General features: G+C 36.2%; 4 protein-coding genes and 1 long non-coding RNA gene across 6 annotated transcripts; 4 read left to right on the top strand and 1 right to left on the bottom strand.

The window, feature by feature from the left end:
* The first annotated feature begins 3571 nt into the window (after positions 1-3571).
* LOC126617272 (uncharacterized) lies at positions 3572-3996 on the top strand. Its single transcript, XR_007621314.1, has 2 exons — positions 3572-3612; positions 3769-3996. It is a non-coding gene; the product is annotated as an uncharacterized LOC126617272 (long non-coding RNA).
* An 889-nt stretch (positions 3997-4885) lies between these two features.
* LOC126614187 (uncharacterized) lies at positions 4886-6532 on the top strand. The gene is made up of 2 exons (XM_050281768.1): positions 4886-5092; positions 5421-6532. Exons 1-2 carry the CDS (start codon positions 5030-5032, stop codon positions 6159-6161), a joined length of 804 nt encoding a protein of 267 aa, XP_050137725.1. The 5' UTR covers positions 4886-5029; the 3' UTR covers positions 6162-6532.
* A 2749-nt stretch (positions 6533-9281) lies between these two features.
* On the bottom strand, positions 9282-18614 carry LOC126615853 (DNA ligase 1-like). Of its 2 annotated transcripts, XM_050283772.1 has the most exons (17): positions 17708-18614; positions 17218-17334; positions 16418-16519; positions 16221-16337; positions 15695-15925; positions 15481-15575; positions 14487-14574; positions 13824-13955; positions 12747-12859; positions 12350-12451; positions 12201-12262; positions 11866-11937; positions 11689-11762; positions 11547-11603; positions 9993-10070; positions 9800-9877; positions 9282-9727 (listed from the first exon to the last, which is right to left on the bottom strand). In XM_050283772.1, exons 1-17 carry the CDS (start codon positions 18509-18511, stop codon positions 9659-9661), a joined length of 2391 nt encoding a protein of 796 aa, XP_050139729.1. In that variant the 5' UTR covers positions 18512-18614; the 3' UTR covers positions 9282-9658. The 2 variants fall into 2 exon arrangements, with proteins under 2 accessions (XP_050139729.1, XP_050139730.1); XM_050283773.1 differs by lacking the exons at positions 9282-9727; positions 9800-9877; positions 9993-10070 and adding an exon at positions 10087-10190.
* A 7189-nt stretch (positions 18615-25803) lies between these two features.
* Positions 25804-29964, top strand: LOC126616692 (protein SOSEKI 3-like). The gene is given in 8 exon segments (XM_050284778.1): positions 25804-26127; positions 26129-26200; positions 26203-26422; positions 26540-26609; positions 26706-26821; positions 27000-27882; positions 29009-29309; positions 29418-29964. Coding segments are annotated over 8 exon segments (1983 nt in total). The 5' UTR covers positions 25804-25881; the 3' UTR covers positions 29493-29964.
* A 642-nt stretch (positions 29965-30606) lies between these two features.
* On the top strand, positions 30607-31944 carry LOC126616980 (phloretin 4'-O-glucosyltransferase-like). The gene is made up of 2 exons (XM_050285078.1): positions 30607-31120; positions 31805-31944. Exons 1-2 carry the CDS (start codon positions 30607-30609, stop codon positions 31942-31944), a joined length of 654 nt encoding a protein of 217 aa, XP_050141035.1.
* The last annotated feature ends 40145 nt before the right edge of the window (positions 31945-72089 follow it).

Raw genomic sequence — 72089 nt, forward strand, 5'->3', positions numbered from 1 at the left:
TCGGGTGCCAAAACAAAAGGTTTGAGGAACGTTTGGGAATCGGTATAAGAAAGAGTAGATATTTACACCCATTATGCAAGATAGTTCACCACTAAAATTTGGCTCTACAAGGACTTAATTTATTCAGTCTATTTTGAGTTTGGCACAATCACAACGGTACAACTAGGTATGAAACTCGTCAAACAGTTATATCATCTAATCATTCATGTGAGTTGAAGTTGTGATATATTTAAAGACATACAAATCCTACTAGACTAAAAGTTAGTTGTTGACTCGTCTTAATATTTCGAAGGAAAGAAACTTAAACCACGCTTGGACTGGGCAAAAGATTAATTGAAAAGAAAAAGGAGGTTACTTCTGACCATGCCATACACTATTTCATTGATTGAAGTATACTCCCTTTAATGTCTTGTTTTTTTTTTTTCTAGTAAAGCACTCACAATTGATGCCGGCACGTAGCTCTTCTAAATATATTAACAAAAAATAAATAAATAAAGAAACACATAGGAAGTTTATATATAATTTTATGAGACATTCAATCAAAGCAATGACTTAATTAATTAACATAACTTATACAACATGTCAAAATATATGATAAGAGATGATTACTAAATTGCACGATTAAAAACATAATTTGAGTTAATTAATTAACATAAATGACACTATAATGTGTCAAACGTATGAAAATAGAACATAGTTTATAACACCCCATTCCCATATTATAGCTTATAAACTAAATATATTCCCTTAATTAAAGGTTCTTAATAGAAAAGCACTCAAATATTTGACGCACGCACGTAGAATTTTTATGTTCTTCTAAGAAAACAACAATAATACACATACGAAGTTGATGTACCATTATGGTGCAATATCATGTATGTGTTACACTAAAATTGTTGACTTTATTGGTTCCATAATTTGTAAACCCTTTGTTTAACTAGGAATATAAAAAGTTATAAAATATGCGGAAAAAGTTTTTATTTTTTTTTTTTTTTAAAGCAAACTCTCGAGTCTTACCCTTTTCCTAATTTTCTTTCATGTGGGGGCTTGTTTTTAGGTCTTGGTTAAAACATTAATGAACCTCCTTTTGTATAGGCCTATTATAGAGGAGGAATGTTAGTAATCTTTTTGTTCTCTTGTTCGTCCTACAATCTTGCTTGATGATCTGAATCGTTTATTTTATCAATTTACTTTTTAAGGTCATCCCTATAAAAAATTAACTAAATTCAAAATCGTTTAGTCGTCTGATTGTTATTCGATAAATAGATGAACCACAATTTTTAAGTTGAATGTTGAAACTATTACAACTTGAATTGAATTGTTAAACAATTTATAATATGTGATATTATACACTAATCTACACTAAAAGAGAGAGTTTTAGTTTAACTCCGGACAGTGTATTGAAAAGAAATATCCTAACCATCAAGGCAATCCACTTGTACATGAAGAAATTAATTAGACAATACATAGAGAGGACTACTTTATTAATTGTTTGTACATGTGTCATGTCGTTTTCTTAAAAAAAAAATTAAAATAATAAAATAATTAAAAAAAAAGATAGTGAGATCCAATTTACCTTAACTTTTCAACAAGGTAAAATAATCTCATCAAATCCCGTAAGACCATCTCCAACCAAAGGCTATACTTTTAGCCTGAATTTGGCAAAACTCATCTCCAATCAAGGACCAAAATGATCTTGCATAAATTTAGCCTAGGGTTGTGTACATATGGAAAGGGATCCTCTCCGGATCCCTTCGACTTAATCATCCTCATCAAACAATTCGGATCCTTGAAATTTGATCTAACGACTAAAGTTATTATAACTTTTAAAGTGAGCCCATGTTTTTAGCCGTTGGATCAAATTTCAAGGGCCCTGATTGTTTGATGAAGAGGATTAGGTGGAAGGGATCCGGAGGATCCCTTTCGTTGTACATATAACAAGCCCTCAAGCCCCTCGGCGGGCCCCAACATATGCATCCTAATTCAAGATGGAAAGATTTAGCCCTACATGATCGGAGATGAAAAAAAAAATTAACCCTCCAAGATTTTTTAAATAATATTTATTTAGGAAGGGCTAAAATATAGTCAAGGGTTACATTTGCCCTCCATTATTGAAAATGGTCTAAGATATTACTGAGTCCCTAGTCTAAGTGGAGGGATAAAGGATTACATGACATGAACTTACCGTAATTATGACGTTTCGTGCCAATGATCCAACAACACAGGTAATAATATTTCTACTCAGTTTGTATCATTGACATTGCATATCACGATGGCGGTAAATTGCTATCCATAAAAGGAGATTTTTGCTAACACGGTGCAGTAAAATGGGGTTGCATAGGTGTTTGACTAATCTTTTGGAGGAGTAAAACCAAACTGAAAATTTGGCTACATCATTGCCTCAAGAGAGAAATTTTCATATAATGCGTTTACAACCACCATCGCATCTTGGGCCACTTATACAAGATCATGTAAAGAGAGTCTTACACATTGGATTGTATTAGACTATTAGTTATCCGAGACGTCATGGTGCCGATTAACTTATCCTATGTAATTTCTTCTCTTAGGTCACATTGTCACAATTCAAAGGACCAACCAATTCGGTTTTTTTTTAAGTACAAATTTGGTTCGATTTTTAAAACCTTACTAAGATGTGAATCCCACCGGCTAGGGTGTTCGCACACCACCTTTTTCTCGGCCTTCTTTTGTTGGCACTGTTGCTTATGGGAATCCCATTGGACTCTTTGATTTCTTCTACTTGGTGGATGAGGGATTCTTTGATGTCTGGGGAGTCTTCCTTTCTTCCGTCTTTGAGGCGTTGTTTGGTACAATTTATGGCGTTCATAGCGGTCGCTGGTTCATGTTGTCGCCAGGTGCTGCAGCAGCGATAATAACAGAAGGCTAGGGGTTTCTTTTGGTTTGCTTCTATTTTTTGACCTAATCTCCTGTTTGGGTGTTTGTTGTTTTGTTTGGTTGGTCCTCTTTTGCTTTGTGTGCTTGGTTTGGTTTGGGCCTTTGTTCTGTAATAATTTTGTTGATGATGAAATTGTTTTTCCTTTGTTTCAAAAAATTTTAAAAATAAATAAAATAAAAGATGTGAAAGTGAATAAAAACATAAAAAAAAATGATCACGGTTGGTTTGCTCCAAATTTACTTGTCATACATAAGCCATCTACCAAAAATAATGGAAAAGTATACCCATAATTTATAAACTAAGGGTGTGTTTGTTTCCCTTCACTAGCCCTCACTGGACTGGACTAGACTAACAGTTAGTCCAGTCCCGTGTTTGATAGCAACTAGGACTACGTTTAATGGAATTAACCGGGACTCGCGTCGACTAAAACCTTCGCTAGAAGGTCTTGGCGAAGAACCCCCAGAACGAGCGGACTGCTAGTCCCGCCCTCTCCCTTCTCCTTCGCACCTTTCGCCCTTTCATCTTCTTCCTCGTCGCACCATCGCCCTTTCATCTTCTTCTGCTCCTTTGTCAGTTTCCAACCGCGTACTCTGCGTTCGCCACCAAAGGCCTCCTCGAGTGGGTGGATAAGCACTGCATTCGCATCCAAAGGCCCCTCGCACCGACCGATTCTCCAACCCCAACAGCCTATTAATTAGGTTTGTGTTAATGGGGTTTGATGAATTTATGTTAATTTGGGTTAAATTTTGTTAATTTGGATAAATCTCGTTAATGGGTTTGATAAATTTATGTTAGTTTGGATAAATCTTATTGGATATTAAAATTCAATTATTGTTCTTTTTTTTTGTCTGCAGATTCTTGAAGCAGCAGAGAAAAAAATGGGAGTTTCAATTGTTTTGGAATCATTGGTTTTGGCATTGGAAGTCTGAAGGGATTCTTGGTGGGTTTCCATGTTTTCGTCAATTCAAAGCATGAGGAAGTGAATGTAAATTTTTATTATCTGAAGCTTTTGATTTCTAGGTTTTTGAGATGGTGCAAGAATCTTTCAGTGGAAATTATTATCCCTGTGTTTTTTGTTGTTATTCATGGTGTTTGCTCAATCGATTGGGTATTTTGTGTTTAGAGATTTTGGATTAAGCAAATTGGTTGAACTTGTCAGTCTTGCATGTATTTGATTGCATTTAGTATCACCTGCATCTCATGAATCACTGAATTTTGCAGGGACATTGTTCTATAGCTCTATGAGAGGTACAATTGCTCGTGTATGATTTCTTAGAATTGATTTAAATTCCAATGATGTAGTTAGATGTACGTAGTTGAAGGGCATTGAAGAATATGTGAAGGAACTCAAGTTTAAGCACAAGTAGTCGCAACTTGTAAATGTATTGATAGCTGATGGTGAAAAATATATGTAGACTTTCATGTAAAGCAAAATCCTTTCCCCATTTTGTTTATGACAAGAAAGTGGAAGTTTTCATAATTAAATATAAAAAAATAAAAAATAAAAATTTAGTCCTAGCTAGTCCGGCACTGCACCAAACACTTCACAATTCTAGTACTGCTTAGTTCAGGCCAAGCCAATTCAGCTTAGTCCCTGAAGCTAGTCCAGTTTAAGACAGTCCGGTGCAACAAACGCACCCTAAGTGTCTTATCAATCTTTTTGTGTGTTTTTATTTTTATTTATAAAGGCTTTTTCAGAAATTTTGATGTCACATTTTCTGCAGAATTTCCTTCTCATGTTGTGCAAGTTAGTGGAAAAAGTAAACATGGTTAGACTGGTTTTCTTACTCCCGCTTTTATCGCTGATTTACGATTCCCCGCGCTTATATGTGCAACAGTGACATAGCCATATTAGGCATTAGGACTGACTGACTCAGAGAGAGAGAGAGAGAGAGATTGGCCCTTGGGTAGGCTTTTGGCCCTTTGCACTTTTGTCCAACCTCCTCCAGTGAGAGAAAAAAAAAGCAGCAAACAACAGGGGAAAACAGTGACTTGAGCTCTTGTTATAAGACCAAGGACAACCACTCGAAAACCCCACCTCTCTCCTCCCTCTCTCTCTCTCTCTCCCTCTCTCTCTAAAACACTTCACTTTGGGTTCCATTTCTTCACACCAGCATGAACAGCCACCACAGCAGCAGCCCTCTTCTTAGCAGCTGGGCTTACTACTGCCAAGGAAAGGTAACCACAAAAACCACAAATTTCTCAAAATTTTCAGCTTCTTGGGAGCTTTCTGAACTTCTAGTCTAATTTGGTCCTTGAATTTGCACAATGGGGTTTATCTTCTACCCAACTTTCAATTTTACAACTTTACTTTGTTTTTGGTGAGCATCTCATTGTGTACTTTTAAGTATCGCACTGAGCCCTCGAATGAGTGTCGGGCTCAGGGCGAGCTTAAATTTGCATAATGGGGTTTCTACTTCTAATAATTTGAGCCCAGAACCTCAAATTTTGAGACTTTTCTGGATCATTTTTTGCTGAAGTTTATAAATTTTGTATGATCACACAGAGCATGGAAGAGTTGAGGAGTTCTCTTTTGTACACAACAGTGGAACTTGAGCAAACAAGAGTTGCAGTTCAAGAGGAGCTAAGAAAAAGAGACGATCAAATGTCTCATCTCAAAGATCTTTTCCAAAAAGCCATCAGAGAAAGAGATGAAGCCCAAGACAAATGCCAAAGACTCCTCCTTGAGAAACTCCTCCTCCAACAAACCCAGCAGCAAACCCAGCAGAAGCAGCAAACAGCTCCTCTCTCTGGTATTTCAAGCATCGAAGACGAACCCAGAAGAGGAATCGACTCCAACAATGGCTTCTCCTCCTCAGATTGTGAAGAAAGCATTGTCTCTTCCCCAGTTATTGACCCAATTCAGCAAACCCAGCAGCTGCCACCAGCACCATCCATGCCACACCCAGCAGTGGGGCTGCTGCCTGAGAAGCCATTGCCTGAAAAGGGAAAGCTTTTGCAGGCTGTGATGAAAGCTGGCCCATTGCTTCAGACCCTTCTTCTGGCCGGCCCTCTGCCGCAGTGGAGACACCCGCCACCGCCGCTGGAGTCGTTTGAGATCCCCCCTGTGACCATTCCTTCACCACCACCACAACCACCATTGCAGACCCAGCTGCAAACCCAGCTTCAGCACCAAGACTCCTCCTTGGTCAACATTAACTGTGGCATAGTTAACAGAAAAAGAGCCCTCTGTGAGGGCTCTGCCTCTCCTCCAGAGACCAAGTTCCAAAGGGTTGCGCTCCACTGACTCTGCAGCCGCTGCTTCAGATTATGATTATTAATCTACGCCTTAATTTACAGTGATATTTTTAATACAACTAAAAGGTTAGTGAGGAGAAAAAAAAACCCATGAAATTTCCAGATTTCAATTGGGTTTTTGTGACTGATCTATCTAGATTTGTACAGAGAGAGAGGTTTGCTTCCAGGTTAACTCAGTGAGAAGAAGGCAGTAAAAAATTCAGAGAGCTTTGTTTGTTTAGTGGGGGTTTTAATTTGCCTATTTTCTTTTTGGCCCTTCACATTCTATTTTGGTAATGTGACAGGGGTCTTGAATTTTTTTCCAAATTGTTGTGGGATGTAAAATGTAATTTTGATTCTAGTTCAGTAAGTTCATGTTCATTCTGTGTCTATCTTGGTCGAACGGATGACGTGACTCGAAAACTTTGCCCCAGGATTTCTCTAGTAAGATTGTAGGTGTGGAGTTGTTGAAGTTTATTAGAAGATGGGTGGTGTGGCCAACAACCAGAAAGGTTAAGAGCCCTGTTTGTCGGTTTGAGTGGAACCCAAAAATCAGAATCAGGATCTGGTACCGGTGTGATGTATGATTATATATATATATATATACACATATAAATATATATTTGGGGGAAGCATGATTGTTTAAGTCCAATCCCCATGTAGAATTCTCCCAACATCAATATTTGTTTTCCCTAATCTCTAGTTTAATTCTTAATTCTAAATTAACTAAGGCATCTTTTTATCTAATCTGCCCCCACTTACTCGTTTATACTTAAATTTAGCTTAAACCTTTATCTCTCAAAAGTGGAGCAAATTATTGCAGGTTAATCCTACTTACCAATAACATTTCATTACTAAAACTTACTCAGTTGACTTTGCAGTTTCTAATTCATTGGCAATGAGCAATGGAGGCACAATTTAGTTCTCCCCCAAATGATAACAAAAACTCACCTGCAACGGGGTATATAAGCTATTTTATGTATCTGTCTTCTCACTTCTAGGATAAAGAGATAACGATAAATGAGCATACATCTAGTGCAGCTAAGTTGTTACATCGTTTTACTATTCCAAGTGAAAATTGAGGACCAACACTAAGGTTGAATTGATATTTTTAAGTGCAATATATTCCATCAATTACGGCACCATCAAATTCAAATGCTATTAGGCATGTTTCGGCAGATGGAAGAAGTCATGGAGCAATTTTGGTTGTATGCAGCTCAAACAGTTGCAGGCCTTGTGTTCTTCAAACTTAAACCACAATTGACAAGACATATGGTTTTCAACAAGGAAACAGGTTAACAAAACAACTGTACTTGCACATGGAGACATGTGACCTTCCAAAGCTCTCTAGGTGTCTTTCTATTCCCTAGTAAAGTATGTTTGTTGTTAAAATGATTACATTTCAATTAGGTTGTGTTTGGGCGAGAGACTTTCATTTCTTAAGTCGAGTTACAAGTGAATGGAATACAAAATGTTAGGCAGGGGAGATTAGAAATACCGTTCATGAGCATTACAAAGATATGCGAGAGAGATTTGCAACCGACTTCTTCCAAGTCGGGATTTGCAATACCTCTCACATATCTTTTGTAATGCTCGTGCAGGATATTTTTAATCCATTTTGTAGTTCATTCCTTAATAACTTGGTCCCAATACCTTACCAAAACATAGCCTTTGTGTAATATTTAAGTGAGATTTTAATTTAATCTAAACTACGAAAAGAAGATTTTTGAACTTTAGAATAGAAGGGGAACAAACTACTCTAGCAAACTTAACTAGATCAAAGGCATGCATATTTTTCCAATGTACTTAGAAGAAGACCACGTGATGCTACTGTTCTACTAAAAAATATAACTTGTGGATTTGTTTTTTTATCAATATACCTTAAAAGTTAGACATTTCAATCATGTTGTCTACTCTTATTATAAACGTGGAATATACATCAGTGGCTTGTGTTCTTGGCCTATAACATGTAAATTGAGTGCTTATAAGTTCTAACTTGCACATTATACTTTTTTTCTTTTTTCTTTTTTCTTAAAAAGAACCAGCTGGTGGCCAAGCCAAGACAATTCACCTTTCCAGAGACGGGGAAAACTTACACATTATACTTTTGTTAATTATGAGTTCTTTACTTGGACGGTGAGTTATGAGTTTAGATATACAATTTAAAACTATATAAAACACGGGATTAAATCATATCATATTATAGTAGTGGCTTACAACTACAACAAGAAAGTTCCTCACAAGCCACTGTGATTGCGATTTTATAGTCCATCGTACGAATCATCATCCAATGTTTTTTCATAACTCCACAGGCTTTTCAAATCTACATCAATGATGTCACCTAACATTCATCTGTATGCCCCAAGGATTCATATGCGTAGATCCTATAATAAGTCTTACATACATCAACAGTCGACAATCAACTACACTTAGAACAAAAGTCGAAAACTAAAGCTAACATTTCGTGTAACAGAGACTTGACTTAAGGAACAAACAATTCAACATTGATAATGGACTTGAAATTTTCACCGTGGATGGGTGCCGGAGGTAAAGGGACCCGAAACTTTCACCGACGGGCCCGAACTATGCCCAACCCTACCAATAACTAGTTTAAACCCAGAACTAGTGAGAAATCAGAATATTTGGACCAAAAGAAAACATCCAAATCCAGAAACGGTGGCTGCTAAAATCAATTGATTTTTCAACACGGCAGAAGCTCGAAGGACGGAAGTATTCAGTGGTTCGAATGTGACCCTCTTGACCAAACAGCACATGGTTCAGATGATTAAGACAAGACCTAAATTTCATCCTTCAACTGGAAACGTCGTTGTCACATCCTTTCTTCACCTATGTTATTATTACAACTTAGAACAAGACTTCTAAACCATTCTATACATTACATTATCCTCCTTTTGGGGTTTGGAGGTTTGATGCAGCCATGTAATCAAGTAACATGGCGGAGTCACGTTATTAGGCGCCACGTGCCGAAAATGATGTAGACAAGTGTACAAGACAACTGTGTTCATGATAACATGAAAGAAATATCAATGGCCTGAGTCAACAAATGTGTGTGCACGGGTCTATTGTCCCAAAGAATTCCTCAACATGAACTAGAGTTTCGTAATGTCAATTTTCTAAACAAATTAGTACTTCAATTGAAAGAGAGAAAATTTTGAGTTGATAATGCTTTGATACAAAGTACAGTTTGCCCAATATTTGATCAACAACAACAAAAACAAAGCCCTAAATCCTAAATGAGCAACAAATACAAAGTACATTTTGAGTTGATAAAATTCTCAATGTTTTTGACTCCTCTATATGTTGCCTCTGGCACCAGACTATTGGTGAAAGCACAGAAGGATCCATCATGTAACGGTTAAACCCTAACGGCTTAAAATTTAAAAAATTCACATTGAGATACTCACATGAGCTGTATCAACATGAGTGCCGATTTCTTTACACACAAGACATCTCCAGAAATGAGTAAAATGATGAAGATTCTGTTCCCTAATCATCTTCGTTGTCATTTTGATTGTTTGAATGGTTGATCGCTTGAGCATTATACAACTCGGCTACCTGAACTTAGAAGAAGTGTGTGAGAATACATATAAATTGTACAATATTGTGTTTCAAATTAACTTTCTTCACCTGCTCAGATGATGTGGCTTGCTCCGGAGGTTTGTCTTCCCGAACTCGAATAAGACGTGGAAACCGGAGAGAAATACCCTGTTCACACGTGCACATAGAATTAGATGAAGAAAACACATCATCTAATCCACATTTCACAAAGTAATAGCAAATATTGACAAGTACAAAAAAAAGAAAAAAAAATCCATCGAACCTTATTAGCATCCACTATGCCAACTGCAGCACGATGAACGGGGCTAATAGTCAGGTCCGCAGCTTTCACCTCCCAAACCTTAAAAAAAGATAAAAAAAAAAACAGAATACCATAGGTATCACAAGAAGCTGTACTCCACTCCAACAAGTCTAGCACTTAGAAAGCAAAACTCAGCTATATCCACGCAATTCCGCTAAACTGCATTGTTTTGAAAACTAAACAACAGATGACATTGTTTTGAAAACTAAACAACAGATGACCAAAAGTACTTAAAACTCATTTGCCATCTAACTTTATAGTCTAGAAAACTTCTGTCACTTGAGTTTAAGGAGGAGAAAAATCTTAACCTGACAGTGCTACATAAGACCTATTAAAATTGTGGCAAGATTTTGCTATTAATGCCAAAATATTATTTTCCTTTTTATGGTTAAAATGCAAAAATGTTCAGGAATGCATATCTAGATCACAGCAGATTCTACCTAAACACTAAGAAAAAGGATAATTAATTTCTGCATGCATCTGTAAAGGAGAAAATGCCACGAGTTCAATCATCACATCCTTTTGAAGCTAAAAGAAAAAATGACAATCCTTGTAAATTTGAACAAATTTGTTCACATTCCACCTTTTTAACATTCTTGTTCAAGATGAAAATTTCAGCATTTTCCAGAAAATTGTATTTTACCACTTCGATAATTTCTTTAAATTCTCCAAACAAGCTGAGACTCATAGTAGCTCAACCCATGGAACAGTGTTTAAAAAAAAAACTAAAACCCATGAGGAAAATAATTTAAGAAGAGCATCATTCCATGAATTTTGATAGTAACTTTTACTTGTATCAAAAACAGGACCCAATCTTGTCTATACTATTGCTCAAAGATGCCTCTGTACAGCTTAAGAATCCAAAGTACTGGACGCACCAAATGCAGAGTCCAGGATGTGCTTCAACAAAAAATGTAAGATTCCTCGGGATTAGGAAGACTTCCAGCATAACCCTTCCCCCCCCCCCCCCCAAAAAAAAAGGGTTTTTTTTCTTTCTTTCCTATTTAGGAATCAGGACCAATGACTCTTAACTCTTTGGGTACATTTACTCCTCCGGACTAGCATCCCAAATAGGGCTATTTAGGCTCTATCCTCATTTTATACAAGTTGAAAATGGGGGCCAAAAATAAGCCCTATTTCTCTCTCTTTGTCAACTCCAATGATGAGAGCGCTAATGGTTTCTCCTCCCTCTTGTAGCTGATGGAGATGTACAGGTGTGTAGTATTAAGTGATAATTGGGAGTGGTGTCGGGTCTGGGAATTATATAAATCATACTATATGTTTGTTTACAGTTTTGTGGGCATTATCTTGCCTTTTAGTGAAGACCCCAAACATGAGACAAAAATAAATCCAAACCAATCCACACTAATTCCTATAATTCGTCCTAGCCAAGCGACTCCTGTATATCAATTGCACCCTTAATGTGCAAAATGAACTGGGCAACACAATAGAAGTGCAGAGGGAGTTCTACCAAAAAGCTATATGCACAGAAAACAAAAAGGCAATGGCTATTACCTCTGAGGGTTCAAACCATACATCTGGATTCATTGTATCATGATACCTATAGTATGACTGCAATTGACAAGAACGCAAAATTAGCAAGAGAATCAGAAGAACAATATACATAAAATTCAGACTGAAAGAAGGAATCACAGACCTTAGGTTTGGGTATCACTTTAGTACGGAGACTGGCAGAACGTTCTTCAAGCATTGCTTCAGTGAGTCCAGTGCCTGTAAAAAATAAACATACACAGCCGACCAATCAGTAATAGGTAAAACAGATTGGAAATCACTGAAAAGATTGCCAACACATACATAAACAAATTGCACTGACCTACTTTACAAATGCTTTGAAACTCTTCATTATTGCTATCATAACAAGCGAGGAGGAAAGCACCATAGACACCTAAGGAAAACCAGATTATGATTATCACCTCCACCTTGTCTTTCAACTTAAGAATAAGATAGTGACAGTTTAAAGAAGAAGAATATTGCATCACTGAGACATTGAAGATAAAACTAATAGATGTAAATGACTGGAAACCTTTAAAGATCACTTTTACGTTGAAGAAAAATGGGAGAATTTTTAATTATTAAATCCAGAAAGACAAACATTTCAACAGAAAGTGCCCCTTCATTCAACTGAAAATGCTGTTTCATTACAGTTACCTGTACGTTTTCCCCGGCCATGGAAAGCAGCAATAGGTACCAAGTCTAGTGAGTCCCCAATACTGAAGGGCATAGCAAACCAATAAACATAAAATTCACAAAGCTTTATCAGGATTACTAAAATGGAAAACACTAATTCTATCACTCACCTGTCCATGTAATCTTTCTTCAATTTCAGCCAGTTAAGTGACCGCTTTGAAGGCTCATAAGTAGCATCTTTGGTCAATGTTTTAATAATTAAACCCTCAGAACTGCAATCCAGGATGAAGGAATAACATAAGAAGGCCATAGCTCAATGAGGACAAACTTATACAGATAAAAATAAACTGAGATGCAAGTGAAAGATCAAACCACAAATAAAATAAATTCTAAGGCAGAAGCTCAACACAATTATTAGTAGTACTTTTTTCCACCTTCATGAAATGTATTTGTGCAAAACTTGCAACCCTAGTGATCCAATGACAGCACATTTATGAAATTCGAATTACTTTATCTAATGTTCATATCCATTTGCCCCCTGAAAAGTCAAAAGAATGGAGTGAATACCTCGAACTGACAGCAGCATCAAGAAACTTTTGTATTTCATCAATATCATTTGATGTTAAGGCTGTGGCAAACTGAAAAAACCCAGCTTCTTCCACAAAAGAGTCATACAGACACTGCACAATGCAACAACAGTCTCGCGTGTAAGAATATAAATATTACTTTCTGGTGTAAAAGCAGAATAAGAAGAATGGTCAGAAGACATTAAAAACCCAGAATTTCTTATAAATCAGAACCTTCAACAATAATTGTAGCACCTAAAATGAATTAGTCAATGGGGCACCCTTCTCGTAATCTCACTGTAATCAACATAGGCTTATGGTACTATTAAGATGACACCTTGTTCTGTCTTTTCTTGCACATTTTTTTTCATTAATGTTCAAATTTTCCTATGAAATAATACTGTTGATGCCCCAAGGCATCATCAACCAAGACTAATAAACTACCAGAAAAAAAGGACGAAAAGAAGCAGCACAGTTAGCACTTTAAACTTCTTGCACTCCCCACTCTAGACACATGAAACTAATACAAAGACATTGAATAACAAGAAGTAAAGTGTCAACAGGTGAAATCTTGAATGATACTACTGCCCGCTACTTTGCTACAACACATGTACCTAGAATATAACTTTTTCCAATTAATAATTAACTTCTACTATAAACTTTCCGGCAGTATTTGTTCCTAAAGGCAATTAGAGATGCCATAGGCTGTTTAATCACACTTGTTAGATACCAACACAAACATTTTCCTGATTCAAAAACGGAAGCTATCAACAATTTTGATACAAATGCGAACATAAAAATAAATTCAACGCATGAATAGAAATGGCAAAGATAGACTCTCAATAAAAAACCAATGACCTCCCTATATCCTAACAACACCAAGAAAAGAAAGAACAAAAAAGACTAGAAATAGTAAATTTCGACACCAATTCATTTTACTCTGTTAAATAATCAGTAAGACATGCTGGTCATACAATATGCATGACTTGGATATTAGTTATTAATTTTTAGAGAAGCACAATTGCTCCCATCCATAAGAGAAATAACACTTAATTGAGAAGAAAGAACAAAGTTATACCTCTCTACGAACTTTCAGTTGTTCCTGAATAAGTGGTCGGCCATTAAGGTACAACATATCAAAAGCAAATATGCAGACTTCAACCTTGATCTCACTCACGCTCACATTTTTACGCGCTCTAGTGCTGAGTACCTGCAACAATAATATCTTGTAAAGACTTTCAAATCTTAACTCAACAATATTCAAAATTAAATACTGTCCTGGGTGTAAAAAGCCATAAAACAATATTTTTAGAGAGAAAAAAGTCAAAAAGCATTCAGAAAATATTATGATATTCATGCACCATCATTAGTGAAGCCAGAATAGGTGGTGTACCTGCGAAGTATATACCCATATATATGCATTATCATTATGCAAAGGAAGGGTAAGCCAAAGGTCAAACTTTGGTAACTATTCTTCCACAAGAAGAATACACAATACCATATCCATAAAATTATTTTTGGTACACCATTTGAGGATACCTGCTCTTCCGTAAGTGCTTTTCTTAACATGTTTTGATTTACATTTTATATACAAGTATATCTAATATTCAAATAAAAAAATATTTGAGAAGCTTTGTGAACGAAAACAAATATGGAGTGACCCCAACTCCAATAGATGGGTAGCAAATCACCATGAAGAACACCAAGAATAAAACTGGAGTACGATGGGGAAATAATTTACCTGGAAGGGCAGAATTTTTTGTTTTTCACGGTCATAAGCAACAATTTCACAATCCAAAACGAATGATGTTACAGATGACTTCTTTAACCTGCAAGCTGACAGAAAACATTAGCAACTGAAAATTTGAGAGCACAATTAACATTTTTTTTTTCTTTTGTCAAAGCACAATTAACATTCTGGATAACATGAAGTTGCAACCATACTTTAACAAATAAACTAGTCAAATACCAGTTGGAAAAATTCTAAACACATCACCAGACCACAAACATTACAGGCATTAATTTGTTTACAAAAATAAATGCCTCATCACCCATTTATCAAGTCTAACTTTTCAGAAATATCAATTACCTAAATTTACATTCTGGATAAAATGAAGTTGCAACCATACTTTAACAAATAAACTAGTCAAATACCAGTTGGAAAAATTCTAAACACATCACCAGACCACAAACATTACAGGCATTAATTTGTTTACAAAAATAAATGCCTCATCACCCATTTATCAAGTCTAACTTTTCAGAAATATCAATTACCTAAATTTACGTTCTGGATAAAATGAAGTTGCAACCATACTTTAACAAATAAACTAGTCAAATACCAGTTGGAAAAATTCTAAACACATCACCAGACCACAAACATTACAGGCATTAATTTGTTTACAAAAATAAATGCCTCATCACCCATTTATCAAGTCTAACTTTTCAGAAATATCAATTACCTAAATTTACTCAGTGCAGTGTATAGTATATGACAGTAGTTTCATTAGTGGTGATGTAGTAATAGAAGAAAGATCCCAAAAGAGTTTTGAAAATATTCAGTAACCAACCAACTCTTTAACCCATCGCACATGGAGAAATGCACTACAGATTGATTCCGTTTATACTATAGGAGATGTGAAACTTTCGAATTTTTATTCCAGAGTACCAAACTCTCTCACGTATTATCACCCCTAAGTTCCATATGAAATACCATACAACCAAGATAGAAGCCCTACCTCGACACTGCAGCAACCACATCAGGATACTTTCCAGTGTTTCGTTCAGCATTTCGACTGTATATCTCAACAGAACCATTCTCCATGAAATGTATCTGTAAGAAATGGGAAAGTTATTGCAACCAGAAAACAAAAAGGAATGAAGCACACTATGGCACACGACATATCATGAACCGAAAAATATTACATGTTGGAATTAACAAGATGGTATCACCTGGGCACGTTCTCCATCGTACTTGTATTCACACGTGTATTCTGTATCCTGAAACTTCTGTACAATCTCAGATACCCCTTTAGTTGGTTTTGCTAGCATAGGCCCAACTGGGACGCCCAAAGTAAAGTTGCATATCTCTGGAAGCTTCCATACACCTCCACTTAAAAGGGCAGGGATGATTTTATCGTAATCAGGAAGCAGAGAGTACACTTGCTTAACAATCTTTGCTGCCTGAGAAATCAAAGTTATAGAGAACGTATTACAAGATAGAACAAAAGACCATCAACAAAAGATCAATTCAGCTTGTAGCTAATTAGAACTACTTATATTGTCATAAAGATCAAGTATAAAAGTATAATAGCCAAAATTCTTGATATCTACTAAATAACCCTACAAGACACAAAAGGATCTAAACTCTTAGCAAATTGCCAATTCAGTAGCAGATTATAAACTCAGTATCAACAAAATTTGATGGCATGAAGATTCTCTAGAACTGCATCATTTGGCCTAACAAACCTAAACTCACCTCTTCTAGAGGACTCTGAATATGAGAAGGTGGTGTCGAATGTTTTTCAGTATACACTGCAGCTTGTCCCAATGCAGTTAATAGAGTCTGCTCTGCCAATCCAATTCGCAACTTTGTCTACAAAACAAAACCCTTAAACCTTACAATAGGCTAAAAGGCGTTAACAACTGAAATTTACTATATAACCAAATTACAACCTGAAGCAAACGGATCAGATATAGAGGTTCACAGTCAGTGGCAGCAACAAGAAGTGCCTTGATATGGTTCTTTTTCTTCTCCTGACTATCCTTCCCAGATTCCTGTTAAATTTCACAAGCAAGGGCAAGTTAATTACAAGAACAATATCCTATAGTAAAAAAAATTTAACCCCTCCACAAAATCTTCATATCTTATCCACCAGTAAATTTAAGGTAAAATTACTAAAGAGAAAAAAGTTCACCACCTAACTACATTCCATACAGTGTAATCTTTTTTTGCTTAATTAAATATGGTATAATCTAACCATCTACATAATAGTTATTTTCCCTAAATGGTTTACAATGACTCGGTACATCAAAATAACAGGAAATTCTCCTTGATAAACAACATAAAGAAACATAATTTAATGTACCTACCAAAAACCCCTTTTACCTTTCATAATTCATAATTTACAATAATCGTCCTTCTGTTCTAGTTCTTCCTAAAAAGAAAATTTCCTAAGAAAAGTTCCTTTGCCAAGAAACATAACGTGTCAAGGGCAGTGGACTTTGATCACCACAAAATTTTACACTCCCCACTTTGTTTTGAAAATGTGACAACTTCTCAACAGAATGCATATAAGGTTATAGTACTAGAAAAGCAAAAAAAAGAAACATCAATTGAGAAAACAAAATTGTACTTATCAACACCAGGTCCCTACATAAAGCAACCCACGGCAAGACAAGAAGAGGCATCAAAATCAATATATCAAAGTACTAAAATTTCAGAGTCTAAGTACAGAAATATGAAGATCGATCACCTTAGCTAGTAGACGAAATGTACTAAAAACCTTGGTGACAGTTAATGCATCAGGCTTGCGCATCATAGATTGAGAAGAACGGCTTTCCTTTGCAACATGACCAAGATCTCCCAGCTCCTATAAATTTCAACCTCACTTATCAGTAAAGGAAAGAAAAACAAACTGCATACATGAGAGTGAAGTTCCTAGAAGATTTAAAAGACAAAACGCATGTAATGTGACAGCTAACTCAGATAGGAACACCGGTAGCATGAAGTAACAAAGATTTAAGCATCAAAATTCCCAAGCAACTCAGCCTCGACAAAATGAAAGAAATCAACTATGTCGAGCAAAGATTTATGACTTTCTGTTCATAATCTTCCTTCATTATATCATGAACTAGATTGCACAAACAACAACCCAATTAATCATAAAAACTCAAACTTGATGAAACAAAATCGATACACGTATTCAAGATTAAATGAAAACACAAAACCCACAGTAATAATACCTTGTATTGCTTCTTCACATGCGCTTCAGTCCTCCCACAAGCCTCTGCAAGGGCCTTAACAATCGAAGCATCCCCAATTCCAAGCTCCAAACCTTCATGCGCAGGAGCAATCCTATTCGCCGCAAGATAAATCACAGGCACCAAATCCTCAGGCGTGGTGTACATTACAGTCCTCAACATGTTACAAACAATATCCGTGATCACAATCCGACCCGTCTCTTTGTCAATCAAATCGAAAACTAAACAAACAAACACAAAAGGAACCCTCTCGCCCTGGCCCCAATTCGCCACCAATTTTGGGTCAAATTCCCCGGCTTTCTTCTTCAGTAGCGGCATTCGGCTCTTCAATTCCTCAGTCCGCTCCTTAGCACCCGCCGCCACGCACACTTTCTTCCCTGCCGGAACCACCTCACCGCCATTGCCAGAACTTTCTTGAGCTTCTTTAATTTCCTTGGATTCCGGAGCTTTGACTTCCACGGATTCTGGGTCTTGGGTTGCGCAGGCGCTTTCGGGCGTAGGCAGCAATTGGGGTTTTTTGATAGGGTCAGTGGAGTCTAGGGCTTTGCGCTTCTTGGAGGGAGAAGGCTGGGGCTTTTTCTTGGCGGCGGCGGCGCGGGCACCGGACATGAGGGCGTCGAAGGCGGAGGGGCGGGAGGACATGGCGCGAAGATTAGGGTTTTGGGGTAAGAGGGAAATGAGAGGAAGAGAAGAGGGTTTAGGGCGGAAGAGGGAGATGGGGCTGTGGAGACGGCGGAGAGAGGGGAGAAGTAGACAATGGCATGAACAGAGTGATCGTGAGAGCATCAAATGGAGAGGATTTGGGAGAGTGAGGGTGTGAGACTCGAGAGAAATGGCGGGAAGGATTGATTGAGGCGCTCGAAGTGAAGATCAAGAACAAAGATGTTTTTTTACAGAGTATTTATCAAATATAGCCATAAATTAATCCTCAATTTCAAAAATATCATTTTTTATAAAATCTTTCAAATGTATCCAAAAATTCCACTTAAATAGATGCAAATACCCTCAAATTTAACAATTAAATAAATTAAAGGCTTTTTGGTCAGAATGATTCGTGACATTGACATAACTCATTAATCTGATCCTTAACAATTAATGATAATCAATAGTAGTGTTCTTGAATTTGTTATCATGAATCATTTTAGTCTTTCTTTAAATTTATCCATCGTGATCATTTTAGTTTTTTCGTGAAAAATCTATCAATTGCTCTATTAGTGTGATGATGTGGCATCATGTGGGTTTCACAAATACAATCATATAACGACATGTGGATTAACTTTAAAAACTATTTTTTATATTTAAAACTAAAAATGATATTAGTAAGAAAAAAGGCGTTGAAGGCATGATTGAAATTCTGCTACTCCCACTTGCGGTAACCGCAACGGGGTTCAATGTCAGTGATGAGGGGGTCGAAGGGGATAGGGTTGTTGTGGTGGAGTGTAGAAGCGAAGTTGAAATTGGACCGAAGCTTGAGGCAACAATAGCTAAAAAGCCTTTAATTTATTTAATTGTTAAATTTGAGGGTATTTGTGTCTATTTAAATGAAATTTTGGATATATTTGAAAGTTTTTATAAAAAGTGACATTTTTTAAATTAAGAGTTAATTTTTTACTATATTTGATAAATACTCATTTACACATGTTATGTTTTTAACAGAGATTTTTTTATAGAATTTTAAATAACGTGAACTATAATTTACAGTATTTAAAATTCCGTTATTTGAAATTTTATTGTTTGGATGTTGAATGCATAAATTATAAAATGACGATTATTACAAATATCATTGTTTGGATAATTGTTAAAATTTGTATTCTATACAACAACATAAATTTAAAGGAAAACTAATGAAAATGACTTGAAAACTTTGAGTTTTAATGATAAGGACAAAATAAAGGGTAAAGTGAATAGTACCAGAATTGACTTTTTAGTATAAAAATATGGTTTTTCGTTAAAGTGAACAGTAACAGGTGCTTTTCATTAAAGTTCCCTAAATTTAAAAATAAAAAAATATGTTAAGTTGGTCACATGCAATATCCAATTAATTTACCTTTTCTACAATGTTGCAAAATAAAATGTCCAGCTATAAATAAGCGCAATCCTCAATAATGAATACATCAATGATAAAGCCATCAAACCAAAAACCAGGTCTGCGAATGCTTTAGTGGATAAAGGAACACACTCTAAATTTTGCAACAATTAACAATTTCTCAAAGCAATAGTTTACGAAAATAAGTCTACAACAATATGACAGAGTTGATTGAAGTAGGAAAATCTCAGTAAAGCACACTTGCAAATGTCAACTAACTTTCGTGACATGAAAAATTTTATTCTAACTAATGTTTTACTAGAAGCACTATAATGAAAATAATTTTATACGCCTCATGAAGCAAGAGCGGATCCATATAGGAACCCAGGTGGTCCCAAAACCCTCCAAAGGTCGGAAAAGTGTTTGCAAGGTCATCTCCAACCGAATGGACTATGTTTAGTTTCCATCTAGATTACAGCCCTGCAAGAAATTACTTTTTTACTAAACTGTGTCATACCATATTTATATATCATCTCTAATCAAAGAGGGTTCTTTTTAGTCCCCTCAATAATTTATTATTTTAAGTTTGTTCTTTAGTTTTATTGGTTAAATGAATTAAACTACTATATTAAAATAAGGTTTCCGTGAGTGCCACTTGTCGCTAAACGTTTAAAGTTTCATGTTATTAAACATTTTAATTTTACTTGCATGTTAACAGACATTAAAATGAGGTAACATAATATGAAAGGGTGAAAATGATGTGAGAAATTGATTAGATATTTATAGGAAAAATAAAATAAAATATTTAATTTTTAAAATTTTTCCTTTTAAAAAAAAAAAAACTACATAACATCAATTAGCAGCACAGTTGGGCCCAACTTTTTGGGTTGGTTGGTTGGCTATGTTTGGCCAGCCCGCTAGCCATTTGGGTGGATTTTGGCCCGAAGATTTCTAAGTTTTTTTGGCCCAGCCCTCAAGGATTGTGTTTTGGCCTATGACCTTTGACGATTGGAGATGACTTGAAGTTCCCTTGAGGACCCCTAATGGTCTGGGCAAGTGGTCATACAAAGGGGTTTGGACCTCCATGGATGTGCAATGAACATGTTTTAAAAATCGGTCAATTGCAAGTTAAAAGTCTGTAACTGCTAAAGAAAGAAGAAGGCCTGCGAGCTGCGACGTTGCCTTTCCAGATTTCAACGACGTCGTTCTAGTGGTTCGGCCCTTTAGTTTGTTTTCTTTTAATACGTGGCACAATCTGCAAAATCCATCTGCCACTACAATTCATAGAAACCTAAATAATATTTAATACTTTATATATGTTTTTCTTTAGTTTCATATTACATAATAAAGTTCTAAAAAATAAGACTCCTAAAATAATTCCTAGCATTTTTCTTACACGAATAACAAAACTTATACGCACAAAAAAAAAACACATAACATTTATTTCTCTTATAAATGCATAATTGGGTGATTGAACATTTCTCAAAGTTTGACTCTTTTGAGTTTTAAAATGATGTTTGATGATCAGGGATATCGATATTTTGTAAAAATCGGTATTTAAAACCTTGGTAGCAACTCTAACTCCAAACTCAACCATCTCTCCATCAAGACCACCTTCAATTTTGAAACTTTTACATTGAGACCCTTTGATATTAAAATCCTGGATTTGCCACTGTCATGAAGTAAGCAATAATACCATTTTTTTTTCTCAATTGGGAATGTCTTTTTGTTTTACGATAGAGTGATTTCATTCATAAGAACCAAACAATACAAGAGGATACCATATTAGGTGCATAATTTCCAGTGACCAACCTTGATTTGGAGAGAAAGTTGCACAAACTAAATCAATAGATTAACCTTTACATTTCACCACCAACAATTACTACAAACAATAAGAGCAAACAATACAAATATAACGCAAAGAAGATAGAAACGTCATATTGGAAGTGAATGCCAACACACCTCCACCACTCAAACAAGTGAGGCCACAACAAATCGCCACAAACAGGGCCATAAAACACATCACATAACAAGAAAATCAGCTAATCTGAGAATGGAACCATAAAACAGCTCGTCAACTTAGCGAGGGCGGCACCGCATCGAGACAAATTTGCTGGCCTCCTTCGAAAAGACATCACAGATGTGGCCAAAAGAGGTGGCTCATCCGTGGGTAGGCTGAATAGCGCACATCCACCATGGAGAACGAGTGGTAGGAAGTGGATTCAACCCTCCACAACCATAAATCTTGCCCACAACCACGAAACAAGGCCAGTTGAAGGCCTAGCAGGGTTTGCAAAGAAAACTCTAACAAAAATTGGAGGGTTGTCTGCAAAAAGTGGGAGAAAGGAGGGGGAACGCGAGGTAGCACCAAGGATGGCGCTTGGTGGGCGGGCAAAGGCTGAAAACAGATGAGGGGAACATAGGTGACGCGAGGGGGGGCGGGGTGCACGGAAGGAAGGAGGTAGGCGACATGATGGGAAAATGCGATGGAGGAAATGAGAGATTGGATGAGGGTTATTAGGGTGTTAGCGGGCTGCTGCCGACCTAAGCCGAAGCATAGGACCAGGGGTTGTGAGGCTTTGAGATCTAGGATTTCTGAAAAGAAAAAGTTAAAAGGAAAGAGTGATTGTAGTTAAATTCTTTAGATGTTGTAAAATGTTTAATTGGGAGTGTTTTCACTGAGATATGGTATTGCATTTACTTCATCATATACGTCTGTTTGATCAAGCTTCTTTGTGTCTGCACAAATATAGTCTTGAAAGGATGAAGCCATCTTAGCAAGTGAATTTGCAATCGCAGGATTTCTCCAATATGAATTTGTGATTCTCGTCTTAGTTGGAATTGTGAAATTACACATTTAGATGGAATTAAACTCAAGAATCTTCATCCTCAACTTCCACATTTATTCCCATAGAATTTGCCTTTTCTCTCACTACAAGTTGCCAAATGAGGGAAAATTACTTCGCTATCCTATCTTTCTGAGTTTAAATACTCCAAGTTTTTTTACCGCATCCAAATTGAATATTACATTATGTTTGGATAAGGGAAATAAACTTAGAATTTTGATAAAAGTTAGAATTTATAAATTGACATGCACCAATTCCCTTATTTGGATTCATAAACATAAAAATTTAGAATTTCCGTGTGGAAAAAAACTTGGAATTTGGGACCTTCAATTCCCAAGTTCAGATTCCATGTAAATAGGTGTCATTTCCATATTTCTAGATTGAGAGTTTAAAAATAATAAATTTCATATTTAATTCCATTGTTCTTTTAGGTTAATCAAACAAGAAAATTTACAAATTCTAGAAAGTAAAATCTTGTCATTTCAATTTCCATCATTTTGAAATTTCTTAGTAATCTTAAATTTCTTCATCCAAACATAGTGTTAGTTTTCTTAGCAATTTCCTTTCACGCATTCTAGGTGCCTATCATTTAGCCTAGTACGTTCCAACGGGGAAGAAGGGTCAAACAATGGTCATCTCTGATGCCGCCGTTGCCACTTAAGGTAGAAGGGGATGCAAAGCAGGACCTTTTGGAATCATATGTCTAGGAAGTACATCTTGCAGTCTCGCAGTGTTATTACACATTCACTTGAATTTGTGGTTTTAATATTAAGATTTTAGTAGTCGTCATACAGGGTGGGGAAACAAATTGGTTTTAGAACTAGCTATTTACGAGATTCGAGCATAAGACCTCTTATTTATTAGTGAAGAGAAATACTATTATACCATAATACTAAGTAATTAGTTTGGGACAACTTTCTCATCATGGTTAATTCACTTGAGATAAATAATTAAAAAAATCAAATTTTAGAGTTCAAGAACTTTCTTCATGTCCCTATCAAATGACCTAAATTTAAAAACGAAATTGTATTTAAAAATTATCTATATCAAAATTTAAGGACAAAATGAGGCCTACAAGTACTGAATGGAATGTTTGAAGGCCCCAATCTATGACACATGATAAATGATAATACGACAATGCCCTCGCTGACAAGCTACTCGGTGCCATGTCCTGTGGATTGTGAATTTTTCAATGTCAACCAGGAATTTAAATGATTCTTTGATCTTCGGTTGAGATTTTGATTCTTTTAATAGGTCTATGAGTATTCAATCAGGAATTTAAGTGATTATTTGAAATTCAACGTGTATTTAATTAGGATTTTAAATATTTTATTAAAATCTTTAGAAACTTGGGTGTATTGGATTATGATTTTAAATAAATTTATAATATTTCACGTGTATTCAATTAGAATTTGATTTTAAAGAATTTGAAAAAGTTGAGAAATTAGAATTAGAGAGATTTTGTAGTATATTTTAAACATCGATTTTGGGGGAATCGAACCAAAATTTTGGGGGTGTATTCAATTGAGAATTTGAAAGATTTTAATGGATTTATAAATCCATGAATTTTTATGGATTTAACTGATTTGTAGGGAGTATATGTAAGATTTTGATTCAATTTTCTCGAAATCTCATGAAGAGATGTGAGATTTGTCGATGCTTAAAATACAATATAAAATCTCTCCAATTCCCTCTAATGCCTCAACTTTTCAAAATTCTTTAAATTCAAATTCTAATTGAATATACCTGGAATGTTATATACTTCTTTAAAATTCTAATTGAATATACCCAGATTTCTAAGGATTTTAATAAACTATCTTAAAATCCTGATTGAATACTTCTGGATTCATTAAAAGAATTAAAATCTCTCAAGATCTCTACAAATCAATTAAACTTCATAAAAATCCATTAAAATATCTCAAATTTCTAATTGAATACACCCCTAATTGTGCTGCAATCTCTCATTTGTGAAATATTGATCTAACATTTTGTCAATTATTTGAACGCTAATGTCTGATATTTCGTAAGGGTGTCAACATCAATCCAATGGCATCTAAGCTTGTAGATTGACAATCTCACTTTAACTTGTAACACTCCGATTGCTTTATAATTTATCTACACTCATTGTGGAAATGTCGAAAGTTGAATTAAAAGTACGAAAATCACTGCTCTTATTAATACCTCGAACGAATTTTAACTTTCTCAAAGATGGGATGAAGATTATTTCCAGTCGAAGCAAGTGACCATGTGCACCCAAAAATATGACTGACCAACTAACCAGCATATGGTAGGAGGATTTTTAAGGGTGGGTGATTCCTTTCAACGGATTTATATAAAATTCGTAAACTAATGTCCGTATGATGGAAATCTTGATTAACCTTAAACACATTAAAAAATGATAAAATTTGTAAACTAATGTATGAATGATAGAAATCTTCGTTGAAGTGATTTAAAATCAAAATTCAATTGGTGAATTGATTGAAATCAAATATCGACAATTTACTAAAAAATAATCATTTTAGCAACAATAAGCTGAGAAAGATCATTTCAGCCAAAAAGTCTTAAAAAGAAATCCTTATTAAATTGTTTGATAACAAATTATTATACATTGTTTGTTTTTTTGTTTTCTATCAATCAATCAATGGGTGATTGATTTTTGGCATTTTTTCATTTTGTATAAAGATTTTTACATCATCTCTATATAAATTAAAGATAATGCTATTCACACATTATGTTTAACTTTCACACACCTTTATTAGTTTTAACGCATTAATTTTCTTTAATTCATTTAATTGATGATAAAAAATTATGAAGAGTGTACGAGGTAAAAGAATTGGATCCGAACCTTAAGGATCAATCTATCTAGGCCTGTGATTGGTGTGTAAAAGACATCAAGACGGTTAGTTTGTGTGTGATGGAACATCGATATGAGTTAATAGAGACCGTTAAATGCAATATGTGCGGCCCAATTAAGTTGATCCTTAAACTCCGAATATTAAAATCCTAAGTGAATCCAATTCCCGAGGTAAAATGGTTGCACCACCCAAAGCAAAGCAAATGCCAACTAAAACAGTAGAAAAGCACCAAACACGAAAGCAAACAGAGAGAGAGATAGCCGTTCCAGTGAAAGCTGACTTTCCTCGAACACTTAACACGCAGTCGAAAATACAAAATATATACAGCACACATATATATATACTGCACGAGTTTACCAAAAAAAAAAAAAAAAAAAAAAAATACTGCACGCTGCACAGTATTTGCGCCAAACTCTGCAAATGCATTAAATGCCGGCGTTCACTTCCACTTCCACTTCCGCTTCATTTTTTTATCAGCTTCCTCTCTTTGTATCTCTCTGTCTGTGTTTTCTTGTCTCCTTGTCTCACCACCACCATACCAAATTCAAATTCCTGATTGCTTTCAAAGTTCCAACTCCCTCAGACTCCCTCTCCGATCCGATTTGCTCCGCCATTTCTAAAACCCACAAAATTTTCAGCTGTTTTCTCATTGATCTGAGCAGCAAATCCGCCACTGGAGCTCAGAGAACTCCGTTTAGCAGATTTTGGCGACAACCCTGAACCCAATAGCTTTCAAATTTCTCAGAAAGCGGTGGAAGTGAGCTGAGAACGAAGGAAGCAATGGAGGGTAGGATGAAGAAGTACAGCCAAGTGAGTCCGGAGAGGGCGAAAGTGTGGACTGAGAAGTCGCCCAAGTACCATCAGAACCGAAAAGTCCCGGTGGTTTACTATCTCTCACGAAACCGGCAGCTTGAACACCCCCATTTCATGGAGGTTCCTGTAACCTCTCCCCAAGGGCTCTACCTCAAAGGTATTCAAAATTCAAATAGTAAAAACATGAATTTCTGGGGTTTTTCTTAGTGGGGTATTTTTTTTTTCCTGAATTTGTTGAGGATTTATTTGTGAATTTCAATTTTGTTTGGTGCAGATGTGATTAATAGGCTTAATTCTCTGAGGGGCAGAGGCATGGCTTCCATGTATTCATGGTCTTCTAAGAGGTGAATTTTAGTCCTTTTTCTAAAATCCCAAATTTTTTAAAATTGTATTTTTTAAGACAGTTTTGTAATTGCATTGGTTTGATTGAATGAGTGCAGAAACTATAAAGGTGGTTATGTTTGGCATGATCTCTCTGAAGGTGATCTGATTCCTCCGGCTCATGGAAATGAGTACGTCCTTAAAGGTTCTGAGCTCTTTGATGAATCGAATTCGGGTAAATGGCATACATGTTTCATTTTCTCATTGTTTGGTTGATAGGAATTCAAGTTACTGATTTCAAACTTGCCATTTATTTTCTCATTCAGTATTCACCATAATTTTCGATTCCATAGATAAGAAGTTTAAGATCCTAATTTAGATACTTTGTTTATTCATCTATTGTTTCTGTCCAGATCGGTTTAGCCCAGTGGCAGAAATTAAAATCCAGAACTTGAAACAATTACCAGAACCAGCATCTTCTAGAAGCCAAGATGATTCTTCATCGTCGTCAAGTTTGAATGGGAAGGAAACAAAGCATTCTCAAGAAGATGAGCTCTCTCCTCCGGTTCAACGTCCTGAAGGCTCTTCTAGCGCTTCTCCAGAGTCTACAGTCGGAAAGAATTCTACTTGGGGGGGTTCACTGAGCTTGACAGATTACAAGATTTACAAGAGTGACGGTTTAGCTGATGCTTGCACGCAGACAGAAGAAAATGGGAACAAACCTAAAGCATCAGAAACTTGTACAAGAGGTGTTTCCACAGATGATGGGTCATTAGAACCGGATTGCAGTTATTATCCTGATCGAGTGCCTTGTGTGAAAGAGAACTCTGAGATTCGCAGTGATTCAGTTTCTCCTCCTCTGTCATCCCCCAGCCCATCTTCGTCAGGTGGGAAGACTGAAACTTTGGAATCACTTATTAGGGCTGATGTTAGTAAACTCAACAGTTTTAGAATAGCTGAAGAGGAAGACGTTCGAATGCAAAACAATCCAAGGGTTAAGGCTACTAATGTACTTATGCAACTCATATCATGTGGTTCAATATCAGTGAAGGATCACAATTTTGGTCTTATTCCAACCTACAAGCCCCGGTTTTCCCATTCCAATTTCCACTCCCCATTATTCTCTACTAAAGTAATGCTAGGAGAGCTAGACTGCCTTTCAGAGAATCCAAGGCTAATGGGTTTGAGATTGGAAGATAAAGAATATTTTAGTGGGAGCTTGATTGAGACTAAAATGCTCAAGGAGGAAGTTGGATGTACAGCTCTAAAACGATCATCATCATACAATGCTGACAGGTTAACCTAGTTTCTAAACTTATCTTTCAATTCTTTTAGAAATTTAGACAGCTTTTTCTTTAAACCACAAGTATGTGAGGGTCATCTCCTAGCATGTTTTAGTAAGGTCTTACCAAATTTTAGTCAAAAGCATACGTAGGATGATAAAATTGAGGTGCAGGGTGTTTATTTGGAATGTTAAAAGCCAGGGATTCTATCCGAGTTTTGAAGTTTCTTACAACCTACAAGAATTAAGATTCTTAATTCTGAAATCCGATTAATCAGTTGTAGAATTTGAATGCTAGACAATGGAACCTTACCGATGAAGATCCCTGAGTCTAGTGCGGTTAAACATTCCAAATTTTGTTAGAAGTTGATCAACTTGAGCTTGGGCAAGTGCATTTTGAACTCAAAGGTTTGGTTGCTTAGCAAGTTTTGCTTTATCAAGACCATGATCAGTTCAATTAAGCTTCAGAACATCTGAGTTAGGCCGGTTCAAGCAATTGGAAGCCTTGCAGGGACAATACCTGTTAGATGGTAACTCATAAGTAATTTATAAAATGGTACAAAAGAATGTTGAATTGTTTTAGCTGTGATGTCTCAAATTCTTAAGTTAGCTCGGTCAATTACAGGGTTTGTATATATTAACTTTTTCGGGTTTACTAAGGTAGAAAGGAATGCCTTTCTTTGTTAAGAATTTAGCTGTGGTAATATTACAATGTGCACCTCTTATAAAAGTTTGACACAAAAATAAAAAATTATGTCAAATCATTTGATTTTGCTTTGATCCTGAACAAGGATTGAAGCAGATTCACTTCTTTTTTGATAATATGAGCCGATTCATTTTACATGCTATCTGAAAACAAATTCAAGGGGCTACATGTCTCAGGTCCACCTAGTCGCCATCTTTGGGAGTTCCTTTCATTTGGGGATAAGTTTGTCGACTATCCTGGAGTTTTTGTTATAAAAGTTATGTGGTTACTTATAAGAAAGGATTAGCCTCTGGTTAATTTGTTGATTGAGTTTTGATTGTATCTGGTTGGAACTGGGCGGTCATCAGTTAAACGCCAACAATCCATATTTCTGATACTACTGTACCAGCATAACTATTTTTTATGGTTCAAATGCTAAACTTATCAACTTGCAGGAGTTGCAAGAAGCTGGATTCAGAAGAGGACAAAGAGGAGTCTACGTCAGGACGTTCAAAATGCATCCCAATATCAATCAAAGCTTCGCTGAACAAGCAACCGCGAAGTGAGTCTATGAGATCCCCCATTTCCGATAAACCAAGGAACTCCTCAGATGGACTTGATGGTGCACATATCAATACCCACTGCATATCCAATGGAGTTAGTAAAAGAATCACAGACCCTTCATCTCTTAAAAAGCAATCAAAAAGGTTAGATTCATTTAGAGAAGAGAAGGAGAAGGTGATCAAAATCGAAGAAAGTTGAGTGCCGAGTCCTCTCTATTTTCACCTTGTTCAAATTTATTACTGTAATCCGGTTTTGTTCTTGTCAATGTTGGTTGACATTTTGTTTGTTTTCCTCCAAAACAGGCTTGCTTCAGGAGCTCGGGTTATAATCCAATCCAGAGCACCTTTCGATACCACCGCAGTTGGCAGCTCGTAGACACCAATGCCAAGCAGAAAAGTAAGGGGTGAATTTTCAGGTGGTTTGAATTTCAAATGATGTAAACTTGTTGGCGGGTGAGGTAAAAGGAATTTTTTTTTGTACATCTGAAAAGTAAAAAGAAAGGAGCAATCATTTATTTTGCAAAAGGGGATGGTGTAATATTAGGTGCGGTCCTGGTTGTCGGTGGAGCTAATCCTGAGATATGGAGTTGGGTTTTTGGGTCAGGCTGTTCAAATGGGGTTCCCCTTTTCTGTAACTAGGGTTTCAAAATCTTCCTTTTTACTGCCATGAGATGAGTTTCAGTCTCCCCCTCTCCTCTCTCTCTCTCTCTCTCTCTCTCTCTCTCTCTCTCTCTCTGACATGATGGTTTCAAATTAAGCCATTCAGTTTGAGTAATGTATTACATGATTGATACTAGAAAAACTCTGGAGTTCAGAGAGCAACTTCATGAAACGAATTTACTGTCAAATGTCGTTATTGGGTTTCAACATCTCGTTGGATTCCTTATGTCTTGTTGTAAAGTGGTTTGACTCTTAGGCAAAAGGTACTTCTGACTCTCATTTCTCAAATAAAAAATGTCCCTCAAAAGGTCAAAGCAACTTACTTTGGAGTTAGGTAGTAGTAGCATTTAGAGAGAGAGAGAGAGAGAGATTTCACTTTTCCCCTTGTTGCACAGTTCATATAATAATGCCATTGTTCCTTGAAATAGTGGTTTATTATTATTGGGAGTGACAAGATTTCTAAATTATTATATTTCTTGGTTGTCTATAGACTTGGTTTTCCTTCTTGTTTGGTGATAAGCTAGATCTCTTCTTTTTGGGCAAAGTAGCTTTAGAGGCAATGGGGCATGGGCTGTAAAAAAAAGTTCTAATAAATCTACTCCCATGTGAGATGACTTTTATGTGATGCTTAAATTTTAGGGAATTTTAACGAAAAGCACCCGGTACTGTCAGTGGCGGATCCAGGAAATAATGTTTGGGGGGTCAATAAGGATAGCGCGCGCAGCGCGCAAATTTTTTTTAACAGAAACGACATGCATATCGTCATTTCATCGAGTCTACTTATTCTACTTCCAACAACTCCACGCACCTCCGCAATCACATGCGCTGCCATGGTGCAACACCGCTTTCTACTTGTCACATATCCGGCTCAAGGCCACATCAACCCTTCCCTCCAATACGCCAAGCGCCTTATCAACACTACAGGTGCGCATGTCACCTTCGTTACCAGTCTCTCAGCTCATCATCACATAGGCAATGGCTCAATTCCAGATGGATTGACTTATGCGCCCTTCTCTGATGGGTACGATGACGGGTTTAAGCCCGGTGACAACATCGACCACTACATGTCGGAGTTGCGGCACCACGGAGCACAAGCCATCACCGACCTTGTAGTCGCAAGTGCAAACGAGGGTCACCCTTACACTTGCCTAGTCTACTCATTACTTCTCCCTTGGTCGGCAGGGATGGCACATGAACTTCACCTCCCACGCGTGCTGCTTTGGATTCAGCCAGCCACGGTTTTCGACATCTACTACTATTACTTTAACGGGTACAAAGATCTCATCCGGGATAATACTAGTTCTGGTACGAACAATGTCCTTCCATGTCCAATAGAATTACCAGGTTTGCCATTATCTTTCACAAGCCGAGACCTTCCCTCCTTCATGGTGGATACAAATCCGTACAATTTCGCCATGGAGTTCTTTCAGACCTTTCGTCGAACACTTGGTGTGCAGCCAAGGGGTCGCACCAGCAGCTCCAAGGGGTCCCTAAGGTTGTTTCCATGGCTTCCAAGGGGTCGTGCGACCCCATTGACCCCACTGTGGATCCGCCACTGGGTACTGTTTACTTTAACGAAAAACCATATTTTTACACTAAAAAGTCAATCCTGGTACTATTCATTTTACCCTTTATTTTGTCCTTATCATTAAAACTCAAAGTTTTCAAGACTTTTTCATTAGTTTTTCTTAAATTTTAAGTCCTTTACACCGTCATTTTGGTTTTCTGTGTCGATGTTGCCGCAACAGGTGTAAGTTTTTTTTCGTTTTTTCATATGACGTCGTATCATACATCCAGCGATAATGTGTTTGTTTTATGTAAGTTGCGCTCAATAAAAGGAGCTGCGGGGGATATATGAGCTGTAATGTAAGGGGACTTTTCCTTTGAAACTTTCGTGCTTTTGTCGAGGCAGTGGAAGGCGTGTGGATTGAGAATAAAGTTTGGTTTTTCTCTTTATACACCAAGTGCCGGGGTTTTGCTCAAAGCAAAAAGACAAGTAGGGATACAAGGTTGCATTTATAATAAAAGCGACTCATGAGGCGGTGGAGAGGGAGAGGGGAGAGGGGCTGGTGGTGGTTGAAGTGGGTGGCGTGGTGGTCCTCGATCGTGTGACCTGTCTCAGTATTTTGGATGTTAGGGTGGTGAAGACTGGACTGGACGTGGACTAGACTGGATTGGACTCGAGGGAATTGCGTTGCGTATCAAAAGTCCTTTTGGGTCCGTTTACGTGATAGGATATTGTATTTTAGATTGGTTAAGTTAGGATTGGAATGGATAGGTGTTGATAGATAATGTTTGGTATAGACAACTCAAGTTGGATAGCTTGGGATAGCTAAATGCATGGGACAAGGATTGTCTGCCCTCCCACTTTCGGTGCTCTCCCATGCCCTTCTGTTTGTATGGTCACGGTTAAGCTACTCAACATTTTATATTACTATTTATTTTTGTCTTATTATCTCTATAAAAAAAATAATATAAAATGTTAAGTGACTTAACCGTGACTACACAAAACAGGAGAGCAGAGGGAGGGCAGACAATTCTTGTCCAAACGCATGATAGCAGCGTTTTTACTCCAACTTTGACCATACAAACATCTCTCTCCTCACTCTCTTGGGATGTGGGACAGCTAGCTTAGCAAATAGGCAGGCATCGACCCACATCTCTCGCGACCATCCACGCCCACCATACGACATTGCTTGCAACATCGACGGTGTTGCTCGCGACGAGACGAAAGAGAACGCCAGCTAAAACAAAAACGATGAACACCGGCAAATCGAAGAAGCAGATCGCTGCAAAACTGAAAAGAAGATCGAAGGTTTTTCTTATTTGTTACAATTTTTCTCGACAAACATTTGCTGAGTTACGGATCCAGTTTGATTGAAAATTACCTACCAAACGAGCCTTTATGTCCAAGCAGTGACTGTGTACATGCAGTATGACAGTACGTGTTGGATCTTTGTGTCCAAGCGGAGGCTTTTGGCCCGTCAAGATTTGTGCAAGTGAACCATGTTAAAAATTAATTTAGCTATTTAGTTTAATTTTCATCTTCAACAACACTCTTTATTCTAATAAATTTTGAGAACATTCAAATTCAACTTACTCATTTTTTTTTTAAAACAACATTCTCTACATCGTGAGGGTTTTCAGTCTTGGTTCAAGGAACCTCTTGACCTGTTGTATCTTTTTGTGCTTGAATGTATGGTTGGTTGTTTGGTGAGGGGCTGCTTTGTTGTTCCCTCTCTGTGGTTTGTGTTGTAATCAACCTTTTTTTCATGAGAGTTTTAACGAAAAGGGTATTGCACTATTCATTCTTAATCAAAAGGACATTTTGTGTATGAAAAGTTCATAATAGATCAAGCTCTTTTCTTTATTTACTCTTATGCCATTATTTTATTATTGCAACGGGGTCCACAATGATGTTGACCTTTCTGTCTGAAAATATATTATTTTCCATGATGCTATTCAACTTATACTAATTTGCTGCCAGCTCTTCATGCTTCCATCATGTTGTCGATGTTATGCAGCTCTTCTTCTGTCAAATTGTTCCAGTACTGTTCATCGCTTTCTACTAGGTTTGCATCTCTTTCTCTATCTTCTTTCACCTTGTAGTACATTTATGCTGTTTCTTCTTTGAAATTTTGAGGCTTCTAATATGGCTGATGACTGATCCTTGTCTTGCTGTAAATATACATTTCTTCTTCTTCTTCTTCTTCTTCTTCTTCTGCTACTAATCCCATATCATACCTAAAATCTTCAAACTCATCTAAGGCTAGCATTTGGATCCCTTGAAATTTTAGAATATTTTTGTATGAAGGAGTCCACCTATGTGAGGAGATATGGGATAGTCTAAAGGGCTCTTCATTAATCATGGCTATATGCCTAGCTTTCTTCTTATGCATATGTACATACCAATCTGGAGGACTACTAATAAAACTTAAGCAAATTTCTTTCTATTTTTCCAGATAATCTTTTGCTAATTTTATAAGTTTTTCAGGAAATGATTCTAGTTGGGAAATATGGTTAATGAATATTTTATCAAGATAACCAAACTTTAATAGTAAGGCAGGGGTAACTTCTACCACATTATGCTTTTTCTGATACTCATAACTAAAATGACATGGTCTAAAATCTCTCATGTTAATCCTGACCACAACTATGCTAACCTTTGGTTTACAAATACAATTCTCTGCACTATCATAAAGACATGGTGGATATATCTTTGAAATAATATCTATCTCTGGTTTTGGATCAAAGATGGACTGATACAAAGCACATTGTAATTATAATTGTAAATCTTTCATGGACTGTGATGCTCTGCTCAGGATCTCATTTTGCATATCTGATGACATTATTCTTAATTTTGCTTCTGAAATTTTTTCTAATAGGATATCATCTATTATTAGGTCTAAAGATATATTCCTAAGAAAACTTTCATGTCTTTCTTATTTTTCTTTGTCACTCAGATGTTGATACTGCTAAATTTCAATATCTTATTCTAAGAGCTAAATCTAAATATTTTCTATGGGCTCATTAGCCTCTTGTTCTATGGGTTCAATAACCTCTTTTTCTTTATTCTTATGCTGATCAGTTTCTAAACCTATTTTTAATTCTCTTTTCAGGGTGTCACTTGCTTTCTGCTGTATTCTAAAAGATTGGAGTTCTTGGTTCATTTTGGTAAACTTATTAAGTAATGACTCATGGTCCTTAGAAATGACTTGAAGGTTGTGCTCCAGAGAATGAATATGATGATGGCCTTGATGGATGCTAAAATTAAAACTATCAAACTCTTGTTCTAAGGCTCTAATTAATTTTTCATGACTTAACCTCATGCCTGACTGTTTGATTTGGAAATTCCAAAAATTATCTAGGAGAACCTGCTGCCTATCAGAAAGCCCTGGTACTCTTGACCTATACCTTAAAGTTGGATTTCTGATTCATTCAACAATATTGCCATTAAAGTTGAAAGTTGGTATTAGTGGTGATGCTGATTTGTTTATGCTATTTCGGAAACCATTGAATGATGGAGGCCCATGGTGCATCATTATGCTACTAAAAGGTGCTCTTCTGCCTTGTGGTCTTGTGCCATTTGAGGATGATGATCCACGATATTCCATTCATGTTCAACAAATTAATCTTGATAAGCAATCAACTAATGTATTGTCATTACCTTCTATATGTTCAAAAATTGGTTTTAAAACCATTTCTTGTAATTGAATTAATAAAATTAACCCATCTTCGAACTGCTTGTTTATTAGCATGTATCTTGTTATAATGAGAAACAATATTTTGACAATCTGTTCTAATCGTAAATACTTCATTATGTAAAAATAAAGAAAAATGCCTCAAGTGAATTAATTATTCCTAAAATTTCTAAATCCGTTGACTGTAATTTGACTGTACATCACTAAATTTTCCTGATGAATATCTACAAACATGTTCGTCAGACTTTGGTGACTCATTTTGCTTTTTCTGGTATAATATACCTGCCCATCCTAATGATGAAGCATCAGTTTCAACTATTTTATAAATATCATCCAATGGTAATGTTAATGGCTTAAGTTTAGTAATTTCTTCCTTTATATTTTGAACTAATTTAATATCTTCACTATTAAAATACTTTTGTCCAGTTTTGCTAGTTTTACTGTATAATACTGCTATTTTTCTTCCAAAATCAGGGATAAAATTTCTTGCATAATTTAACAATCCTAAAAATGCTTGTAACTTTTTATCTTCTAACTTATCTGGAAATTCTAAAACCTTTTTAACTATATGATCTTGTAATTGTATTGTACCTGACTTGATATACATTCCTAAAAATTATATATCTTGCTTTTCTAATGGTATTTTATTTTTGCCAATCACAATTCAATTATTGATAAATTCTTGTAAAACTATCTCTAAGTGCTTTCTATGTTCATTTCTATTTTTACTATGTACTAAAATATCATCTACATAAACACTAAAAAAAATTATCATATTTCTTGAAAATTTGATCTATCTTTCTTTGAAAGATTGATGGAACATTTTTAAGTCCAAATGGCATAACAAGCCACTCAAAATGTCATTCTGGACAAGTAAAAGCTGTCCACTCAATTGCTTCTTCTGCTAATCATATTTGCCAAAATCCTGATTTACAATCAAATTTACTAAAATATTTATTCGCTTGAATTTTATTTATGAGCTCATACTTGTTTGGTAACTTATAACTCTTCATATGTATTATCATTTAATTTCTTGTAATTATAAACTATTCTAGCCTTACCTCTCTTAAGCTTTGAATGTTTTCTCACAATAAATGCTGCTAATCTATGTCTAGACTTAGATGGTCTAATTACTTTTAAATTTAACAAGTCTTTTATTTGCTGATCAAATTCTTGATTGTCTATTAAACTACAAGGCATATTAGCTGTCTTACTGGTTAAATCTAGATTAATTATATCTAATTTTGCTAATATTTTATTTTTACTCCAATGTCATTGTGGGTCTTCTCCTATAATCCTAGTTTGTTCTGCTAATTACAATAATTCTTCTAAACTCTTTGGTTTATTTAATTGTAATATTTCTATACGGTTCATTCTTCTAAAATTGGATATTCATGTTCAAATATTTCTTCATCAAACTCTTATATGTTATTATGCTCATCATTTTCTTTTGGGTTTTCTAAACAATAACTATCTTGGACACTAGACTCTTATATACTTATGCTTTTGTATGCTTCTACAATATTACTTTGGTCAATTATTGTAATGTCTCTTTTGAAAAATGTTATGTTAGAATTCATAAATAAAAAACCTTGTAAACTTTTCAAAAAGTTTAAACCTAAAATGAATGGGTATGATCCTACTGGTGAAACAAATGTTAATGGTAAATTAAATTGTTGTTTTTCTACTTTAATAGACTCGTTATTAATACAATGTGTTACATAAATTGGTCTCTCATCAAACCGTGTTATTCTCACTGGTTTTGCTAATTTTTGTCTATATTTTTCTGTATGACACTTTTTGTACTTCCTGTATCTATCATAGCTGTTGTTTGTATTTTGTGTTATTTTGCTAATTCTATTTCACAATTTATGGTAATTAAAGAACTATTTTTTTTGGCTTTTCTATACTATAAACAATATTTCCTAATATTTCAGTATTTTCTTGTGATTCTGCTGACTTAATTTCTAATAACTTATTATTATAACACTTTTCGCACAATATTGAATATGTATTATAGTATTTATTTGCAACTAATTTACTACACTTATGACATTTTTCTGGCCAACCTAAATTAATATATTTATACTCTTCTTCATGTTGTTCTTCTATAAATGCACACATATACTCTTCTAAATCACTATTTGAACTAATTGAATCTTCAAAATCTGAATTTATTATGTTAATACTCTCTATACTATAAATACTCTTATTATCACTTAAATCATCTAAATTGTATATTGACCGAATATCTTTATCTTCTTCTAACTTAAACAACTCCATCAAATGTACCTTTTCTCTCGATTGTTTTCCTAATTTTGGACATTTAGGTCTAATGTGTCCAGTCTCTCCACATGAATAACATTTACAACTACTTTTATCTTTTGATGCTTTATATTTTCTAATCCAAGGTCTGCCACTTTTTTTCTTAAATTGTTTTGGAATATATTTTCTCTTCCTATATGTCCTTGAATGTCTTATGTTGAAATTCTTATGCTGTTTGTAGGGTTTATATGATCTATATTTCTTTTTGTATATTTTCTTATACTTATTTTTCTTATGACAACTATACTGTTGTGGTAAATCTATATTTTTACAACTCATATAAAATTGCTTCCTAATTTGTTTCTTAGCCTTTATTTGACTACACTTTTGTCTAAGTATATCATATACATGTTGAATTCTAGGTCCTATTGCAACATCATTTTTCTTTGGATGCTTTTGCAATTCATTTCAAATCTTTTCACCTATTGGTCCTTTTATTTTTGTCATATAAGTATCTAATAAATTAATATCACCAATTCTACCTGTTCTACCTAAATATTTAAAGAAATCTGTGGTATACTCAGCTATATATTGTAAATCACAAATTTGTAATTGCTCTTATTTGTTCTTGTTCACTTTTGTCATCTAACCTATTATGATCTAAAAATTCTTATTTAATCAAAGTAACAAAACCATCAATATTAAAATGTCTTTTGGCTGCCTGATGCTATTCTGGATTTTGAACTTTCCATGACTGGAAATAATAAAAAACTAAACCATCTAAAGTATGTTCAAAATAATCTAACATATTTTGTGAATTACTAAAATCTAACATTAATGCTCCATGTACGCAACCTTTTTCCCATCTTTCAATTGTTCTCTCCCAATCTTGTGGATCTTCATTATCTAAGTTTAATACATTTCCTGCTATATTAATTTGTTCTAACCCTTTCAAATATGGAATCCTATTTTTTCTAGATGGTTTTATCATACTTTCTTCTATGTAATCTACTCTTCTTTTTCATTATATTATTCATTTGTTGGTCTAAAAAATTATTGGTCAGTTCTACCTGTGTATCCTGGATTTGGATTTTCTACTCATGATGTGCTACTTTCTTATGTTGGATTACATTCTGCTTTCAATTCTAATAAACTATTATATTCTTTTGATCCTAAAATATGTTCTACTCCTATTTCTAAAATTAAAATTTTCATCTCTTCATCTAAAATTCTGTGTAGTCCTAAATCACATGTCTTATATTTTTCTAAATATTGTTCTTCATCTAAATGATCAATATCTTCTATAAGCTTATCTACAATATGATCAAAATTTTGCTCAACTAAATTAATATCTAAATTATCAAAAGCCATAAGAATACTCTCATTTTCGATATCACTTTTATCCTCTTCTATTTTTTCTAGTTGCATGTAATTACTAAACCTAATTGTTGCTTGACTTGTACTAGTTTCATATATTTGTACTTTATTTGGTTGTCTATTTCTTGCTACTTGTAAATTAGGTAATGTCCACTGAGTTCCTTCTAAAAAGCTATTATCTACGGGTTTTGCTTCTATCATATTTACATGTTTGCTACCAAATGTTTGAACTAAATTTTGAAATTCTAAATTAAACTTATGATTATATCTATCAGACACTTTACCAATATACATTATGTGACAGCCCATCCCTAATTTTACTATTTTATGAATTTTAAAAGTGTGAATTTACGGAAATGCCCTAGAGGTGAAGGTTTTTGGCTTTCGTTGACCAATCTATAATGAGACGTACGAAATTCTTTTAGTGTATTCATGAAGTACTCGACGATACAGATGCGTAAAAGCAAGCAGAAGTGAATTTGGAGTTACGGGTAAAGTTATATGGAACTGCAAATCCGAAAAGTCCGTTGGTAAAGACACTATTTATTATTTTATGCATTTATCATATTTATATGGTTACTATTTTAATCTTAGTAGATAGAAAAGTTAGGAAAAAAAAAGAATAGGGAATCAGAGATAAGGGAAAAACGGAAGAAGAATGAGGGGGCGGGATTGCCCAATTGTGGAAGAGGAATGAGGGAATGAGCAGCCAGTGAGGAGGAGAGATGAAGAGAATGGCCAATCAGAAACAGAAGAAGGGAGGGGAAAGGAGAGAAGAAAGTGGGGGAAACACGGGTTGGCCCGTGTAACCTATCGGGCACCACTCACACCGCCCCTTTCTCTACACTTTTCCGTCGATTTTTCGGCAATCTAACCCTCATCACCACCTAAAAACAAACCCTTATCTTCCCCTCTTCCATTTCCAACCAAATTTTATTGGGTTTGAGCATGAATTCGAGTAAAACGAAACCCATGGTGAAACCCAACTATTGTGAAGGTAACCCATTAAATTACCACTACCAAAACACTCCCCTAGAACCCAGGAACAAAGCCCAAACAAGTTTTGGAGCGTCGAGTTTGATTGGAGGACGAATTTGGAGAACACCTAATTTAAAGGTTTCTGTACGGTTTGAGCTAAATTAGGGCTTTTCTCGGCTAAATTGGCCCTAGTCACATGTATAAAACTTGTTCCACTCATTGAGATCTTCATTCCTGTAAAATTTGAAAATTTTAGAAATAGTTGATTTTTCTGGTGAGTCGGGGCGGCCGACCTCCACTTGTGGCTGCGCGTGCGCCGAGGTATCCCTTGACATTCCTAAGTTAAATTTGATACTCAAATTCCATATGTGAAGTCTGATTGATGAAATTTCAGTCAATTGAACCTAGTTCCATTAAGGTCCACCACTTGAATATTATAGCAACCGACGATCTGACCGTTAGATCGTCACCAAACTTTATTTCATTATAGTACGTAATATTTGAGGACCATAGAAACTTACGGATCGAGAATTTGACGAATGGATCTTCCCGAATTGGATTTGTAAGTTCATAAAATAAAATGTTGACCGACACATGGTTTTGGCAATTGGTGGAGATCCGACCATTGGATCATAATGAAACCTTAGGACGTTGTTCTAGAAACATAATGTGGATCCTTGGAAGTAACGGATCGGAAATCTATGATGTAAATCTTCCGAATTGAATTGCGTAGGGATGTGTTTTATGTAAATTATGTATTCTATCGGTAAGAACTCTGAGATGTAATTTGATAATTGTTCTAGACGACGATGGTTTGTGATGTCTCAATATGAGTGCTGGGGAGTCGTAGCGCGGACCTCAGGTGAGTGGGTCCTTTCCTTTATATATATATATAATTGATAATTCCACAAACGGTTATAAATTGATTATTGCGTATAATTGCTGTGAATGCTTTGAAGTACTAATGCGAACTACGAATGACTTGATCCCTATTTAGGGTACGTAGGCAGTCTAACGAGACATTAGATGCAGCCATACCATAATTGAGACAATAGCCTTGGTTGGGAAATTGTGCAATGTGAGGGACATTGGTGGAAAATGTGAGATTTAACCTTATGATTTAGTTATGGGATGTTGGTCATAAATCATTGTGTGAAGGATCGAGAAATTGAAGTAAAGAATCGTAAGTATTGATAGTTAGTTAAATTAGTGTTTAGTTGAGCTTGTCATTGATAACTATTTCCGAAAATAAATAGTTCGGGAGTAGGGCGTTACAGATTATGCATTTTATGCCATATTAAAAAAAAAAAAAAAAAAAAAATATATATATATATATATATATATATGTATGTATATAATTGAAAATGCTATGACATGGTTGAGTATTAGATTGCATCATGGTATATTCATATGTATATTACCTGCTCGTAATTATTGTGAACGCTTTGAAGTGCAAAGGTGAACACAGGACACCTAGGTAAGTTCAGGTGAGTTTATGGTATTAGTTGAAGTGATGGAGTTATGGCATGACTACATGTACGTTTTAGGTAAATCCGACCTTGTTGTACAAGTTGCAATGATAGGCAACTCTGACATTGCCGTACATGTTGCCCATGAGTCGTACATGTTATAATAGATGCAATTAGAGCTCATAAACCTACACCCCGGTGTTAGTGCTCCCGCCTTTGGCCAGGGCCTAACCTTCACGTGATCGTTTACCTCCCGCACCATATGCTCACCTTAGATTCAAGGTAGGTGCTAACCTGTTGTACAGACCACATTAGGTGGTTTCGACTCGTAGGTGACTTGCGATATTTCGCACAGCCTTCACGTGATCGTAGCACTCGAGCGTAATTATTTACACCCAGCCTGTCGTACAGACCACTAGAGGTGGTTCCGACTCGTGTGCAGGGATATGTGATGAGCTATGGGTTTAGTCGTACATGTCACTATAGGTGACTTTGACTTATGAGCTAACATTGACTGATGAGATATGGATAAGTCGTACAGGTCACTATAGGTGACTCTGACTTATGAGCTAGCAGTGATTGATGAGATATGGATGAGTCGTACATGTCACTATAAATGACTCCGAGTTATGTGATAGCTTTGATTGATGAGATATGGGTGCAGTCATACAGGACACATTAGGTGACTCCGACTTGCGTGCTAATATAAATTATTGAGCACATGATTAGTTATATTACTGATGAGTTGCTGTGTAGTGGTATATTTATGGAATTACTGTTGATATATTTTTGATTTCACATTGATATGTGATATGATTTTCTGGAAACTATACAGGTGATGCATCGAGGGGTTACAATGTTTTAGAAGGCTTCTATTAAAATTTTTATTTCTACGGCAAGTCACCCTTGTTTTGTTTTTACCTTCCAGGTTTTATTAGCTGAGTTTTCTTATCGTCGAGGATTCGTGGCAAATCTTAGTATTGGAGATTTCTTTCAAGGGTATGATTCTTAATCCACTTTACTGTACTTACTTATGCTCTAACGTCACGTGTGAAGTGGGTTCATTTCCGCTCACCAGCGCATTCTGGTTTTTAGGCACTATTAGGTTTAAATTTATTCACATTTTTCCACATCATCATACTTTATGGCTTCGTCACCTTCCAAGTGTCGGCCAGCACAGCTCGATTCGGAGTTCTAGTGGACATCCCGGGTCGGGGTGTGTCAGTTAAAAAATTGTCACATCCCAAACCAGGCCCCACCACATCCTGGGTTTGACTCCGCCATTGCACGATATTGTCTGCTTTGGGCCCCGACCACGCCCTCACGATTTTGTTTCTGGGAACTCACACGAGAACTTCTAGTGGGTCACCCATCCTGGGATTGCTATCGCCCGAACTCGCTTAGCTTCAGAGTTCCGATGGAACCCGAAGCCAGTGAGCTCCCAAAAGGCCTCGTGCTAGGTAGAGATGGGAATATACATATAAGGCTTACATGATCCACTCCGCTGGGCGATGTGGGATGTTACAATCCACCCCCCTTAGGGGCCCAATGTCCTCGTCGCACATTTCCAGCCATGGATTGGCTCTGATACCAAATCGTCACATCCCGGCCTGAGCCCCCACCACATTCCGAGCTCGACTTCGCCATAGCATGATATTATCCGCTTTGGGTACCGACCACGTCCTCACGGTTTTGTTTCTGGGAACTCATACGAGAACTTCCCATTGGGTCACCCATCCTAGGATTGCTCTCGTGCGAACTCGCTTAACTTCGGAGTTCCGATGGAACCCGAAGTCAGTGAGCTCCCTAAAGGCCTCGTGCTAGGTAGAGATGAGAATATACATATAAGGCGTACATGATCCACTCCCCTGGACGATGTGGGATGTTACACATTAAGCTAATACACAAATTTTTATACTCTCATTTCATATTATAATTTTTTGTTCTTATGCTTACTTTAATATATTTACTAAATTCATTAATTGTCATAATATAATTTGGAATACATCCTATTACTGCTAAGTTTGAACTTAAGTCTACTTCAGCTGTTACTATTGCTGCTTGTTGGTGATTATCCCATCTATCATCATATATGTATACTAAAGCTTTTATGCCTACTTGTGCTCTGGTTAATCCTGCTATTTCAATTAATATTGTTCCTATGTGAATCTGACTGAAATGTAATTTTCTCAAATGAGCAATTGCTTATTTACTAATTAAGTGTAACTTCTTTATCAATACAACTAACTTCATGTTGACTGATGCTACTTACAATTCTGCTTCTATTTTCAAATAAACCTAATTGATACAAATTATATTTATTTTTCAGTGTTCTCTCAAAACCTCTTCTAATAAATTCTTGTGCTTTTTCTTCATTTGGATAAATATCTTTAGCTCTAACTATTTATTTTCCTTTTCTCCTAAAAAGTTCCATTTTCTATTATCAAAAGGATTTATCTTAGGTCTTCTAATATAATTATTTGTACTTAAAGTTAAATTTTCTAATTTTTCTAACAAAGATGGTGAAAGTGATGAAGATGCGTTATGTAAAGCTTGATTTATTTCTGCTATTTATTCTTCAACTTGATCTAATTTTTCAGCCAAACTTAAAACTAATTAAATTATTTTGCCTAATGAGAATATTAGTACTAGCTACTTGTGTTGAAAAATCTGTTAAACGTACTGGTTCTTTATCTAGCTTATTAATTTCTTTCAAAACTTGGATATATTTTTCTTCTAGTTCTAGAATCGGTCATTAAACTAATAATTTATCTATTTTATTATGCAACATATCTACTTGTTCACTCAACTCTTTTTGCACTAATTGTATTTTTTGAACTTCTAATCTTAATTGCTCAACTATTTCTAATGATATAAGTTCTACTTGCTTAGGCTTACTATCTATGAGGTCAATAAGTTCTTTTATCTCTCTTTTGCTAGAAAACCTTTGAATATTTTATTATTATCTTCTAATTGAGATGTAATATAGTCTAAATTTTGTCTAATTGTTTTTATGGAATTTTTCTGAAAATGCTCTAACAACTGGTTTAACAAATGATTATACTTATTATTTTCTAATTTTATATTTTTGCTTGGCTAATAATAAGATCTACAATACTATTGGCTTGTGGATTTTCTTCGCTATGCAGAATATGATTATGCTTTCTCAATGGAAAATAACAAACTAAACTATTTTGGTCTAAAGTTATTTTTCTTTTCTGAGGTTCACTAATTTCTAAATTAAGATAATTTATCATCAACTATAGTCTACCTTCCTCTAGAGTTACGACTAACTGGTTTATTAGAAACTTTTTTTCTTCTCTCAGGGTCTCTAAAGTTTGATTTGTTGCTCATTTTGCTTCTAAAACTTTATGCTACACTTATGTATTATTATATTTACTAATAAATGAAGGATGTTCAAGATAACTAAGATAAAACTTCTGCTTCTTTAAAGGCCTGCTAATTCTTTTGGATATGTATGCTAATCTTGTCTTTATGCTAATTATAGTTGGGTGTCTGAGACAATAAATACCTGGTGGTTGTGGTTGACAAGGTCTACAAGAACAATAATATCTGTTGTTCATACAAAATAAACAAGTGTGATATCAATTGTGTCAATGACTTCCGTCTTCAAGGTACTTTACTATTATAATTATACTATTAAAATGCTAAACTTGGCTCTGATACCAGATTCGCAAATCAAGCCCGGTTAAATAGTCGGATGACCATTATAACAACTATACATAAAACCTTGCACATGGAACTCGACATGTTTCAGCATGACGGCCACTTACAGTACAAGTATAAGGCCTTAACGGCTGAACTCAGAGGTACCTTGGCTAATGTCCAGTTATTTGTATGGCAATCATTCAACTATAACAGAGTGATCGAATAAAGTATGATCGTCAGTTTAGCAGGTTAATAATATAACTACAATAATGTTTCCCTGTTTTGGACTAGAAGTCTATTTAAACAAACACACTAAGGAAAGAAAAGAAAACAAACTTACTTAAGACTTGAAGATTGCTTGAATCTGTACAGTTGAACTTTTATTGATATATAGAATGTTTACAAAGAGAAGTGTTTACAAAGAAATGTTTACAAAGGATGCTAGGAAGGTTTTGGATGCTTGAGTGTATGAGGATTGAAGGTTGGTGTGAGTATGGTGTTTCTCTGCTGTGTTGTTTTGTGTGTTCTACATGGGAGGAAAAGCTCCCTTATATACAAAACCTATTTCCTAAACAACAAAATAACTTTTCATCTATTTACAACTTTTTGAGTAGTGACAGCACACTGTTTCTTAAAGCTGTCAGCACTGTTTCTGGAAGCTGGCTGACTTGTCTTTGCTTTAATGAAGGTCATGTGAATCCATGTAGTCTTGGCTGCTGCAATATTTGCCACCTTAACTTTTGTATTCAAGTGTTTTCTGAAAGTGTCAGTCCTCATTTTTCTTCTTTTGGATGTACTCTTTGGTGAAGACCACGTGAATACTTGGACAATTTTGTACAGATGTTTGAAGGGTAGCATCGGCATTTTTGAAAACTTTTGTCTTGATGATTAAAAGAAAACCTTTTTGGGTGTTTTGGATAGTTTTCCCTTTTTTTATTGAATGAATTTGCTATCGTTGCTCTTAAAAAAAAGCCCATCCTTGAGTTTTATTTATTTTTCAATATTCAGCTGATGAACAGTTACTCTGTAAATTTAAAGAGTGACTGTTCATTATACTATAATAAAGACTCTTTCATAAAGGCTGTTGGAGATGTGTTCTTTTATTTTTTATAAATTGGCTCTTAAAAATAGTGTTTGGGTTGTTTTACACACTTCTTACAAGTAGTAAATTGCCCTAGTGGTCATGACATTTCTTTTCAACTTGTTGCATCTCAAATTTAAACCATCACCCCTCTCATTTTAGTGTAGAGTATTGCTTGTACTAAAAAGAAAAAGAAAAAGAAAAAAAAATCTAAAAACACTTCTTACTTAATGAGACCTCCTTATTCAATTATGCAATTTTGTTGTGCATTAGAGAAAGTGTCATTCCCATAGCCAATGATTTAGAAAGAGGAAGAGAGATATCCTAGTTATAGCTAACATTCAGTTGGTAACACCAAACTTATGAAACCCTATGGGTTTCATTTGGTGGGCTGACATGGACTAAAGTTTTCTATTTTGAATTGGTTAGGCAAGTAGAGGTGACAAGTTGAATGGAAATTAGAAGTCGTGCATTCAGATGGAAATTAGAAGTCGTGCATTCAGATGGAAAAATGTATCTTTCCTAATTCAAATGAAGAGTTGTAACTTTTAACTTTTCATGAATAGTCACACATGCTTTGACACACCTCGACCTTAAAATCATGGCGTGCTGGCCGTCATGTAGGCATGACGTAACCAAAAGTGCGACACAGAAAAAAGAAGGTAAAAGAAATACGAAGGAATAAAAACCAACTACTAGCAATAATATCCAACTAACATGCTAGAGTGAGTTTAAGAGTGAAACACATATAATCAGAGCATAAGTACTAAGTGCAGTCAAGTAGGACCATTACTAAAGTACAACACCCGAAGGTGAGTCCTACATTTAAGTAGTTTGTCAGAACGCCGTGGAAATCCTTGTGAGTCACCAACACTGCTAACTAAAACCTGGAGGGGCGCAAAACAAGATTGAGTGGGTCAGTAAAACAAAGCTTTTCGAAAATATTTCAATTAATAATACTTCTAACCCCTCGCTGTAAAACCTGTATACTTTCCCAGAAAAATAATATATATATAACCATATATAACAGTAAATAACTCAAATCACAAGTCTTTAACACTTTTCATGAAATATGCCATGCTATGCTTCAAAACATAATAAGGATGCATCAATATAACAGGTGAAATAAGGAATCAACCGGAGACTCTGCAGTTGTCCTGTACGGCTAATTCTATAGCTCAATATCCAATCCAACCGGAGTCACCAACTGTGACCTGTACGGCACTACTCTGCACATAAGTCGGAACTATCTGAAGTAGTCTGTATGGCAAGAATGGTGTAAGAATTCGCTCTAGTGCTTCTCTCATCAACAACAACTGTATAATAATCTAAAGTCACCTACAAGTCGGAACCACCTCTAATGGTCTGTATGACATGTCGGAACCACCTTTAGTGATCTGTACGACATGCACCTACTTGGATCCAAGGTGAGCGTGTGGTGCGGGGTGAATAATATAAGCACTAACACCATGGATGCAGGATATGAGCTCTCAACATAAATCACATCAAACAATAAACTACATGAACAACATAAAACTCACCTGATACTCACCTGTGCGTCCACAACACCATTTAACATATATGCATCAAATACTAGTTCATATATTTCATATAATAGGTATGCATGGCATTTTAAAACATACTTTCATTTAAATTCAATTTCTGGGAAAAGTCAATAGTATATAGGTATATACAGAAAATAACTGCCCACTCACTGGTATTTCGAAGGGTCGTAACCCCCGTGACGCCCTTGAATGCGCTCGTCCTCGGGATGGGTCTCACCTATATACGAAACATCTATAAAAACGTTATTTAAAGCACATAGGAAAAACTAGCTAATAACTTCTCATACATTGCTCAATGTTGGTATTTGAATATACCAACGCTATCTACTCAACCTCAGGATCATCACCAAATTTTTAGAAATTTTTTTGGAAGCCTCACGCGCCCTCACGCACCGGCCAAGGCACGGCCGGACGCGCCACCCATGCGCGACACGTGCCTCACACACGAGGTTGGGATGGTGACGCCGTTAGGAATATTCTGTGGAATATTCCATCTAATCCTAACAGAAACCGTCAACTTTAACTAGCGGCGTCAAAATATTTCGTCAAAATTGACAGAATATTCGTCGTCTTCAACCTCCAGCTCCGGTGGCCGTCGCCGGCGCCGGAAAACTGGGGATTTTTCAAACTTCTTATTCTTTGTTAATTCTCAACCATTTCTCACGAAACTTACACCAAAATGAAGCCCTAAGTATGTAGAATCACGTTACACAAGTTTCAAGGTCTAAAATCCACTAGATCTTACCTGAGGAAGCTCGATAATCCGGCCAAATTTGAAAAGCTTCGTTCTCAGTCCTTTGACGTCCAAATTCTACCAACGAAGCACCCCGAAGCTCGTGAAAACCTCCTTGAGCTTGCTATGGTCCTAAAATTCACAAAAACTTAAGGGTTTAAAAGTTCGTGAATAGTGACCAATTCGGGGATTAGAAAAACTAGGGATCCTTACGTCCAATTCCTTCGATTCTTCTTCTCCGAGCTTCCTTAGAACCTCATAAAGCTTTCTAAGAGCTTCAAATTCCCTGAAACAACCATATTTACATCCACATGAACAATACTCAAAACTGGGGTTCGGATTTCATGAGTTTTCGAAGGTTCTAAGTTCCAAAAATGGTACCAATAAACTCACAAGCTTGCAAGGATTCTAAAACTTACCTTTTCAGTCTCGATCTGTGAAGAAATGGGCAAGTTCCACCTTTGTTCGTATGTGCACAGTGCACGGGAAGAAGAAACCGAGAGGGGAGAGAGAGAGGAAATCCACGGGAGAGAGAGAGAAGTACTTTAGGTGATGTGTGATCCTCCTAAGACCCTAACCACACAAAATGCACATAATTTTTTAATCCAACTTAACTTTCCAAAAACTTAGGAAGGTATGTTTTATTCAAATAAATAAGTCACACATACCTTAGTAACCTTTAAGGGCAATTCCGTCAATTCACATCCACGATAAATGAAATTTCGGGACGGGCTGTGACATGCTTTTCAAAGAAACATCTCAACTTCTATAAATAGGAAAAATTCCTACAGTAATTAAGAAACTTTTCATTGTTTACATAATCATACACAAAGTGTACTAAACATTAGAGAATCTCATTTGAGTCCGTGTGAGAGAGTTTTCAACACAATCGTGGTTCATTGGAGCCTTGTGATTTGAAGTGCTACTATTACAAGGACGTAGTCGTTGTAGCCTGGGTGAAAAGCGCCGATCAACCATGAGAACAGTAGTGGGCGTAAACTTGTCTTGAGGACAAAATGTTTAACATTTGCCTCGACCAATTTTTAAGTTTTTCTAATCATTTTCATGTGCATTTAACATTATTTGTTCTTGGAAAATTTTGCTTAAATTGATTCATTTTTCAAGTTGTTAAGATCTTCATCTTGCTATGCATAGATATTTCTCTCTTGGTGTGTTACATAGAAACATATTATACTTATCGTTGATTTTGTTTATGCTCATTTCAAATTGAACTACCTAGTTTCTGAATGACCACACGTGATTGTGTTGAAACTACAAAGTTTGTTTCTTGTTAGCAAGTAATTTAAAAATGCACACATGCAGCGACCAGGAATATAACAATCTACTTGCTTTCATAACTCTACCTTTATAATATTCTTATGCGATTACATGTTTATGACTTTTCAATCTGTCAGTTATTTGGTTACTCAATGCAGAACAGTAGGCGACTCTCCTATTAGTCGCACCATTTCGTACCAATTTTGGAATAGATGAGTTCTTTTAGTGCAATCGGTTCATATCCATGTGCATACACATGCATATATGTGTGCATGCTCTTAACTTGATATTTTCTCCAGAATTTGAAAAGAAAAAAAGTCAAATGGTTCTGCTTTTGTTCCCAGGCACATAGATTTCCGAGATGCCGTAGATGTAAAGTGTCTTAAACCCAATATCTATTTGTGATATGCATACCAGTTCCGTTATTGTTTATATATTTTATATTTATACAACTTATTTGCATAAATATTGGGGTCGGTCTATACATAGATAATCGCATATATATGTTGGAGGAATTAGGTGTTAGAACCAAAAGATAGCACAGCGCTTTTGCAAAGTTTGAGTGCACGAAAACTGGGAGAATTGTTATTCAACTAAACAAACGTTGTGGCTAATAAATAGCCTTACACGGAGATAGAAAGGAAATAACCACCCACGATTTTACAGGTCCTATAATCGTGGGTATAACTACGTTAAAGAGAAAAACAATCTTGTTCCTCAAGTTAAGGAGGAATTATTCAACATAACAGAAATAAACCTAAAAACAAGGAACCCTAACCCTAACGGCTAGAAAGCTCCAATAGTTTCATCATCCTCCCTTAAACTGAATGCCACTGTCATTCAGTTTACACCTGGACATTCACACACACCCAGTAAGCCTCACATCTTTAGAAAAACATCAAGCTTCAATGGCTTCGTTAGAACATCTACAACTTGTTCTTGTGTAGAACAATGAATTAGCTCCAAAGTTCCATCCTTGACAAGATCTCGAAGAAAATGAAATCTTACATCTATATGCTTGCTACGACCATGCATCACAGGGTTCTTTGAGAGTTTAATCGTTGATATATTATCACAAAACACCACCGTTGGACTGCTCTGCACTTGATTTAGATTATCTCGAATTCTTCTTAACCACACGACCTGACATGCACTTGATGTTGCAGCTATGAACTCAACTTTGGTGGTGGAGAGACTAACCAATGATTGCTTCTATGAGGACCAAGAGACAGCTCCCGAGCTTATTAGAAAAACGTAACCTGAAGTACTTTTCCTGTTGTCTTGATCACCGGCATAATCACTATCTGTGTACCCTACGAGTTCTTCACTTCCTCCCTTCTTGTAGAACAACCCAAAACTAACTGTGCCCTTTATGTACCTCAAAGCTCTCTTTGCTTCCAGTAAGTGAGACTCAGTAGGACACTCCATGTACCTATTAATCAAACTGATGATAAACATCAAATTGGGGCGTGTGGTAGTCAAGTACATAAGACTTCCCATCATCTGCTTGTAGATAGTACTATCAACTTCGATTCCCCTTTCATCTTTCGTGAGCTTAAAGCCAGGAACCAATGGATTATGTACTGAGTTACATCGATCCATATTGAACCTTTCCAGAATCTCCTGAGCATATTTCCTTTGACTGATGAAGATACCATCTGTCCTTTGTAATACTTCAATACCAAGGAAATATCTCATTCTCCCAAGATCAATCATGTCAAACTCGATCATCATGGATTTCTTAAATTGTACGAACATCACCTCATCATTGCCAGTAAAAATAAGATCATCAACATACAAACACACAATTAAAATTTTACCTCCATCCGCAGTCTTAATGAATAAGGTATACTCATAAGGGCATTTAGTGAAGCCTTCTTTGATGAAATATGCCTTAATGCGACTATACCAGGCTCGGGGAGCCTGTTTGAGCCCATACAGCACTTTCTTGAGTCAATAAACCTCGGATTCATGCCCCTTCTGTTCATAACCTGGAGGCTGACCAACGAACACTTCCTTATTAATTTCCCCACAGAAAAGCTGACTTGACATCAAGTTGGTAGACCACCCAAGCTTTCTGAGCAGCAAGAGATATAACAATTCAAATGGTGTCCAAGCGAGACACAGGCGCAAATACTTCAGTGTAATCAATTCCATGTTGCTGACAGTATCCCTTGGCAACCAGCCGAGCGTTGTATTTGTCTACTTCTAAATTTTCGTTGAACTTTGTCTTGAAAACCCATTTAACTTTTATGGTTTTCCCTCCTGGTGGCAGCACTACTAATTTCCACGTGTCGTTCTTCTTAATGGCTTGTATCTCTTGATCCATGGCTTTCCTCCATTTCTCAAACTTCATTGCTTCTTGGAATATGATCGGATCCCCATCAGTGAACAAGGCTAAATGTGCCAAGTTTGCACTTTTTTCGTCAGAGAGACCTTGTCCAGTTTCATAGTCTCTCATCCACACTGGTGGTTGCTGAGCTTGCATTTCACGAGATGAATTTTCATCATTTGAAGTGTCACCATTAGACTCGGGTTCAGTTTCTCCAGATTCTTCGTTGGCTTCAGACTTTTCTCCATCTCCCTCGTCTCCCACTTCTGCTTCTTCTTCAGTCTCCCATTCGAGATCAGCCAATATGGCTTATTTGTGACCATCATCCCAATTCCATTGTTGCTCTTCTTCAAATACTACATCTCGACTAACAATTATTTTATTTGAAAGAGGATCAAATAATCTGTAAGCCTTGGATTCCTCACTTACCCCCAGTAGAATGCATTTGAGACTCTTGGCATCAAGCTTTACTCTTTTATTGTCATGTACATGTACGTGGGAAATGCATCAAAAAACTCAAAAATGGTCCACTGATGGTTTGTGCCCACTCCACGCCTCCTCAGGTGTTTTGTTCTTCATGACAAGAGTTGGACAACGATTTAGAACATGCACTGTCCAATTCACTGCTTCAGACTAGAAGGTTTTTGGGAATGTGCTTTGTTGACAACATGCTTCGCACCATATTCATAATGGTGCAATTCTTTCTTTCCGCGACATCGTTTTGCTGCGGTGTATAGGCAGCCGTTAACTGTCGTTGGATTCCATTCTCATTGCAGAAGTTTATGAATTCCTGCGATGTGAATTCTCCCCTACGGTCTGTTCTAAGGCTCCGTATGTATGTCCCAGTTTCCTTCTTAACTCTTTCTTTGTAAGTTTTGAATGTGGCAAATGCTGCTGACTTCTCCACCAAGAAGTAAACCCAGTTTTTCTGCTGAAGTCATCGATGAAGGTGATAAGATAGCGTTTCTTGCTATTTGAAATTGGGTTGATCGGTCCATATATATCTGCATGCACCAACTGAAGAGGGTTGAAGGCTCTCCACATGCTCTCTTTTGGAAATGGATCACGGTGTTGTCTTCCCACCAAGCAGTTTTCACACACCTTTTAAGAGGTTTTAAACTGAGGTAACCCTACCACCATGTTCTTTTGTTGAAGCACTTTGAGCCCATTCCAACTAAGATGTCCATATCGACAGTGCCAGAGATTTGTTGGATCTGTGGTCAGTGAGGAGAAGCATAGTTGTTCCGTTGGTGCTCAACGAGCAAGCACAGCAAACATCCTGTTATGTGTCATCGCAGTTTCCATGATTAAACCTTTCTCACAATGAAAGATTTTGCACCTTCCACGTTGGATAAGAACTGTCAGTCCATTTTCTTGCAACTGACCAATGCTCAACAAGTTGTTTTTCAGGTCTGGCATGTAAAAAATTTCTGTGATTACATGCACAAGCCCATTTACCTCCATGCGAATCCTACCTTTGCCTTGTACAGTGAGACTTGAGTCGTTGCCAAGCTTCACCAATTCTCGAAAGCTGCTATCAAGATCACAAAATAGGTTTTTGTTCCCACACATGTGATTACTACACCCAGAGTCAAGGAACCAAATGTGCTCCGCCGCATTCTCTTTGGAATTCACGAGAGCCATTAACAACATCTCCTCATTTATTTCTGCATAATTCGCCTTCTGCTCCTTGGCTCGCTTAGGGCATTCCCATTGAAAGTGCCCTAGTTCGTGACAGTTGTAGCACTCTAGGGTAGATTTGTCAAACCCAAACCTACCCCTTCCTTTTCCTCTTCCTCGATAATTGCCTCGACCTCCACTTCTTCCTCCTTGCTGGGATCCATGAGTGATTTGAAATGATTGTTCATCATCCACATGTCGGCTGATCTGTTGTTCATGCACCAAGAGGCTGCTCTGAAGCTTGTCTATGGACATTGTGTCCAGATCATTGGATTCATTGATGGAGCATACAACGTAATCATTTTTTTAAGTCATAGACCTCAAACTCTTTTCAATGATTACCACATCATCCATGCGCTCCCCATGCGTTCTCATCTTGTTGGGTATGATGAGAGTTTTACCAAAATAATCATTAACCGACTCCCCAACTTTCATATGCAGCACTTCAAACTCTTTGCGAAGAGCTTGCAGTTGAGCACGTTTGACACGTGCTATTCCTTGATATTTTTTGCTTCAAAGAATCCCATATATCCTTTGCCATATATTTCTTCAGAATGGTCTTCAGTATTGAACGATCAATGGCTTGGAACATATAGTTCTTAGCCTTGAGATCTCTCAACTTTTGATCCTCATGATCCCCGTCTCTATCAAGTTTCAATACTCTTTGGAACACAGAAAATTATCTATCAGTATACTCCAATGGTCATAGTGACCATCAAATCTTGGAATGGCAGGTTGCACGAAACTACTCTTGGATGCCATATCTTGATTTCTTCACTCCAGTACCTTAAAACTCAAGCTTTTAATCAGGCCCCGTGATGGGGCTCTGATACCAGATGTTAGAACCAAAAGATAGCATAGAGCTTTTGCAAAGTTTGAGTGCACGAAAACTGGGAGAATTGTTATTCAACTAAATAAACGTTGTGGCTAATAAATAGCCTTACATGGAGATAGAAAGGAAATAACCACCCACGACTTTACAGGTATTATAATCATGGGTATAACTATGTTAAACAGAAAAACAATCTTGTTCCTCAAGTTAAGGAGGAATTATTCAATATAACAGAAATAAACCTAAAAACAAGGAACCCTAACCCTAATGGCTAGAAAGCTCTAATAGTTTCATCATTAGGGAGATCAATGTCTCCAAATATTATGAGAACGAGACATTGTCTTACTGCAGACTGGCTGTAGACTATCTGCAAAACTATTGTGCTTAATCAGTTGGCCGTTTAATTAGTGTCTGGTATTCAAATTAATATGATACCACTTAGAAAAGGCAAGTTGATCACTGACATATGTGCATTCGCCAAAAAAGAAAAATGTATCATTTGAGAGAAAAATAATGTGATGGCTACCCCCGAAGTGTCAAGTGAGTTTTGCATAACTCATGATTAGTCATAGTATCATGAAGTTGCTGAATGGTGACACAAAAGCATTGTTGAATAAAGAGATTTTATCTTTACAGAGAGTTCCTACTTTTTAATATGAAAAATAATTTATTAATGGCGTTTTAAAGCAACCACAATGTGGTTGAATTGTGGGGTGTGGCTTAGCTATCATTGAGATTATATATCAACTTAAGAAGAACGAATCATTTACTTCTAGAAAGTGATAATAAAGATGTAGTAGATTAGTTTACTAGACGGTTTTAAATTCTCTCTTATAAATGAGTTAAGGTATTAAGAGGTTAAAGACCTTAAGAAAAATACTTTAAATGTGGGGGAAGTCTACTCGAACTGTTAGCAAATTACTTACTAAGTTCGATCGTATGCTTGTTTGGAGGAATTAAGTTGGAAAAGAACTACTTTCGAATGAAATATAATTTCATAAAATGGAAGTGCACACCATACGTCATCAACCTGGTGGATCCAATTATTAAAAGGTTTGACTAGAGAGTAAGTTGTATCATTGAGGGAAATGAGTTAAAAGCCCGTAATTAGAGTAGTCATAGTGGAAACTCAACCTAGTTGATTGGAGATCACATGATCTATGTTCAAAAGAGACAACTAAATTATGACAACTCGGAGGAACACTGCTAAGATACACTCTCCTACCCATGTCCCGTGATGATAACATGACTACTTGCCATTGAGAATAGGTTAAGCTTTTTTATGCTTTTAATAATTCCTATAGCTTGGAAAATTTAGAGTCGAAGGGGGTATTGCAAGATACTTTTAATGAAATGTCATCTATCTTGAGTGTGGAATGTGACCTTTCCTATGAGAATTTTTTGAAGGGCCTTATTCTCTAGAGCACTCATAACAAACCATGAATTGTTCAGGGTTGAACTGAATAAACTGAGCAACCACAGGGTGTTTAAAAGGGTACTATGTTATTACTGTTGTTTTGATTTACACAAACGGTTGAGCAATTTAAGATATCGCGTTTACTAATTAGCCAAGTAAATTCGATAGTAATTCACTACGGAAGGTTCAAAGCCAAAAGCTACTTATCCCGATGGGTACTTTTCCTACTGAATTCTCTCTAATGTTTGCATTATAATTTGTGTAGTGTTGAGTCAATTTCCATTTATGTGGGGGATGGGTAGAAATTTTAATATTATTATTTGATAAATTTATTAATTGAATGGAGTCACATGCTTTCCTAAAAGGCATCTCAACTTCTATAAATAGGGAAAACCCCTACAGTAATTAAAGAACGTTTCATTGTTTACATAATCATACATAGAGTGCACTAAACATTAGAGAGTCTCATTAAGTCCATATGAGAGGGTTTTCAACACAATCGTGGTTCATTGGAGCCTTTTGATTTGAAGTGCTGCTATTACAAGGACGTGGTTGTTGTATCTTGGGTGACAAGAGCCGATCAATCATAAGCACCGTAGTGGGGCGTAAATTTGTCTTAAGTACAGAATGTCTAATATTTACCTCGACCAATTTTCAAGTTTTTCTAATCCATATTCATGTGCATTTAACATTATTTGTTCTTGTTCATATGCATTAAATTGTTTATCTATTTGCATGAATTATTTCTTGAATTTCTATGTGATTTAATATTGCAATTAGACCCTATTTTTCTAACAGAGCTAGAGTAGAAGCAACAAGAAGAATGTATCGCTTCACACCTTGATTCTACCGCAAGGATGGTTTTCACACACTTTTTTTTAAATTTTTTTTTTTAAGATTTCATACCATGTTTAGCCATCAAATTAAATAAGTTAAACAAAAACAACACACGCAATTAAATACGAGTATGTTGGTAATAGAGACATTTATGGGACAAATTATTAGTGTTGGTAGTAGGGGTTATGCTTGGCTGATTGGCAGTGGTGAAGCCACGTGAGGGTGAGGAGTGGCAGCCGCCACTCCTCTCGCTGGAAAACACCACTGGAGAGCTGGGTTCAGCCCTTCCCCTTGCCGAAAAATCGACTAGTGCAACCCCTCTGTTTCCGATGTTCTATTTCTGCTGCGTGCAGCAGCAGCAGATTTGGTTTTTTTTGTTTTTAACATCCAGGCCAAAAAGACGTCGTTTTGGTCTTAGTAAAAAAATTTAAAAATAAAACGGCGCCGTTTTGGATGTTTGGAAAAAATAAAATATATATCTATATAGGGGGACTGCGTGTCGTCGTGTCCCCCATTCGCTTAGTCCTTTCAGCCCCGTGTCCCCCTTTATTGTTTCAACCTCTCCCATTCACCAATCAGAGATAGAGATAGAGAGAGAGAGAGAGAGAGAGAGAGCAGCTTTGCCCCCAAAATCCTAACAGCCAACGCCCAATAGAACGGAAAATTTAGGAAGGTTGATTCCCGTTGTCTTTTTGCAGCCATCACTAGCCACTCTTCAGCCACTGAAGTCAGAGTCGTCGGCTTCTAGCCTTCAATCAAAGGTAAATTTTTTATTTCCTAAATTTATAATCTCTAACCCTAATTAATTATTTAATATGAATTTCGTTTAATTGGTATAGAATCATATGGTAATTATTGATTATTGATATGAAATTATGAAATTATTTTTTAGGGTGAAAAAAATTTGAATTCTTGATTATTAGTTGAATTGGTTAGTTGTATTCATATGATTAGTTGAATAGAATTTTTATTTATCAAATAATTTTTATGCTTATTGGTATTGATTAATTGAATTGTTGGTTGGATTAGTTATTATGCATACTATAGTGTAGTCTACTCTAGGATTAAGAGTAAGATTTTTTTTTCTTTCCATTTTACAGTTACGTAATGGAACGATACCATAAGAAACAATGCTTAAATCCTCCTTCAAACATTTCGTCATTCTCCTCCAAATATTCTGAGTAGTCCTCCTTCTCCTTCAAATATTCTAAGAAGTCATCCTTCAAATATTCCAAGTAGGTCACAACAAAGTGAGGCCACTGAGTTGGATGAAATATTGGCTAATCTTCCTGCAGACCCTATATATTGACATTGAATGCTTGATCATCTACTAATTATCGTGAAGCAATTTGTAGAGACTATCTCCAAAATGATCCTTGTCAACCTAGAGACCACATCATGCCCAGAAAAGTTAGTGACAAACGATGTTTTTGTAAACACGAAATTTTCCTGAAACGAAAGAGACAAGAACAACGTGCACAAAATAATATTTGTAATTTGATGATTTTGGGTTACAATCTCTCTCTATTTTGATCATCTGATTCGATCTCCGTAAGGTGTTGATTTATGGATATTTTGTTGATCCAAGGGCCGTGGAGGCTTGATTTTGGATGAACTGTTGGAAGTTTCTTCAAGGGCCGTGAGCTTGATCTTTGAAGGTGGATTTGAGCGAATCTTCAAGGAGCCGTTGGGGCTTGATCTTAAGGATGAGTGTTTCTTCAAGGGCCGTTGAGGCTTGATTTTGAATAACGGTGATGAGCGGATCTTCAAGGGCTTTTAGGCTTGATCTTGAAGAACAGTGATGAACGGATCTTCAAGGGCTTTTGGGCTTGATCTTGAAGAACGGTGGCTTGTTGATCCAAGGGCCGTCGGGGCTTGATCTTGAATTGGTGGATGATTGTTGGTGTAAAGGGCCGTTGGGGCTTGATCTTGGAAGAACGATGAACGAAGAACGAAGAACACTTTCTTCGAGGGCCGTCGGAGCTTGATCTTGAATTGGTGGATGATTGTTGATCCAAAGGGCCGTTGGGGCTTGATCTTGGAAGAATGATGAACGAAGAACGAAGAACGAAGAACGACTTTCTTCGAGGGCCATCGGGGCTTGATCTTGAATCGGTGGATTGTTCTTCAAGGGCCGTTGGGGCTTGATCTTGAAGGAGGATTTGATGAAGAACGAAAAGGGCTTTCTTGATCCTTCGGGATTTGCTTGAGAGCTTCAGAGTTTCAGAGTTTCAGAGCTTCAAGGTGTAATATGAATTCCTCTCCAAATGAATGAAATTGGCTTCTATTTATAGAATTTTCCAAGGCCTAATTTTGAATATAATATTCCAGATGAAATAAGTCGTTTCTGCCAGGTGTTGACACGTGTCATGTTTGATGACTTTTCCGATGATTCTCGATTTTTTGTTTAGACACACGCTACGTGTAAAATTTATGTAATACATGAGCGCTGAAACTTTGATTTATCGGTCAACATTTATTTACCGAAATTTCGATGTCTACAGTTTTATTATCGGTTGGTTTGATAAGTTTAAGTGGTTGGAGTATAGTATATCAAAAGATGTTGCATTTTACCGTTATTGCTATTTTTTCAAATGTGATTTCGATCAAATGGGTAGCACTGGAAGTGATGTCTTCACTGAGAAAGGGTTTACAAATTGGAAGAAAGGACTTGAAAATCTTCGAGTCCATGAGGGAGGTGTTGGAAGTCTTCATAATAAAGATGTATAACAAGTTAGAGATTTGATGATACAAAAAACAACACATTGAAACATTTGTGATTAAGCAAACTGATCAAGCTCGCATTAATTATCATACTTTATTGAGTGCCTCACTTGAGTGCACAAGATGGCTGTTGGGACAAGGTTTGCCTTTTCGTGGCCACGATGAATCGTTGAAATCAAGCAATAAGGGTAATTATTCGGAGCTTATGCAATTTCTTTCCAAGCATAATGAACAAGTTAGGAATGTTGTGTTTGAGAATGCTCCCAAGAATCTTAAATATACTTCTTCCGATATTCAAAAAGATCTTGTCCGTGCTTGTGCCATTGAAACTATGGATGCAATCACTAAAGATATGAAAGGTAAATTTTTTTTCTCTTTTGGTTGATGGAGCCCGTGATTCTTCAACTAAAGAGTAAATGACGGTGGTATTGTGTTATGTGAACAAAAAAGGAGAAGCGATTGAAAAGTTTTTTTGGTGTTCAACATGTCTCCTCTACAACTAGTAGCTCGCTTGAAGAGGCCATTGAGATTGTTTGCTACAACAAATTTGAGTATGTCCAAGTTACGAGGACAAGACTATGATGAAGCTAGTAATATGAGAGGTGAGTTTAATGGTCTTAAAACAAAGATTTTGAACAAAACCCTTAAGCATTTTATATTCATTGTTTTGTACACCAACTCCAACTAGCTCTTGTATTCTTGGCAAGGGAAAATGAGGATGTTGCCAATTTCTTCATCAATACTAGTAGTTTGGTGAATCTTATTAGATCATCGAGTAAGTGTCGTGATGCATTTAGAGAGAAACAACAAGAACAAATTCAGAAAGCTCTTGATCTTGGTAATCTTGAAACGGGTAAAGGGTTAAATCAAGCAAGTAGTCTCATGCGTCCATGTGATACACGGTGGAACTCTCATTATGGTACTATAGTTAGTATTATTGTTATGTTTGAAGCCGTGGTGGAGGTGGTTGAATGGATTAAAAGTGATTGCAACCAAGATAATCTCGGTGAAGCAACTAGGTTATTCAAAGACATACAAACTTTTGATTTTGCGTTTCACCTTTTCTTGATGAGACTTTTATTGGGAATTACAAATGCGTTATCACAAGCATTGCAAAAGAAAGATTAAGATATTGTGAATGCGATGATGTTAGTGGAAGTATGCAAAAAAAGACTACAATCCTTGAGAGATGATGACTTTGGGGACTTGTTTCAAGACGTAAAGCTCCAAAAATCACAAACTTCCATTACTATCGTATGAACCTCTATTTTCAAGTCCTTGATACGCTACTAAAGGAATTGAATGAGCACTTCAATGAGGTAAACACCGAGTTGCTTTTTTGTATGGCATGTTTGAGTTCGGTGAATAATTTTGCATCTTTTGACAAAGCAAAAATTGTTCGTTTAGCCCAACTTTATCCTCAAGATTTTGATCGTATGGACCTCATGAATCTTTTAATTCAACTTGATAATTACATTCATGATATGAAGATGCATAGTGAGTTTTCATTATTGAGAGGAATTATGTTCTTGCAAAAGTGTTAGTGAAGACCGGGAGGTGTGAAAGCTATATGTTAGTGTATAAACTTCTTACATTGGCTTTGGTGTTACCAGTTGCAACCGCTTCGGTGGAGATAGCTTTTTTTTGCTATGAAGATTGTAAAAACACCATTGCGTAACAAAATAGGAGATCAATGGTTGAGTGATATTATGATTGTTTACATTGAGAGAGATGTATTTGCTTTTATTGATAATGAGCCTATTATGCGACGTTTTCATGACATAAAACATTGCCGGCAATAATTGTAATTTGTTTATATATTGATTAATTATGGAAGACATTACTATATAAAAAGATTTAGTTGTTGCCATTTTTCTTTAACCTTGCACTCTTTTAAGTTTGCCAATCCCCCTGAGAAATCCTGGCTTTGCCATTGCTAATCGGTAAGGGAATTTAGGTTGCTGGGTTTGGATTAATTAATGGGGTCAGGGCTATTATTAGTGCTGGAAAATCAGAGCTTATTGGGGTTATTTGCAGCATTGACCCCAATCTAACTCTGTTATTATTTCAAATGATGACGACGAAGAAGAAAAACGATTTTGATTATTTATATTATACGCTGAAATGATCACGTTAATGAGAAAAGAGAGTTTGAAAAATGGAAGGGACATGGTTGATCACATTAAAATATAAGAAAATTAAAATGGACGAAGGAATACCATATTAAAATATAAATGAGGATCCTCTTTGGATCTTATTTGTGAGGATCATGGGATCTTTTAATCATGTTCATTCATCGTATATCATGTGGTTATAAATTATTTTAAATTTTAAATTTAAAATTGAACATATATAGTACTTGACGAAAATATACCGCACGATTTACGAAAAACGTATATGATTAAAGGATTTCCTGAATCCTTACAAAAGGGATTCAGAGAGGAACTTCATTCTTAAAATATGATTTGCCCTTACCTGGCTACGTCATTTCCTAATAATTACCTAATTAATTTATTAAGAATGAAGATCCTTTTTAGATCCTCTTTATGAGAATCCTAGGGATCCTCCGAGCATGTCTTTTCATCATAAATTGTACGATTAATTTTTGTTAGATACAGTTTATATTCAATTTTAAATAAAAAATTTACAATAATTTCTGACTTCACAATGTATAATAAACAAATGTGATAAGAAGATTCTTGAAATCTTCGCAAAGAAGATCCGGAGAGGATCCTCGTTCATTTATTAAGACCCAGTTCATAGTCAACGTTTATAGTACTACTGCAAATAATGTGCAAACTGCAGCACTACTGTTACGTTTATGGCCGCTGGATCCAAGTCTTTTAGATTGGATCAAAAAAGACATGGATCAAAATCTAATGTTTCTCCATTAAACTGGTGGGTCTGTCATCAGTATGGCCCCTGGCATCCAAATCTTTTAGATTAGATCAAAATCTAACGTTTCTCCATTAAAGTAGAGAAAAGTTTTAGAAAAGTTTGGAAGGTAATTTAGTTTTGTGTGAACAGTTTAGTAACATTTTTTTTTTACTTGTAAATAAAAAAAAATTATGTTCAAATTCTAAAAACGACGAATTCACAACAAGTGTATTCCCATCCTCTTGCTTAAATATATCGTTATATATCTTCTTCATTCCTTCTTCTCTTGCTTTGTATCATGGGAACTTTAACGAAAAGTTCCCGGTACTGTTCATTTTAACGAAAAATCATATTTTTATACTAAAAAGTCAATTATGGTACTATTCACTTTACCCTTTATTTTGTCTTTATCATTAAAACTCAAAATTTTCAGGTTTTTTTCATTAGTTTTCCTTTGTATCATGAGTTCGTCTTCTCTTATTCTCCTGATCAACAAACTTGAGATAAATCTGACGGATTAGGATCTTGTGTGAACAATTTAGTAGTATTTCTTTTTATAATTAGCTGATGATGGCTTGCATACATCACCTACCTCATGGCAAGTGTAGTATTTACCATTGGGTAATGTATAAAAACACACCCCTACACGTTCATGTCCGCTGGATTTTAGGATCGTGTACCATCTTTTTTTTTTTTTTTTCACCAGATGAGACCAAATTTTTAAGGGAGTTTTAACGAAAAGCACCCGGTACTGTTCACTTTAACGAAAAACCATATTTTTACACTAAAAAGTCAATTCTGGTACTATTCACTTTACCCTTTATTTTGTCCTTATCATTAAAACTCAAAGTTTTCAAACCATTTTCATTAGTTTTCCTAATTTTTAATCTGGACCATTTCAAAAGTATCTAAGGGTTTTTAATTACTGTGTCACATATTAACCAATGAAACCAGATAATCTTTTTTTATTCAACGTTCATGACCGATCCCTATTCCCAACCACAACGTTTTCCTTCCTGTGTGCCAAGGCTCCTCCCTCCGCTCCCACGTTAATCTCCCTCCTCTTCCAATTATCCCCGTCCCATTGTTTCTCCCTAGTGAGTCCTGACCCGCATCTCTTTTTAGCGTTTCTGCTGTTAATTTTGGTTGGTTACTTGTTATCAACATTTACTTTACAGATCAATCCATATAATTGATGTTTCTTGCGAGATAAAGTATGCAAGTTGACAAAAAAAAAAAAAAAAAAAAAATTAAAATAATGTCATGATTTGAATGCATATCAATAACAATATATATTTAAATGATATAAGTAGGGAACTCTTATTAGCTCTCAAAAACTCTCATTTTACATTCTTCATAAGTGTATTTTTCTTTCTAATTATAGAAAGTTTGGATTATAAAATAATAATTTGAATGCTAATAACAATTCCCTATAAGTAAACTATTTTCATATAATATATATGGGGACGAATCCGTGACACCAATTTTTTTATACAACTTTTGACACACGTATTTGTAGACCATACTCCGTAATGTTCAATGATTCGAACAATTTATCTTTTAGGTATTCTCTCAGGGTCATGTCTACCAAAAATACCCAAATTTGAAACTACATGACTGTTGGATTAAAGGTTTATCGTTTTTGTAAATCCTTATTCATTCATTTTCTTCACTACAAATGAATGTATTAATGGTTTTGGATTTGTCTAATTTTTTGCAAGGATGGTCTATGAATGTTCTAAAAGATAGATGATTTGGATTGTTAAAATACATTACTAAGTGGGTCGCACAAAGACATGTGTCAAAAGTTGTGTAAAAAAATTGGTGCTCCGGATCCATCCCATATATATGTTTGAGTTAGGATCCAGAGACACACGTTTTTGACACACATTTTGATACACGTTTTCTGTGGGGCTCACTCCGTAGTGTATTTTAACGATCTAAACCGTCTATCTTTTAAATGTTCCCTCAAAGATAGTTATGGAGCAAAAAATCATTCCAAAAAACCAGAAGACGACATGTGGACATATTTCCTAGGAAAACAAGATTGACCTTATTAAAGGGGTAGGGCACACAAATATTCACACGCGCAGTTTAACATTCATGGCGACTTGAGCAATTGAATATGACATCTCCAAGATGCCCTGCTTGTGGCATGGAAAACTCAAAAGAATTAAAGATAGGATTAATCATGAAATACTATATTTAATACATTCCTAATTGAAGATCAATTCAAACAAGTAAGAAATCCTCATCACAATCAATCAAGGATATTTACCTCATAATCTCAAACTACTATCTCCTAATTAATATCTTCGGGATAATTTTTTCCTCATCCATCCTACGGATGTCTCACCTTGGTGAATCGAAAATTGCCACGTGCAAAGCAGAACCCTATCATGGTCGGTCACCTCCCTATAGATACTCTATCTACAACATTTTCTAGTAAGCTTTTGCTACGCACTGAAGCATTAAACTCTCTCAATTTTCAGAGAAACTGACTTAGGCATCAGAGATCCATTGGCCAAACTTCCCTACCTCAAGGGCGCATGAGGCTTTGGCCTTGATCAAAGATGCTTGTTGTATTGTAGGTACAAATTCGTCAAGACTGAAGATGACATAGTTTTTCTACCACAAATTGGTGCTTTCATTGAGAACCCAATTTAATATTGTCGAAAAAGGCTCTCGCATTTACTTTTAGGATTTTTTGTAACATTGAATTTCTTGCACGCAGTATCATTAGATTTTTCCCAGAAAAGTTATTGACTAGTCCCTGGAGAAGGGATACAATTGTAGAAAATTCTGAGTTGCTAGCTATGGCCCAATATAAAGCAATATGAATACGTTTTCTTACTGGGAGTCCAAATGAATGGATTCATAAATAGAATGAAATAATGGTGAGCCTAGTAGGGCAACGAACACTGCTCAAGGGTTTCTATACAAAGCCAAAGACCTACTAGCGAAGGAATGCATCCAACAGTGTTCTGTCTCATTGGTCCTCTCACGTGCTAAAAAATACACAAGCTACGACGAACGAAACACCATACGTCGAATGATACAAATCGAGATGCGATTCATGCTAACAATCCTCAAGGCTCAATGCGATGGTAGGAGCCCCACCATCGTGTAGCAATACCACCACCGTGACCACTACCTAGAAGCCACCGGAGGGCCACCAAGCAACGACACAAGCTGCTGCCCAAGCCCAACTGCCTTTTGTGGTGTGAAGATCGAACAACACCAAGGCATGAGGCCTAGGAGCAAGATGTTCATGCTGGAACCGAGGCTTAAGCCTCCAAGGCTTAGACCAAAGCAGTAGCAGCTGCAGGCCATGCAATCCAGGCATCCCAGATGAACCCTAAAAGGGCATCTTTATATAAGTCGAGATAGAGTTTTTTTAGGAAATAAAATTTGTATTAAACCGGGAGAACCTCAGAGGATATCTAGGAGTAGGTATTGCATCATCTTAAGAGTATGATTACTTGCTGGGTCGGGCCTGCCAAATCCCTAGATTGTAAGAATCTCTGAGAATATACTAAACTTGGTTGATTCCACACTGGATCGGGTTTCTGTATCTTACGAAATAAGCATAGTGAATCTCAACGAAGTAGATAGACTTCGCCCACTGCTTTGGAGGAGGAGGATGGTGGTATCGCTAATCCGTTTGTGCAGCTTCGAGATGGAAACTGTTGAGTCCATGACCGGACTTCTGAGGTATTTATATTTTGATCCGCCTTACTCTGACCCTAGAAAAACATGGTCCCACAATGGCCCTAACCATGTATCTAAATTGGTTGTTTCCCTTGAGGATGTATAGTTATCCAAAAACCATGCATTTCGAAGTATATCGAAATGCATATCGTTTTTAATTCTTCTAGCATGTGGCAATTTCGACTTTGTAACATGCGAATCGTGACGTCTGGATTCAGAGGTGCCGTCTCGAAAGTTATGGTATAAAGATAATAGTGATGAGGGACGTCATATTGTGTGTGCACAATATACAAAAAGTGGCTCTTTACGTTATCGAGTGACTTCGACTTTTGAACATGCGATCTCGAGGTGAGGCGTTCCAAATTCAACAACGATATCACTTAGAGACTCCATTGTAATTAACATTAATATTCTTTCCTTTTTTTTTCCGACTTGTTTCTTTCAAATTTCGAACCAAAGTATGACTCTCCCTCATTCCTTCTATGCTCCACTTCTCCTACCCATTCCTCACTATAAGCCTTTGATGATTAATATATGTAACCAAGAAATTTGCAACATTCCCATTTGTTGTTATCAAGAATTATTAGATGAAGTAGGAATGAGCCATAAGCTTTTAATAGTAAACTTTTCCCCTTTATCAGGTTCCTTAGTCTCCATATTATGCTCCATAGCCAAAAGCAACATCTTTCTTACAATCTTTGCATACGGGTTCAACTTGAGTAGAGTGTTGATATTCTTCAATAGTTATTCTTCATTGGAGTCTTCTCAGCATCCTCTTAAAGTGAGTTGAGCATGCAGGAATAACAAGCACCACCGCTGGAAGAAATCACCTTTTTTAGAGAAATTATGCACTAGGGTGAATGCGTCTCCCTTATGAATTGTACACTTTTTTACTATATTTATGAGACTTTGATAACAAACATGTGTTCACATATTTTGTTAAATACTAGTTTTGACACACCCCAATTTGGAATGTTCACCTGGACTCCGAATCGAGCTGTGCTGCCTGACACTCGAAGGTGACAAAGCCATAAAGTGTAGTGATGTGGAAAATGTGAATAAATTTAAACCTAAAAGTGGCTAAATGTAAGAGTGCGTTTGTGGGCGGGAATGAACCCATTTCACGCGTATCAGAGCATAAGTAAAGTACAGTAAAATTAGAATAAGAATTATATCATTAGGAGTAGTCTTTGATATCAGCGTTTGCTAGAAATCCTCGTCTACACGAACACTGCTACTAAATCCTGGAGGGGCGAAAAACAAAGGTGAGTGGGCCTAAAAATAAAGTTTTGTAGAAATCTTTTCGAAACATAATAACCCATCACTGTAAAACAAGTATAGTTTTCAAAACATACATACTACGTATATTATGAAAATACTTACCATAGACTGCAATATCTCAAGGATTCAATACATCACAATATTTCGTAAATAACCATCTAACATCCGATAATGACATAATCTCGCATAAATAAACTTATCATATCGAGTGCTCATCTGATACACGAGTACATGCAGAGATATTCTAACATGAATAGGACATGGTGTAATAATGATTTGCGCTCTAATGTTACAATCACGTGAAGTCTGGCGCTATGCGCATCGCATATGAGTCCTAATTGCCTACAGAAATGTAGGACATGACTGGAACCTACAATGGATCAAAGGTGAGCATGCGGTGCGATTTGAACATACACGTGAAGCATGGCCTTGGCCCTGGCGAGTACTGACACCAATGTAGCATACGATGAGAAGATAATGTAAATAAAATCATAGAGCGGTAAATCGATAATTCACATCACCATAATACTATTCACAACCATAAATATAATTAAGATGTCAATAATAATAATACGCATACCTATGCATCTTGTAGAACATATCATAATTTCATAATTTCTATTAATGCGCTAAATCTTATGAACATTAAGTTAATCTAGACGTATCGTAGCAAATTCCTTATGAAATATATAAATGGAAATCAACAATTATATATATACTACATAAAAGAAAATACCCACTCACAGTTACTTACAAAGTCGCAGCCGTTCGAACTAGAAAAGCCGGAGTCTTCGATAGTAATCACACCTAAGAATAATATTGGGACCCGTTAGTAAAACTCAACTAAAACAATTAAATTTGGAGAAATAGACGGTGAATTTGGAATTAGCACGTTGAAATAAGCAAAGAAGGGTCACAAGCAAATTTTGTAAAAAGTCAACGAACAGTCAATGGTCAATTAAAAAGTCAACCGAGACGCTAAGTCGGTCAATTGCGCTAAATCTTCAGAATTTCACTAAATGGATGTCAAAAATGGACTCGAGACGTCAAAATTAGCTTAGGAAGGTTTCCGAGAAAATTTCGAAAAAAGTCAATTAACGGTCAACAGTTAACTTTAACGAAATATTCCATTCTCAGATGGAATATTCTATTAAAGTTAATTGAAAGGCTAACAAAATATTTCAAGGGAATATTCCCTCCAAATCTGAAACAGATCCGGGTCATATTCGAGTTTGGGCTGGGTCGGATTTGGCCTATGGATTCGGGTTGGCCCTTTTTTTTTTTTTCAGTTGCCTTTGTAATCGCTGGAAACTGGGGATTTGATTGGGAAACTTCCATGGCTCCGATTAGCTTCAAAACTCAACTAAAACCAACGCATAATATATCGCTTTAAATTTGGAGAAACAAGGAAGAGGAATATACCTATTCCGTGGCCAGCTGTGGCCGAAGCTGTCAGATCCTTCGCCGGAAACTGGGTAAAAGCTTCTCGAGGTGTTTCTCTATGTCAAATGTGTAATGAGGCTAGAAACGACATAAAACTATGATTTAGGACAACTTACAACGGTTTCGAGGCTTAAATTGAATGGAAATCTTGAGGGTTTGTCGAGAACCCATCGGGGAAGACAATGAATAGTGGTTATGTCGGAACGTCTGGACTCCATGGTCTTGGCCTGGGTTCGAGACGCAGAGGGTTAAACGATAATGTAGGTTTGGTTTAGGTGGTGCAACTTACCGGAGATGACGAGGCAAGGTGGTGGTGTCAGTTATATTTTACCAAAAGAAGAGAGATATATTTTGAGATGAGAGAGTGAATGAGTTCGATCCCCTTGTTTATGAGTTTTGGGAAGGATGACAGGGTAGTAGTATTTAGGTGACGGTTTAGTGAAGCTCACCGGAAAAGTGGTGGTGATGGCGGGCGGTCTCTGTGTTTACACAGAGAGAGTGAAGAGAGAGAAAGTTAGATGAGAGAGAATGGAAAGAGTTTGAAATGAGAAAGAGATAGTGCTCAAGAAAGAAGGGAGACACGGGAGTTAGGGGAGGAGTGGTGTGGGCCCCACTAGCTCACAAAACGCCCTTCACATTCGTAATTTTGTAAAATTTTGTAATTTTGTAAACGTGAAATTGCTAAAACGCCCTTCACATTCGTAATTTTGTAAAATTTTAACCATAGCTCCGATTTCGATTCCGCTTACGCCTACGCGTTCGTACCAGTGAGTACATTGAGAATACAATAAAATAGAAGCTCACACACGTCACGAAATGACGGTCAATGAAAGTCAATAATCTAGCCTATAAGGGCATTTTAGTCAATTTACTCCTTTAAAAATATTAAAAAAAAAAATTAGGGACGGGTTGTTACAATCTACCCACCTTAAAAAAAATTCATCCCTGAAATTTGAAATAATTTGCTATACATAAAATACGCAAGATAGAAAGAAAATATATAAAGAAGAAATCAAGCTAGAGCGGTTGCATAAAAGAGAATGCCATTCCGTCACGATCGGATTGCCATGCTTCCTTTTTCATGCCTCCAAACCCAAACTTTCCTTCTCTTTCAATACAATACTAAAATATAAAATCTTTAATGAAAACATAAAGTAAAAAATAGATATATAATAACATAACATCAAAATACGCACATAATAAAGTAAAGTTAAAATAGTTGTATTGAAATTAAAATTGAACATAAAAAGATTTCACCTATGCACTCGTAGCGTAACGTACTTCAAGAATAAGTATAGTATCTTTGGGTCAAGCCCAAACAATGAGTAATGATTAAATAAACAAATACAAATACTAACGTAGATGGACCAAATTGTCCACCTGCTTAATGAACCCAACAAATAAGTTATCTATATTACGGTCTACATGCTGCGATATCGACAACTCATTGTTGTCTCGATAAGCAAGCAACAAATTTCCGAGGGTGCAACATTACCATCTTACCCTCTATTAAGAAATGCGCATAAGTCGTCCAATTAGCACCTCGATCGCACTCACGTACTACTCTCTTGCGTGACAACGTCAATAACACACAATTTCCTATATTGTAATCTCGATCATTCGAATACTTGTTCGCAATACTTATCTGTCAATCTTGTACTGTGGGTAAAATCTCAATGCCACGTCTCAAATGGTGCCATACCCAAAAACCGAAGGCGTAACCGCAATTATACACAACTCTAACAAAGATAAGTGTCTATCATAACCATGCTAAAACTACGGAACATACAAAACGCAACATGTACATTAAGGTATGGATAGTTCATTCATGCTAAAACGGAACATACCAAATTGACACACCCTGACCCAAAAAGCCCACTTGGGCTTCGAATCGAGCTATGCTGGCCTACACTAGGAGGGTGACGAAGTCATAAAGTGTAGTGATGTGGAAAATGTGAGCAAATTTAAACCTAAAAGTGCCTAACTATAAGAGTGCGCCAGTGAGCGGGAATGAACTCATTTCACAGATGATGTCAAAGCATAATTAAAGTATAGTAGAGTATATTGAGAATTATACCATCGGAAGTAGTCTCCGATATCAGCGTTTGCCAGAAATCCTCGTTGACATGAACACTGCCACTAAATCCTGGAGGGACGAAAAACAAGGGTGAGTGAGCCTAAAAATAAAGTTTTATAAAAATCTTTTTGAAAACATTATAACCCCTTGTTGTAAAACAAGTATAGTTTCCAAAATATACATACTACGTATAGTATAAAAATACTTACCGTAGCCTGTAATATCTCAAGAATTCAATACGTCACAAAATTCGTAAATAGGCACATAACTTCTAGTAATCACAATATCTTGCAGAAATAAACATATCACATCTAGTGCTCATCGACATATGCTGACACATGAGTTCATGCACAAGTATGCGTATTATTATTGATGTCTTAATTATATTTATGGTCGTGAATAGTATTATGGTGACGTGAATGATTGATTTACTGCTGTATGATTCTATTTACGTTATCTGCTCATCGTGTGCTACACTGGTGTTAGTACTCGCCTGGGCCAGGGCCAGTCTTTCATGTATATGTTCACATCGCACATACGCTCACTTTGGATCCATTGTAGGTGACAGTCCTGTCCTAGATTGCTATAGGCAATTAGCATTCGTATGTGATGAGCATAACACCAGTCTTCACGTGTTTGTAGTACTAGAGCGTAAATCATTATTACATCCAGTCATGTTCATGTCAGAGTACCTCCGCATGAACTCATGTGTTAGTATATGTTGATGAGCACTCCATGTGATATGTTTATTTCTGTGAGATATTGTGATTACTAGAAGCTATGTGCCTTTTTACGAATTTTGTGACGTATTGAATTCTTGAGATATTGCAGGCTATGGTAAGTATTTTTATACTAGACGCAATATGTATATTTTGAAAACTATACTTGTTTTACGGTGATGGGTTATAATGTTTTCAAAAATATTTTTATAAAACTTTATTTTTAGACCCACTCATCCTTATTTTTCGCCCTGCAGTGTTCATTTCGACAAGAATTTCTAGCAAACGCTGAATCAGAGACTACTTTCGATGGTATAATTCTCAATCTACTATACTGTACTTTACTTATGCTCTGACATCACGTATTCTCGATGTACTCACCGGTACAAACGCGTAGGCACAATCGGAATCAAAATTGGAGCTACGGTTAAAATAGTAGCTTGCACACGTCACGAAATGACGGTTAACGAAAATCAACAATCCTGCCTCTAGGGGCATTTTAGTCAATTTACTCCTTTAAAAATATTAAAATCGAAAAATTAGGGACGGGTTGTTACAGCTTTACTCAAGTCATTAAATACTACTTTATTTTTAAGTTAAATTTTAGCTTAAAATGTTAGAAAACTATTGTAGAAACTCCCCAAAAAACTTCTACTTCAACCATACTCTCTAATTTAGGGAGGGAGAAAAATTATGAACCAGTATAAATAGAGTTTTTTATTTAAAAATTTATTCAAAATAGTAATTTATGCTTTTTATTTTTTTGT

The sequence above is a fragment of the Malus sylvestris genome, chromosome 3 (genome assembly GCF_916048215.2).
Source record: "Malus sylvestris chromosome 3, drMalSylv7.2, whole genome shotgun sequence".
In the NCBI taxonomy this organism is placed as follows: Eukaryota; Viridiplantae; Streptophyta; class Magnoliopsida; order Rosales; family Rosaceae; genus Malus; species Malus sylvestris.

What these genes read in the sequence shown, in the direction of transcription:
- LOC126614187 (XM_050281768.1), top strand. Translation starts at nt 5,030, where the DNA reads ATGAACAGCCACCACAGCAGCAGCCCTCTTCTTAGCAGCTGGGCTTAC. An exon ending in CTTACTACTGCCAAGGAAAG is followed by an intron (nt 5,093 to 5,420) that starts GTAACCACAAAA and finishes ATGATCACACAG; the next exon opens with AGCATGGAAGAGTTGAGGAG.
- LOC126615853 (XM_050283772.1), bottom strand. Translation starts at nt 18,511, where the DNA reads ATGCTCTCACGATCACTCTGTTCATGCCATTGTCTACTTCTCCCCTCT. An exon ending in ATCTGATCCGTTTGCTTCAG is followed by an intron (nt 16,338 to 16,417) that starts GTTGTAATTTGG and finishes TTTGTTTTGTAG; the next exon opens with ACAAAGTTGCGAATTGGATT. An exon ending in TGGCCGGGGAAAACGTACAG is followed by an intron (nt 11,938 to 12,200) that starts GTAACTGTAATG and finishes GGTTTTCCTTAG; the next exon opens with GTGTCTATGGTGCTTTCCTC.
- LOC126616980 (XM_050285078.1), top strand. Translation starts at nt 30,607, where the DNA reads ATGGTGCAACACCGCTTTCTACTTGTCACATATCCGGCTCAAGGCCAC. An exon ending in ATGTCCAATAGAATTACCAG is followed by an intron (nt 31,121 to 31,804) that starts GTTTGCCATTAT and finishes TTATAATAAAAG; the next exon opens with CGACTCATGAGGCGGTGGAG.